Genomic DNA, 72089 nt, shown 5'->3' with positions numbered 1-72089 from the left:
AGATGAAAATCTTTAATTATACATCTACTTTTTTCTGCCTAACATGTTATATCTTAGGAAGATCTTTTTGGGTAACCCTCTGTTCCTGACTAGAAGACTGCAACAAAGGCAATAAGGAAAATACTTGAACACAATTAAAAAAGCAATCACAGACACTCCTGTAGTCACCAGTTTCAATGAGAATATACAGTAAAGTAACACGTTTTTGTTGCATTTAAAGTGCAATAATTAAAGTTTAATTAGCAGTGAAGAAGGTAACAGAAAACTGTGTTTGAAGACATCTTGACTTTGAACAATTCAGTACAAGCATAATGGATTTATCTTGTTTTTCTATGGAGTTGCCAAAATAATAGAGAGCAACACCCTAAGGCAGGAAAACACCTAACCCAAAGCAGTAATCTTTTGTCTATAAAATAATCGTGAGGGTTTGACTCTTCCAAAGTCTGGCTTGGAAAGAGGAAAGTGTATTTGCTTTGGAGTGAACAATAAAAAATATAAAAATCCTTTATTAATATTTTACATATCTTGACTAGGACTTCTCATGTAGGAGAAGAGGAAAGGTATGAAAAATTTCAAGATTTTTTGACTATTCCTGAAGATCATTATTATTTATCAGCTGTAGACTGGTTTACACTTAGTATCATGCTTGTTTAAATTTAGAAGCATTTGTTTCTGGGTTATAAGCTGCAAAGCCTTGTGTATTAATAAAGGGTCATTTCCTAAGAGGTGAAAGTTGCTGTGAAAACAAACCTAAAATATCAAAGACAGCATAGTGGAAACTATTTTCTAGCTATATTACAATCTGTGGTGTAAATTTTGTTTCGCATTGTTCCAGGGGACTCATTTTTGTTATCTTCTTTTTCACCATCTAGTGTTGCTATAATATTCTATACCATCCTGGGATGACTATAAATTTACTGGATTCTCTAATTTCTCTGTTTCTGTTTTACTTTTTTTACTTTAGAAACTCTAACTCAACATGACATAAATTATCTTTATAATATTAGCAAACAGATTTAATTTCCATATTCTTACCCTAGCCTTCTACATAACTTTGGTACTTAGTGATCCCCAAATGTGAAAATAAAGATAGGTAGCTTCTTATTTAGATATTATTTAGTATTTCAAGACTTCATTAATGCAAGGCCCTTAGTAGTATGTACATCATACATGTGTGCTAAGCTGGTGGCAATTTTTTCATATTCTCAGAAATTAGGAAATGTGGTGTCCCTGTAGTTTCATTAGGAAAAGGCTGTAGTTGAATTAATTTACTAAACCAAATCTGCTGTGAAGTATTTCTACAAGTTATTTGGCTTAAATAATCTGTATTTACCATTTTACAGTTCTAAAGGACAGAAATCTAAAAGAAGTCTCACTAAATTAAAATAGAGACACCCACTGAGCTAAAATATTTTTCAAATGATTCTAGTGGAAAAGGCATTTATCTCCTGTTCTGCTTCCCAGAAATTCAGAATCTAGGTTGTTATTTTTTCCTTTATCTTCTAATGTAGCATCTTTACATCTTTCTGGTGGTTCTTACCTAATCATGTCCCTTTTGAACTATACCTGAGACTTTTAACTACCCATTTGAGTATACTTCCCCCATATGATAATTATTCAAATTTGTGCTCCTTGGCTAATGAGAGGTTATTATTTTACCAACATATATATAATGCAAATCTACATTGGAAGGATTAGGTATGTGGGAAAGACAGATATTCTGTAAAGGTATTTTGCTATGTACAATGAGTGTTTAGCATTCTTTCTACTATAACCTGTTTTCTTTTCATTGACCTGAACAACATATTTCTTCAGTGAAATATAACTAGAAAAAATTTAGTCCCTAAAAGCAATTAATCCTGATTAAAACATTGTCATGTACTAGAAATCCTAAATGCCTGAAGCAGTTCTGGCACTATCACTTTTTATATATTCTGCATACAATCTTCTCTTTTCAAGAGCATTTGATTGTTATTATTTTGAAATTATGGTTAATATTTATTTGACTGCTATTTTTAAAGAATGCATCACCCAATACTGGTTCTCTTTTTCTAACTTTTTTGGGTCTAATCTATTTTAGAAAAAAAAGGCAGCCATTTGAATTACATGAACTGCTTATTGAAGTTGAATCAGCATGGAGAGGAAAAGAAGAAAATAGATGACTTTGAGGGTATATCACATTAAAAATGTATCTACAAGCTATTCATCTTAAAATGGTCTATTTTTCATTATGTACGATTCTGATATAATTTAGTCTCTCAACTCACACATTGTTAATGCAGTCTTATTTCATGCCTCCCAAAAACAAACAACAAATTATTATTTCTTTTTAATTTATCATTTATTTAAAAAACTATATTTTTAAAAAATTAGTCAAGGGAAATGGTTTATTAGATATTTAGAGTCATGTTCAGACTCTAAGGTGAAAGCCAGAAAGGGAAAAAAATCATGTTTTTATTCTTCCTTGAGCCACTCTGATTTACTTCCTCTGTTTCTGAAAGAATGAAATTCTTGATTTGAAGCCTTTTGCTTGATATCCACAATGTGTAATTCTTCCTTTATTAATAGAATTTGGAGAAAGGATGAGAATTCACACTAGAAATAGGAGAAGAGGAAAAGAGCAGAAGAAATCTAGATATTTTATTCTTCCTCATCACAATCACAAGGTCTGGATAATGATAATGGATATTAGATACAGTGCTCTAGAGTGATTAAACCCATCTATAGGAAAGATAATCCTACAAGTGATCACATGGAGAATGCTTATTTATAAAATATTGTAATAATTTCCAACAGGAAATGTTATCTATTTGTTAAGTTCTTGGTTAGGATATGTTAAATTATGGTGTGCTATAGTCAACTATCATAATGCTATACAAGGATGGTAAGAAACTAACATCTTAATATCACATTCTAATATTAGCTTAATTCTGCTTGTGTCATATGTATGAGGCTGTATTTGAGTTTTGCTTCAATTTGACATGCTATATTCTTCCAGTATATAAATTGAAGGAAGACTCCCTCTGAAATATGCTATTTTTATGGCTAAGGGAAAACAAGTCAGCTTTTAGACACAGACAATGAGATAGAAATCTTCCCCTAGAAATAATCTTTCTCTAATTCTGGTTCACTTTTGTAAGCTGAAGTAAGTCACATAACCCATTTTGACATTGCAGGTAGAGGTAAATCTCACCTACAGAAGCTGATGCAAGACATAGAGTAATATACCAAGATATGCAATACATGAGATAAGGAGAAAAAAGAGATCTATAATAAAATCAATCATACTTGTGCTAACATGTCTCTGCAGGAAGGAAGGTATTATGTACCTTTGTTTCTAAAACTACTGAGATCTTCAAATCATATTTTTTATGCTTGGATGTTACAGGAATTAGAGAACATTTTGATACTGAGACAGCAAAAAATCTCGAAGAAATCTGGACTAATCATTTCAATACTACCTTTTGTTCTCCAAGAAAATAAACTATTTTATAGACAATACTTTATAGTTTTTTACCTAGTATCTTTTATTTTCCAGAAATGGATTTTGTTAATATATGTGAGTATCCACCAGAATAAATATCTTCATTTATATGCATCTTGTGCAGACAGCAAGTCAATTAGATGTAAGTGTGAGTTAATCAGTAGCACTTTTTAAAAATGCAAAAAATCATTTAAATAGGGATACAGGTGGACCCATTGCAACAATGAGATGTACAAGTCGTTATGTCGAAAAATGAACTTTACAGATTTGGTGGAGGGGGGTAGCGGGGAGAATTGGGTGGGGGGACTGGGAGAGGATGGGAAAGGATGAGAAGGGGAATCAAAGGAGGAGGCTACAATGCTTGATAAGAAATGTACTCATTATTTTGCCCATGTAATTGTAACCCCTCTGTACAGTATTTTCACAATAAAAAAATGATATAAAGAAGAAAAATAAATAAAACTGCAAAAAATTTGGACAGGGAGCTAATATGCATATTTTTCCATCATCACCTACCAAATCCTCCTTCTTCCTTCCTAGGAAACACACCCAATTAATAAAAAGTCATAGATATTTGGCTCTTGACCTTGAAAATGGAAGCAGAATGTTATGGATGTCTGAGATGATCGTTAATAGTGTTTTACATAGTAATGTCACATGCAACAACCCTATGAGTCCTGCAGGTCTTAACACTACTTCGTTAGTGATGTAATAGGAATGTCAGCTTTACTGGATGTAATATTGTTTTCCACTTCCTTTCTTACCACCTGACCTAAATTATAAAACTTATTATGGGTGTGTTCTCTTCTTTTTCTGATAAGATTTGCTAAGCGTCTGTCAATTTTGTTGATTTTTTTTGAAAAACCAACTTTGTTGTGTTGATTCTTTCTGTGTTTATTTTTTATTCTAATTCATTTAATTCTGATTTAATTTTAATTATTGTTTCCATCTACTGGTTTGGGGTTTATTTTACTGCTCTTTTGCAAGGAGGCTCAGATGTCTTATTAAATTGTTGGTTTCAGATCTCTCCAATTTGTTGATGTAAGAACTGACAGCTATAAACTTGCCTCTGAGTACTGCCTTTGCTATTTCACGGAGGAGCTGGTAGTTTGTGTGCTCATTTTTGTTGAATAACATGAACACTTGAATTTCCTTTCTAATCTATTACATGAACAAAACGTGATTCAGCAGTGTGTTGTTCCAGCTCCTTGCGTATACAGGACACTCTTTGGTGGTTTTTAATGCTGAGTTCTAATTTTATTCCCTTGTGTTCTGAGAGAATACAAGGTATAAATTCAATGTACCTGAATTTGGACAAATTTGCTTTGTGGCTTAAAATGTGGTCTATTTTGGAAAATTTTCCATGTGTTGCTGAGAAAACCATGCATTTTGATGCTGCTTGTTGAAATATTCTGTAGGTGTCTGTTAAATCTAATTGATCTATGCAGTTGTTTAGGTCCGCAGTTTCTCTTTTGAGTTTTTGCCGAGTTGATCTATCTAGAGGGGAACGTGGTGTGTTAACATCCCCAACAATGTGGGATTAGAGGGAAAGTAGTGTTTCTTGGATAAATTTGGGTGCTCCATTGTTTGGTGAAAATATATTTAGCATTGTAATATCTTCCAGAAGGAGATATCCCTTAATTAGTGTGTAGTGACCTTCTTTATCTCTTCTCACTAGTTTTAATTTGAAGTCTATTTTATCTGATATTAGTATTGCAACTCCCACTTGATAATGGGGGCCGTTTGCTTGGTAGATTTTGTTCCAGACTTTCATATTGAAAATGTTTTTGTTTTTTTGGGCAAGAGTGAATCCTGAAGGCAGCAGATGGAAGGATCTTGCTTTTTAATCGAACTAGACAGTCTATGTCGCTAAATTGGAGAGTTGAGTCCGTTAATGTTAAGAGATAGGACTGAGAGGTATTAGGGAGTTCTTGCCATTTTATCCACCTTCTTGGGGGATGAGGCAACTGAGTTCTTCCTATGCTTCTTGGATTCTCAGTTTGGGTTTAGTTTCTTGGCCATTATTGTGGTCTTGTTGGTTTTCTATGTGCAGGACATCTTTAAGAATCTTTTGTAGGGCTGGTTTGGTGGAGATAAATTGTTTCAATTTTTTTTTGCTATGGAAGGACTTTCTTTGACCTTAGGTTATGAACGAGAGTTTAGCTGGGTATAGTATTCTTGGTTGACATTTGTTTGTCATTAGGGCATGGCATACATCATTCCAAGCTCTTCTTGCTTTAATTATCTCTGCTGAGTAATCTGAGGTGATTCTAATTCGTTTCCCTTTATAGGTGATTGATCTTTTCTCTTTGACAGCTTTAAGGATCTTTTCCTTGGTCTGAATTGATCCTGAGATAATTATACTGTGAGAGTGGGATGTCCTGTTTTGGCCAGGTCTATTTGTATTTCTAAAAGCTCCTTGTATCTTAATGGGCCTATCTTTTTGCATGTTTGGGAAGATCTCTGCTAGGATCCTGTTAAACAAATTTCCTAGATCATTAACTTCTGTTTTTAGGTGCTCCTCTACACCCATTATCCTCAGATTAGGCCTTCTGATGGTGTCTTCCATGTGTTGAATTGATCTATCATATTTCTTGGATTTTTCTTGAATGGTTGTATGTTCTTCCTCTATAATATCTAGGCTGTCTTCAATCCCCGAGATTCGATCTACTATCAAGACCTTCTACTTTGTTATTTATTTCTTTTCCTTCTAGTTGGTTGGCTTTGATGGCTTCCAATTCTTTGTTGGAGCTTTGTTTTAGATCTTGTGTGAACTTCTTTACTTCCTTAATTTAGTTTTCAGTATTTATTCTCAAATCACTTAGTTGATTGGTTATGGTTTCCTTGGACTCCCATTCCTTCTGTTGGGTTCAAGTCTGCATTCCCTTTGTGGGCCTCCTGACTTCTTTCAGCTCTCTGTTTATGGATTCCATGGAAGCTTTTAGGCATATTTGTGTATTCTCATCCTGCTCTCTCAATTCCTCTATCACTCTTTGATTACCTTCTTTATGTTCACTCAATTCCTGTAGTTCTCTTTGAGTGTTCTCAGCCTCCTAACACCACTCCTGACTTTCTCTTTGTCTCTTCTACACCAGCTCCCACAATTGCTGTCTATTTCTTTGACTTTTCTCAGCCTGCTCACACCATTCTTTTATTTCTCTTTGAGTGTTCTCAAGCTGCTCATACAATTCCTGTATCAATCTTTGAGTAGCTTCTTCAAGCTCATGATATTCCTGTAGTGACCTTTGGTTTGTCTTCTCTCTCTCCCTTTCACGGTCACACAAAATCTTTGCAGCTTTTCAATCTTTTCATTTACCATGTTTACCATTAGTGTTTGTAGAGCTTTTTTGGAGCTCTCCTCTGGATTATTCATTTTCTGTTCTGTCTCTGATTACCATGAGTGGGATTTGAGATACCCGGACTTACCATTTTTCTTGTGTTTTTCAGGTTTATTCTGCACATTTGGGATGAATGTAACACCAGCTTTGTGCTAGGACAATATCTTGAGGCAAGCATCAACCAAAGCTTGTAGTTGCATAGTAAAACGACTGCAGATACAATCTAGTTCAACAGATATATCTATTCAACATCAAACAACTATGTATTAGCGTGCTGCGAACTGCAAAGAAGAATTTGGCAAAGCAGACATTATTAGGTTAAGGGAGATATGTGGGTAAAAATAGGAATAGAGGGATGTGGAAATGGAGAGGGAGAGTTATCTTGACTATGAAGGCTCTGGAAAAATTATGAATCCAGGGACCATTCCTCAGTAGAATAAAGGCTGTATATGCAAACCTACAGCCAGCATTATACTTAATGATTAAAAACTAAACCTATTTCCTCTTAAATCAAAAAGGGGACAACGGATTGCTGGGTCATCGGAAAGCTCTATGTGGAGTCTTTTGAGGAACCTCCATACTACTTTCCAAAGTGGTTGAACAAATTTACACTCCCACCAACAATGCAGTAAGGTTTCCTTCTGTCCACAACCCTTCCAGCATCTGTTGTTATTAGAGTTCTTGATTTTAGTCATTCTAACTGGAGTGAGGTGGTATCTCAATGATGTTTTGATTTGCATGTTTTTATAGCTACGGAGGTTGAGCATTTCTTCATGTGCCTATTGGCCATCCTTCTTTCCTCTTTAGAGAAGTTTCTTTTTACGAATTTAGCCCACTTATTTATTGGGCAGTTGTTTCTTTGAGGATTTGTTGTTGGGGGATTTAATTTTTAGAGTTCCAAATATATTTTAGATATGAGACCCTTGTCCGTTGTATGGCTAGATAAGATCTTCTTGCAATCCGTGGGCATTCTATTGGTCTTGCTGGCTATGTCCTTTGCCATGCAGAAGCTCTGCAATTTCATGCAATCCCATTTGTCCTACCTTTCTTTGATTTGTTGTGTTTCTTGGTCTCTATTAAGAAAATTGCGGCCTGTGCGGCATTTACCCAAATGTTCACAGACAAGACCACAATAAAGCTACAAGCACGACTATGTTTATTGCAGCATTATTTACTGTATCTAAGATATCGAACCTCAGTAGAAGCCCCTCAGTAGATGAATGGATCAAGAAAATGTGGTGTATATACACAATGGAATTGTATGCCTCCATCAGAAAGAATGACATTGCCCCATTTGTTAGGAAATGGAAAGGCTTGGAAAAAATTATATTAAGTGAAGTAAGCCATGCCCAAAGAAACATAGGTCCCTTGGTTTCCCTTATTAGCAATATCTATATATGTCTGAGTCAAGCAAAAAGGTCAGATAATTTGATGTTAGGGAAATGAACCTTAAGATATGTATTCCAATGTTAGTTTTTCTTTCATGCAATTTTTTTTTTTTTTTTGGTGGTGGTGGGGCTTGAACTTGGCTTGGGCGCTGTCCCTCAGCTCTTCAGCTCAAGGCGAGCGCTCTACCACTTGAGCTACAGCGCCACTTCCGGTTTTCTGGTGGTTTATTGGAGATAGGAGTCTCACGGTCTCTCCTGCCCGGGCTGGCTTTGAACCGCAATCCTCAGATCTCAGCCTCCTGAGTAGCTAGGATTACAGGCGTGAGCCACCAGCGCCCGGCTCTTTCATGCAATTTTTCTAACACATTTGTAAGATTATTTCTTTGTTGTTTGTATGTCACTCCCCCACAGTATGACCCCTGCTTTCACTGTATTTGGTGTCGGTATAATTTGTGGAGGGGAAGGGGAAAAAATCGTTTAAATAGGGATACAGGTGGACCCATTGCAACAATGAGATGTACAAGTAGTTTGTCGAAAACGAACTTTACAACTTTGGTGCGGGGGGTGGGGGGAGGATTGGGTGGGGGCGGGGGGAGGATGGGAAGGGCTGGGAATGGGAAACAAAAGAGGAGTCTACAATGCTTGAGAAGAAATGTATTCATTATCTTGCCCATGTAATTGTAACTCCTCTGTAAATTATTTTCACAATAAAAAAAGAGAAGGGGACAAGGATGTCCCCTCTCTCCAGTTTTTTTTTCAATTTAGCATTAGAATGCCAAGCTAAAACAATAAGAACAATAAGACTAGATGCAGACATAGAATTGATCCAAATAGGGAAAGATGAATAAAACTCTCCCTCTTTGTAGATGACATGATCTTGTATTTAAAGAATTCCATGGACTCCACTCCCAAATTACTCATAGTGATTCAAAACTTTGGCAAAGTAGGCGGTTATAAAATTAACCCTCAAAGACTATAGCTTTTCTCTAATCCAATAATGAGAAAAGTGTGGCTGAAACCAGGAATACGACTCCATGTATAATAACCCCCCAAAAAAATGAAACACCTAGGAATTAACCAAAAACTGAATGATCTTTTTGATAGAAACTTTTTTGTTTTTTGTCAGTCATGGGTCTTGAACTCTGGGCCGGGGTGCTGTCCCACAAGTCTTCAGCTCAAGGCGAGCGCTCTATCACTTGAGGCAGAGCACCACTTCCAGTTTTCTTGTGGTTTATTCGAGATAAGAGTCTCATAGACTTTCCTTCCCTGGTTAGCTTTGAACCATGATCCTCAGATCTCAGCCTCCTGAATAGCTAGGATTACAGGTGTGAGCCACCAGTGCCCAGCTGATGAAAACTTTCAAAACCTGAAAAAGAAAATCAAAACAGCTCTTAGAAAATGGAAAAACCTCCCATGCTCCTGAATTGGAAGGATCCACATCGTGAAAATGGCAGTAGTTGCCAAGGCTATCTACAAATTCAAAGCGATACCTATCAATATCCCAACCTCATTCTTCAAAGAAGTAGAAGAAGCAATCCAAAAATTCATACGAAGCAATAAAAGACCCCAAATAGCAAAAATGATCAAAAACAGAAAGAAAAGTGCTGGAAGAATATCAATACCATATTTCAAACACTACTACAACATCATTGTAATCAAAACAGCTTGATACTGACACAAGAACAGACTTCAGGAACAATGGAATATAATTGAAAATCCAGAAACGAACCTACAAACCTATAGCCATCTTATCTTCGATAAGGGAGTTAAAAATTAGAATGGAAAAAAGACAGCCTCTTCAGTAAATGGTGCTGGCAAAATTGGTTAATCACTTGTAGAAAATTAAAGCTAGATCCTTATATATCACCCTGCAAAAGTATCAACAACAAATGGATGAAAGACCTGGACTCAAAGCAGACACTCTGAAAACATTACAGGATGGAATTGGAAAAACTCTAAGTCTCTTTGCACAGGCCGAAATTTTCTTAAAAGAGACCCAGAAACACAGCAAATCAAAGAAAGGTCGGACAAATGGGATTGCATGAAATTTCAGAGTTTCTACCTGGCAAAGGATGAAGCTAGCAAGATCAATAGAAAGCCCAAAGATTGGGAGAAGATCTTCACTAGCCATACAATGGAACAGGGTCTCATATTTAAAATATACCTGGAACTCAAAAAATAAATGTCCCAACAGCAAATCCTCACAATAAATAAGTGGTCTAAAGACATAAAAAGAAACTTCTCTGAAGAGGAAAGAAGGATGGCCAGTAGACACATGAAGGAATGTTCAACCTCCCTAGCTATAAAATAAATGCAAATCAAAACATTCAGATTCCACCTCACCCCAGTTAGTATGGCTATAATCAAGAATTCTAACAGCAGGTTCGTCTGTGGACAGAAGGGAGCCCTACTGCATTGTTGGTAGGAGTGTAAACTTGTTCAACCACTTTGGAAAGTAGTATGGATATTCCTCAAAAGACTCCATATAGAGCTCCCCTATTTCCCAGCAATCCCACTTTTGAGCATTTACACAAATGTTACAAACATGATTATTTTAAAGCTTCCAGAACGAGTGTGTTTATTGCAGCATTATTTACCATAGGTAAGAAATGGAACCACCCCAGATGCCCCTTAGTAGATGAATAGATTAAGAAAATATGGTATGTATACACAATGGAATTCTATTCCTCTATCAGAAAGAAAGACATTGCCCCATTTCTTATGAAATGGAAAGACTTGGAAAAAAATTAAGTGAAGTAAGCCAGGCCAAAGAAACATAGGTCCCATGGTTTCCCTTATTTGCAATAACGTATATTTTTGAGACAAGCAGAAATGGTCAGATAAGTTGATGTTAGGTGAAATGAACCCCAATATAAGTATTCAAATGATTTTTTCTTTCTTGTGATTGTTTCTAACATTTATAAGATGATTTCTTTGTTGCTTGGTATACCCCTCCCCAACAGTATAACCCCTGTTTTCTCTGTATTTGATGTTGGTATAATTTGTGGAGGGGAAGGGAAAAAACAAACAGTTTAAATAGGGATACAGGTGGACCCATTGCAACAATGAGGTATACAAGTCGTTATGTTGAAAAATGAACTTTACCGCTTTGGCCTTGGGGGAGGTAGGGGGACACGTGGTGGGGGGATGAGAATGGATGTGAAAGGGAAACAGATTAGGAGGCAACAATGCTTGATAAGAAATGTACTCATTACTTTGTTCATGTAATTGTAACCCCTCTGTACAGTATTTTCACAAATAAGAAAAAGAAATATACTATTCAGAAAAACATATATAGAATTAGGGGCTGGGAAGGTGGCTCAGTTGAAGAGCGCTTGCCTTGCATTCTTGAGACCCTGGGTTTCATTTCTCAGCACCACATAAGCCAAAAGAAAATATCAGCAAGTGGCGCTGTGGCTCAAGAGATAGAGCACTAGCCTTGAGTTGAAGAGTTGAGGGACAGCGCCCAGGCCCAGAGTTCAAGCCCCATGACCGGACCCCAAAGAAATATATATAGAGAGAATTATAAGATATAAAAATACTTAAGATTCAGGATCTTTGTAGCATTAACATTGTAGCATTAAAAAATATGTACCCTGTATCTGTTGGATATATTTTCACTTCTGTTATAATGTCTTTAAATTATGAAAGGTGATCATTTGATGTTATCCGGTTTATTCTTGCTTTTTTAGCCACTAATGAGCGTCCTGAGCATCTAGGATTACAGGCATGACATATTGGTGCATGTTTGTCTTTCAATTTTTAAGGGTTTTCCTTTTTCCTTTGAATTCAAACATTGTCCTCTCAGTAATTCTGCACATTCTCAGACTGTTGTTCTCAAAGAAGAAAAGTATCTGTTTGATGGGTGATTGTCCTGCTCATTGTGTTTGACATAGTTTTCATTGTTTCTATTGATTTGCCCTTCCTAATTATTTCATATTATGATTAGAATATTTAATATATAGACTTCAGTTTTGCCTCTATGGAGGTTGTAGAAGTCATGTCAAAAGAATGTTTTAAAAGATACTTATAGAGACAGCATTGTGAACTTTATACATAAAAACGAAAAAAAAAATTTCTTTGTTCCTATGAAGAAATTTTAAAAATAGGATTTAAATTATATGGTAATATATTTTTAAATGCCATATGAACAAAAAATATGATAATTAGCAAAATTTTCCCAAGGTGACTGTCCCATTTATACCCCACCCCACCTTTCCCTGTTCTGGAGCCTAGAAAGGAAAAGGAAAATTTGTGTTGATTATTAAACATTGTGAATTTCTCAAACTAGGTTTTTAGAAGCTCTAGAGGGTTGGGATGTAGAACTGTGTTGGCCAAGAAGAAGAAGGAGGAGGAGGAGCGGGAGGAGGAGGAGGAGGAACGGGAGGAGGAGGAGGAAGAGGAGGAGGAGGAGGAGGAGGAGGAGGAAGAGGAGGAGGAGGAGGAAGAGGAGGAGGAGGAGGAGGAGGAGGAAGAAGAGGAGGAGGAGGAGGAGGAGGAAGAAGAAGAAGAGAAGGAGGAGGAAGAAGAGGAGGAGGAGGAGGAGGAGGAGGAGGAGGAGGAGGAGGAGGAAGAGGAGGAGGAGGAGGAGGAGGAGGAGGAGGAGGAGGAGGAGGAGGAGGAGAAGAAGAAGAAGAAGAAGAAGAAGAAGAAGAAGAAGAAGAAGAAGAAGAAGAAGAAGAAGAAGAGGAGGAGGAGGAGGAGGAGGAGAAGGAGGAGAGGAAAAAGAGGAGCAAGTAGGAGGAAGAGGAAGAAAAGGAGGAGGAGGAAGAGGTACATAATCAAATTTATCCACATTTTATTAGATGAATATTTATGGCAAAATAAGAGGTTCAAGTTTCATATTGATCTTTACAGTAGTTCCTGTTTAGCCTCTGGATATACATTTCAAGTGGATACCTGAAATCAATGAAGTACTTTAGAGAGTTAACCCTCAGTATCCAGAATTTCCACATGTAGGTGATCAATTAACCAGAAATTTAAAATATTCAGGAAAAAATGTTCCCCAAACATTCAATATAGCCACTATTTATATACTGTTACATGTATGTTGGTAATAGATATAACCTTGACGTGATTTAAAGTTTAACTTACTTTGTATGACATACTATGCTATTTTCTATATGGGACTGGAGCCTATGCTGATTTTAGTATACTCAATCAGCAACATTGTAAATACCAAGATGACCATTTTATGCTTTTACCCAAACAAATATAGCTACAATGAAGCTTCAGGTATAAATTAGGTACAGTAAGACAATTGTAACAGTAACTAATAAAAATAGAAAAATTGTAACAATATACTGTAAAAAAAAGTAATGTGAAACGGATGTGTAAATGCATACCTGTAATTCCAGGAAACAAGACTAGGCAGGAAAATAATCAAAGAGATATACTGTGAAACTTTAGCTCCAAAAGAAACCAAAAAACAAAATGAAGGTATTAAGTGAATGTGGTCTCTTTTAATTTATGAGATGTTTTTCCATTAATCTTTTCAGAGCACAGTTGAGAACAGGTAACTTGTTGGGTCTTTGTCCGTCCCACGAAAGACAGATGGGGTCCGAGGAAAGGTAAGTGCTTTGCTTGCCCATTTTCCACACTCCCTCAGCCTGGGGGACAATCAGACACAGCGGGGAGCCAAGTCAAGAAGGAAGAGAACTCGTTTATTAACAGAGAGCAGCCCTTTTAAAGCCAAAAAATGCGGGTGGTATGGCAGGGGAGGAAGAGGAAACAATCACTGTCAAGGTCACACCCTATCATGCACCTAAGCTTTCATGGGCTGATTACACACTGAATGTAAGGTAAATTGGGCTCTACCCACTCAACTCCCTCTTAGCGCCATCTTTGTGCTCTGCAGTAACTAACTACAGAAGGGGGTATTACAGTGAAGGTGACTACTGTATAATTGTTTTGTGAAGAGAAAACGTACCTTATTTAAAGCTCCTTTTCTGACAAGAAAAACCATGCACAATTCTTTTGCCTTTTTCTGAAACTCTAAGATATTTCTCCCCTCCCAACTAAGCATCTTCCCACCTGGGTGCTGGAAAGTACAAGCACTCCCAAACTAGCTTAGCTGTGCCATCGAGTCTTTCCAGGGCAACAATGCTTGATAAGAAATGTACTCATTACCTTGCTCAGGTAATTGTAACCTCTCTGTATGGTACTTTCACAATTAAAAAGAAAAAGCAGAAGTACAAACATGATTTATTCCTGAACAATCAAGCTTCCTGTAGCCTGTTTCACTCTTCCTATTTTGCTCCCAGACGCCCAGAAGACCCTGGTTTGAAGACATATTCTGTATTGTCAGGTGTGTAAGATAAATGACTTCTTTAGAAGAAAATGTGAATTTGGAGATTGAAATTGAGAAAGGAAATCAAACTATTCCATCTTATTTACTAAGGACTAGAAAAAAATGATATGTGCTTACATGCTGAGAGTAAGCAGCTTTTGCCACCTTTGGTAATGAATTTAATTTTGATGCTGTTGTGAAATGTGTCCTGAACCCTAATTCCTTATTTTCTGAGAGCACCACCTCTTCAGAAATTCTGATTTGTACTGTGAATATTTATTTCCTGTAAAATGCAGTTGCTTGGATATTTTGATTTTGTGAAAGCTTGGTTAGTTTGATATTATTCTCCCAGTTGAATTATAAGCAAGTAAAAATGAATTGAACCTGATTAAATGAAGTTCTTTCTGCCCATTTACTCTGGTACAGATTTCTTTGATTTAGGAAATCTACATTTTAAGTCATTCTGGATGACTAACTAGGTCTGTGTATGTGGATGAGTCAATAAGAATTGCAGATTTTGCCACATTGATTTCGGAGCAAAAAATTACAGCTGGTAACTGGGCAATGATTCAGAAGACAGCTGAGGCTGAAGCCATGAGCCCTCCTGCCTTTGCTCAGCTCGCAATCTCTTCTAAAACACCCTTCACTCCCCATTCAGTGGTTTCTTTTTCTATCCAAAAAGGTTTCAGGAGCTTCATCCTATGTTGGCCTCCTAGTATGCCAACATAAGGGAAGTCAAAGCAAGCAAGGCAGATGTGGCAGAGGGATTTTTTTGGTCGGTTGTGGGGCCTGAACTCTGGGACTGGGCATTGTACCTCAGCTCTTCACTTCAAGTCTAAAACCGCTGATCTAAACAAATGCATAGATCAAGTAGATTTAACTGACATCTACCGAATATTTCACCCAGCAGCAAGAGAACACACGTTTTTCTCTGCAGTACATACAACATTTTCCAAAATAGACCACATTTTAGGTCACAAAGCAATCTTGTCCAAATTCAGAAACATTGAAGTTATACCTTGCATTTGCTCACACAACAAGGGAATGAAATTAGAACTCAACACCAAAGAAAGTCCTGTAACACATGGATGCTGAACAACACACTGTTGAATCACCAGTGGATCAGGGAAGAGATTAGAAAGGAAATTCAAATGTTCATGCTATTCAACAAAAATGAGCACACAAATAACCAGCTCTTCTGGGACAGAGACAAGGCAGTACAGAGAGGTGAGATTATAGCATTGAGTTCCTATATCAACTAATTGGAGAGATCTAAAACCAATGATTTAATGAGACATCTGAACCTCCATGAAAAAGAGCAGCAAGATAAACACTAATCCAGGAGATGGAAAGAAATAATTAAAATTAAATCAGAATTAAATGAATTAGGATCCAAAAAAACCATAGAAAGAATCAACAAAAGAATGAGTTGGTTCTTCGAAAAAATTAACAAAATTGACAGACCCTTAGCAAATCTTATCAGAAAAAGAAGAAAACTCACCCAAATAAATAAACTCAGAGATGAGAACGGAAACATCACCACAGAAACAACCAAGATTCAGAACATTATAAGGGAATACTTCTCAAAACTATGCTAATAAGTTTGAGAACTTGGCAGAAATGGACCTTTTCATTGCAAATATTGAAATGCAGAAACTAAACCAAGATGAGTTAAAACATTTTAACATGCCCATATCAAACATTGAGAAGAAACTTCAATAAGAGCAGTCCCATCTAAGAAAAGCCCAGGACCAGAAAGATGTGCAGCAGAATTTTATAAGGCCTTCAAAGAAGAGCTCACACCAATAGCCCCTCAAAGAAATTGAAAGAGAAAATACACTACCGAACTCAGTCTATGAAGACATCATAACCCTCATTCCAAAACCAGTCAGGGACTCATAAAAAAAGAGAACTTATAGACCCATTTCTTTGATGAACATTGATGCAAAATTTCTGAACAAAATTTTGGCCAATCGACTTCAACAATTCATCCAAAAAATCATAAACCACGATCAAACAGGATTCATTTAAGGGATGCAAAGCTGGGTCAATATACGCACATCTCCGTTATATCCCTCCCCTTATCTCAATAAATTCACGTTCTTATCTAAATAGATTGTTATCGACTCTAGATAATTTTATTAATTTTTACCTTTCTATTTTTTCTGGTCTCTTTTCTTTTGCCATTCCCTTTCTTCTTTTTTTTTTCTCAATCTCTACTTTCATCCTACCCAATCTATTTCCTGCTTTGAGATTAGGACTTAGTTACCTCTCCCTAAGCCTCTCCACATCATTCTATTCCTTTTTTACCCACATCTCTCCCTAACCCTAATAATTTCTGGTCTTCCAAATTCTTCTTTGCGGTTCATAGCCCATTAATCTATAGTTGTTTGATGTTGAATAGATGTATCTGTTGAACTAGATTGTATCTGTAGACTATTGACTGTCCAAATTCAGACTTGGGTTGATACATGCCTTAAGATAGTGTTCTAGCACTAAACTGGTTCTATTTTCATCTCAAATGGGCAGAGTAAGCTGGAAAAACACAAGAAAAATGGCAAATCCGGGTATCTCAATTCCCAATCTTGATAATCAGGGGACAGAACAGATTATGAATAATCCAGAGGAGAATTCCCAAATAGCTCTACAAACACTGCTGGCAAACATGATAAATCAAAAGATTGAAAGCATACAAAGGACTCTGTATGAACATGATAGGGAGACAGAGGAGGCAATCCAAAAGTTTATACAGGAATATCATAAGTGTGAGGAAGCTACTCAAAAACTGATACAGGATTTGCATGAGCAGCTTGAGAATACTCAAAGAGAAAGGGAGGAATGGCATGAGCAGGCTGAGACCACTCAAAGAGAACTACAGGAATCCCACGAATGGGAGGAAGCTAATCAAAGAGTAATACAGGAATTGAGAGAGCAGGAAGAGAATACACAAAGGCATTCATGGAATCCATTAACAAAGAGCTGAAGGAAGTCAGGGAGACCACAAAGGGAATGCTGAATGGAACCCAACAGAAGGAATGGGATTCCAAGGAAACCATAACCAATCAAATAAGTGATCTGAGAATAAACACTGAACATCAAATTAAGGAAGTAAAGAAGTTCATACAAGATCTAAAACAAAGCTTCAACAAAGAATTTGAAGCCATCAAAGCTGACCAATTAGAAGGAAAAGACATAAAAAAAAAAGTAGAAAGACATGACAGCAGGTTAGACCATGCAGAAGATTGAATCTCAGGGATTGAAGACAGCCTAGATATTATAGAGAAAGAACATACAACCATCCAAGACAAATCCAAGAAATAATGTAGATGCATCCAACACTTGGAAGACACCATCAGAAGGCCTAATCTAAGGATAATGGGTTTAGAGGAGCACCTAGAAACAGAAGTTAATGGCCTAGGAAATTTGTTTAACAGGATCCTAGCAGAGAACTTCACAAACATACGAAAAGATAGGCCTATTCAGATACAAGAAGCTTTTAGAACCCCAAATAGACCATACAAGAATAGGACATCCCACCCTCACATTATAATCCACACAAGATCAACTCAGACCAAGGAAAAGATCCATAAAGCTGTCAAGGAGAAAAAGTTAATCACCTATTAAAGGGAAACCAATTAGAATAACCTCAGGTTTCTCAGCAGAGACAATCATAGCAAGAAGAGCCTGCAATGATGTATGCCATGCCCTAAAAACAAACAACTATCAATTAAGAATACTGTACCCAGCCAAACTCTCCTTCATAACTGAAGGTCAAATAAAAACCTTCCATAGCAAAGAAAAATTGAAACAATACATCTCCACCAAACCAGCCCTACAAAAGTTTCTTAAAGATGTCCTACACATAGAAAACCAACAAGACCAAAATAAAGGCCAAGAAACTGCACCCAAACTGAGAATCCAAGAACCATAGGAAGAACACAGTTTTCACAGACCCCAAGCAGGTGGATAACATGGCAGGAACTCCCAAATACCTCTCAGTCCTATCTCTTAACGTTAATGGACTGAACTCTCCAATTAAGTGACACAGACAGTCTAGTTGGATTAAAAAACAAGACCCTTCTATCTGCTGCCTGCAGGAGTCACATCTTGCCCGTAAAAACAAACACATTTTCATTGTGAAAGGCTGGAAAAAATTCTACCAAGCAAACGGCCCCCATAAACAGGCGGGAGTTGCAATGCTAATATCAGATAAAATAGACTTCAAATTAAAATTCGTGAGAAGAGATAAAGAAGGTCGCTACATACTAATTAAAGGATCTCTCCTTCAGGAGGATATTACAAGTCTAAATATCTATTCGCTAAAAAATACAGCACCCAAATTTATCCAAGAAACACTACTTTCCCTCAAATCCCATATCAATCCAAACACATTAATTGTTGGGGATTTTAACACACCACTCTCCCCACTAGATAGATCAACTCGGCAAAAACTCAAGAGAAACCACAGATCTAAACAGCTGCATCGATCAACTAGACTTAACAGACATCTACCGAAAATTTCACCCAGTAGCATCAGAATACACGTTTTTCTCAGCAGCACTTGGAACGTTTTCCAAAATGAACCACATTCTAGGCCACAAAGCAAACTTGTCTGAATTCAGAAACATTGAATTTACACCTTGTATCCTCTCTGACCACAAGGGAATAAAATTAGAACTCAACACCAAAAGCCACCAAAGAAAGTCCGGTATCACATGGAGGCTGAACAACACACTGCTGAATCATGAGTGGGTCATGGAGGAGATTAGAAAGGAAATTCAAATGTTCATGCTATTCAACAAAAATGAACACACAAATTACCAGCTCCTCTGGGACACAGCAAAGGCAGTACTCACAGGCAAGTTTATAGCTCTGAGCTCCTACATCAACAAATTGGAGAGATCTGAAAATAACAATTAAATATAACAATTAAATTGTTATATTAAAATAACAATTAAACCTCCTTGAAAAAGAGCAGCGAGATAAACCCTAAACCAGTAGACAGAAAGAAATAAGTAAAATTAAATCAGAATTAAATGAATTAGAATCCAAAAAAACTATAGAAATAATCCACAAACAAAGAGTTGGTTATTCGAAAAAATTAACAAAATTGAGAGACCCTTAGCAAATCTTATCAGAAAAAGAAGAGGACACACCCAAATTAATAAACTCAGAGATGAGAATGGAAACATCACCACGGAAACAACCAAGATTCAGAACATTATAAGGGAGTACTTCTCAAAACTTTATGCTAATAAGTTTGAGAACTTGACAGAAATGGACCTTTTCCTAGCAAATATTGACATGCCAAAACTAAACCAAGATGAGTTAAACTATCTTAACAGGCCCATATCAAGCATTGAAATAGAAACAGCAATAAGAGACATTCCAGCTAAGAAAAGTCCAGGACCAGATGGTTTTACAGCAGAATTCTACAAGGCCTTCAAAGCAGAGCTCACACCAATACTCCTCCAACTCTTCAATGAAATTGAAAGAGAAAACTCACTATCGAACACATTCTAGGAATCCATCATAACCCTCATCCCAAAACCAGGCAGGGACTCATCAAAGAAAGAGAACTATAGACCCATTTCTTTGATGAACATTTATGCAAAACTTCTCAACAAAATTTTGGCCAATCGACTTCAACAATTCATCCAAAAAATCATACACCACGATCAAACAGGATTCATTGCAGGGATGCAAAGCTGGTTCAATATACGCAAATCAATTAATATTATTCATCACATCAACAGGAGCAAGAATAAGAACCACATGGTTATCTCAATAGATGCAGAAAAAGCATTCGACAAGATCCAACACCCCTTTATGATGAAGGTTTTGGAAAAATTAGGAATCCATGGAACATTCCTCAATACAATAAAGGCAGTATATGACAAACCTACAGCCAGCATTATACTTAATGGTGAAATACTAAAGCCATTTCCTCATAACTCAGGAACAAGACAAGGATGCCCACTCTCTCCACTTCTCTTCAAGCTAGTATTAGAATGCCTAGCTACAGCAATAAGACAAGATGCAGACATAAAGGGGATCCAAATAGGGAAAGAAGAAATAAAACTCTCCCTCTTTGCAGATGACATGATCTTGTATTTAAAGAATCCCATAGACTCCACTCCCAAATTACTCAAGCTGATTCAAAACTTTGGCAAAGTAGCAGGTTATAAAATTAACCCCCCAAAATCAATGGCTTTTCTGTATGCCAACAATGAGAAAAGTGTGGCTGAAATTAGGAAAGCAACTCCATTTGTAATAGACACATGAGGAAATGTTCAATATCCCTAGCCATGAAAGAAATGCAAATCAAAACAACATTGAGATATCACCTCACTCCAGTTAGAACGGCAAAAATCAAGAACTCTAACAACAACAGATGCTGGAGGGGATGTGGACAGAAGGGAACCTTACTTCATTGTTGGTGGGAATGTAAACTTGTTCAACCACTTTGGAAAGCAGTATGGAGGTTCCTCAAAAGACTTCACATGGAGCTCCCCTATGACCCAGCAATCCCACTTTTGGGCATTTACCCAAATGTTTACAAACAAGACCACACTAAAGCTACCAGCACAACTATGTTTATTGCAGCATTATTTACCATAGCTAAGATCTGGAACCAACCCAAATGCCCCTCAGTAGATGAATGGATCAAGAAAATGTGGTATATATACACAGTGGAATTCTATGCCTCCAGCAGAAAGAATGACATTTCCACATTTGTTAGGAAATGGAAAAACTTGGAAAAAATTATATTAAGTGAAGTAAGCCAGCCCCAAAGAAACATAGGTCCCATGGTTTCCCTTATTTGCAATATCTAGTATATGTATGAGTCAAGCGGAAAAGGTCAGATAATGTGATGTCAGGAAAATGAACCTTTAGATATGTATTTTCATGTTTTTTTCTTTCATGCATGTGTTTCTAACGCATTTATAAGATTATCTCTTTGTTGCTTTGTATGTCTCTCCCCCACAGTATAACCTGTGCTTTCACATATTTGATGTCAGTATAACTTGTGGAGGAGATGGAGAAAAACCAGTTGTTTAAGGATACAGGTGGACCTGTTGCAACCATGAGAAGTACAAGTTGTCATGTCCAAAACGAGCTTTACAACGTTGGTGCGGGGAGGGGGAGGGAAGGGGGGAGAAGGATTGGGATTGGGGGGAGGGGCGATGCTGGGAAGGGAGGTGAAGGGTAAACAAAGGAGGAGGCTGCAATGCTTGATAAGAAATGTACGCATCATCCTGCCCATGTAATTGTAACCCCTCTGTACAGTGTGTTCACAAATAAAAAAAAATTAAATTTAAAATAAAAAGAGTTATAATTAGAACTCAGTTAATAGATAATTCCAACACTTCATGTATAATATGATAATGTGAATAATGTAGACAGAGTTGCCAACAAATGGATGATATTAATTTATAAATTTAGCAAAAGGACACTTTCTTCTTTTTTCTTTTGTTTTAAAAGTAAAGCTTTCCACAGAGTTATCATAGACGCTTGCATTGGTTTCATAAAAATCAAATATAACAGTACAAGTGCAAACAAAATAATAACAATCATGATTCCCATACTACTAGTAGTATGTGAAATGCTTTGTTGTATTTCTTTCAGATCCAACCCTTCCAATTGTTTAATAAATGTATCAGCACTATTAGAAGCATCATCATTTGTAAATTGTTTACCAAAAATATCATGTACATTAAATTGTAACTGAGCAATCAATTGAGCAGCTGTAGAATTTCCAGATAAATACTACTGTATTACATTCTAATCATGTATAGATTTATTATATTTTACATTAGTAATGTAAAAGGTAGTAAAATTCCAATCACATTTTAATAATAACTGTTTTTCCACAACCAATAACTTTTTTCCTAACCATCCCACTGTCTGTTTAAGAATATTAATCTGTGTTTATATTAGAGCATCAATTTCTACCTGTGAGACCCACAATTCATGTGAATCCCGGTGCCATTCTTCCACAAAGTGCTTAGTTTGTAAGGAAGTGTATAGGGCAATTCCAGACACCGCAGCAACAGGGGTAATAGCAATTAAGTTTAAGATCACAGATAATGGCTCCAATCATATGCTTTGTACGTTTTAGTAGTTTGGTAAAAAAATTCAATAACAACACTATCCAAAGATTTTGGGACCATTCTCTTCCTAATATAACAGGTAGCCAAATATGAGTTCTTTGTTGTAATATCATAGTACTATTACTGTCATTAAAATTAAGAGAGGAATTAACGCATGAATACAGGCGACAATTAATAAAAGAAATAGTAGGAGAATATGTAAAATTTCCCACTAAAAATACATAAGGCAGAGGTACACAAGCAGTAACATCATAAGATTTGTACAAAGTAAAATTATAAGTGGATGCAGAGTTTGACGTCCCTGAAAATGATCCATTTGATAGCATCACGGGTTTCAGCACCGCTCTGACCTTCCAAAGGTGAGTCTGAAAAGCAGTGAGTACAGTCATGAAAGCCCATCAAGCATCTGCAATGCCTCCATCTCCCTAGTCCATCAGTCGATCTCCAGTAAGTGATCCATTAATGGCTTCCAGCATCCTAGTAACATTTGATAAATCACATCTGGTAATATTCCATTCTGAACATGTGTTAATAAACTGTCCAAAAGGTCTCCAATTAATAAAATTATTGAACACTTTTCCAAATGTTCCTCTACACTCTTGCCACACAAAAGGCTGATATTATAAATCAATATATAAATAAAATCAGGACACATAGGTAAGGATAACTTGCCATCAAAGGTGACACTTTCCCAGCTACTATTAATGGACCAAGTAGTTAATCGCTTCAGCTGTGTTCTAGAATTGGAAGTGCGTTTCCCAGGTAAAACCCAATGTTGCCAATTCATAACTAAACATGGAGGAAGCCCCAGACAAACAGACAAGGGATGAGTATAGTAAGTAAAACTTAAAAAGCTACCATCATCCTTATTGGAAAATGTGAAATTATTCCAAGGAGGAGATAAAACAGCAGGAACATTATAGATGGTTATATCCATGTCTCCCCAAACAACAGGTTCCAATAAAGGAGGGTTAGGAACAAAGGCCCAATAACTTACATTAGTATTAGCATGGATAGGGTTTACAGTAAGCAGGGCACACATGGCCAGAACAAGTTCTCAGCCATTACAGGTTTACCAGTGTGTTGTAACATCTTTTGCCCTTCTCCAGTCAACTTTTATACCTGCCACCAGGTGGGCAGTGGGGATTTCTTCTTCCTCAACTGGTGGCCGATTCCTTGCAGGATATGGGGCTGTCCTCACTGGGCCGCGTCTTTATCCATTGTGCAGGAAGCCAGTATTGTTTGCCATCCTGTGTAGACACAAAACTCTATCCTCGCCCCTTATGTAATAATATTCCTAGTTGCCATTCTGCTTTCAATGTAATCTTAATCCATGTGGGAGCATTTAAATAAGGTTTTTGTGATATTTGTTCAAAATGGCGCTCAGCTCTAGGTAAAATATCTCCTTGTAAGTTTAAAAAGTTAAGAACAAAAAGAGCTTGATGTAAAATTATTTTAGGATTTTGCATGAAAACCACAAAATATCCATACCTTCATCCAACCTTTTCCTCCTTTTTAATTTTTTGATTTGTTTTAGTGTGCAATGAACTCGTACAATAATGGATTGTCTTTGGGAGATATATTCTATTCCTGTAATAAGTACCACATCATAAAGTTCAAAAAATCTTTTAAATTTGATACTTTTATAGGCTGATCCATTATCAGTCTTTATTTGGCAGGCACTCCCATAATGGCCAAAACTTCCAATAAGTGTTCTATTACATGGTTAACATGTAAAGGCATGTTTCCGTAAAGGCAAAAGCCCAAATTTGGAATAAGTATCTATTGTAACATGTACAAAGGAAAAATGGCCAAAGGTTTGTACATGGATTATATCCATTTGCCACAGCTCGTTAGGTTGTAATCCTCGGGATTTACTCCAGCAGGTACAACTCTCAAATGCATTGGTCTGCAGAGAGGGCACCTTTTTATAATTTGTTTACCTTGAGAATAAGGTATTTTATAATGCATATGTAAATGGCCAGCATTTATATGTAAATGAGCATGATCTTGTTTAGCAGAAGCAAAACTAATTTATCAACCTGATTATTGCCATATACAAGGTACCCAGGTAACGAAGGGTGAGCCCTAATGTGAGTTACAAACACTTTGGTATTACATTGTTGCAGTAATGCTTGTAATTGTTTAAATAATTGGTTTAGCTGGGGTTTAGATGAATAAGTAACAGCAGTGACTATATTAGTCACAATCCCTACAGCATAGGCAGAATCAGTAACAATATTAACATCTCCAACAAAATCTTGTAACACCTTAATAATAGCAAAAAGTTCATTTTGTTGAACTGATGCTAAAGTAGTTGTTTGTACCCAATATTTATTTGTTGTCCAATAAGCACTTTTTGTTTTGGATCCATCTGTAAAAACAGTAAGAGCAGTGGAAATAGGGGCCTTGGTAATTATATTATTAATGACAAATTATTGTTTAAGCAAGCAATCCCACAATCTACCTTTGGGAAAATGATAGGAAAATTGCCCAGTAAAATTTACTAATGTTATTTATAGCATTTCAGACATGTTGAACAAATATTTTACTTGGTCTTTTGGCAAAGGAAGGATAATTTCAAATAAATCATACCCTGAGAGGGTAAATACCCATTGCCTGGCCTGTTGAATATTAATTGCCAACTGTTGTTCTGTACGTATTAAAGAGAAGTAAAAAACTTGTTTGGACAGGGAATGTAGTTCATTGACAGTGCACACGAGTAGTATGTGTGAGACCCTGGAAATAATCCCCAAAAACAAATTTGAAAAGACACACTATAGAGGATGTATGCTGGACAAATTCCTGTAAGTGAATTTTATATCTATTTTAATGTCTGTTCTAAAATTTACAGAATTTCTATTTGAAGAAATGCAAGTTTGTGAAAATTAGGCTTGGAAAACCTATTATTGTACAATTTACTTCCAAAGCATTAAAATCTATACAATAAAAGAAGATTATATATTGCATGTGAATTTCATGGCAGCAAAAAAAGAAAACTATGGTTAAAATACTTCACACAAATTGCAGAATACCTAAAAAGATGTTTTCAATATTGACTAAAAATTCATTGTAAACTACAGCATTTAAAACAAAGATGTGATTTTGTGTATTTTGAGTGTTTTTGGTCCGTCTTTTTTTTAGTTCATACAGAGATAACTCAATCAAAAAGTGTATGTGATAACTGTAATATCTAGGAGTTATGCATCACTTATAAGTAATTGATAAACTTTTGCAAAAGAAACTTTTAGCAAATGACAGAAGACCCAAATCTATGCATCTGCATTCTATGAAAGTCATAAGTTACTTCCTCAATTCAATTGCTTTTCTCTGCTTTGCTAGGAAAAAAATTATTCTCAAGGTAAGAGCCAATAGCAATGAAAAGAAACAAAACACATAATTATCTTTATTTATTTGTGAAAATAACAAATGAAATAAAACAATTCCACTTAAGCGACTCCAATATTAGTACCTATGAAGATGATCCTGAATACCAATATCCAATGAATTTTTGGAATTTTAATTTCTACCAACATATAAAAACTAGAACAAGAAAACAAATATAGCCTTGGAGCAAACCAGCATTGGACTAATTTTTTTAAATGTTCTGAAATTACAAAAGGATTGATACCATTAAGAAAATGATTTTTTTGGAAATCAATTAAAAGTGTTTATTACTTATTATAACTCAAATACCAAACAAGAGTATTTTTATACAATCATTACAAATATCATTTTATTACTATAGTAAAATAGAATAAAAGACCAGTCCCAATAAATTATCATTATTCTTAATTCCTAATTATTACCTAAATATCTTAAACAAACTAAATAGTCATGTCTTTAACATAAACATAAATATTCTATACTTTTTACTTAACATTTTCCAGGGGCATGTATTCATGTTTCTAAGAAATATTCACAGCAGTTAAATGGTGCTTTTGTGAAATTAATGTGATATTTTTTGAACAAAGAAATATTAGATGAAGTTTATTATAAAGGTAATATTTGACAATTTTTAAAAGAAGAGAATACTTCCAGCAAAGAAGCCATAACTTAAATAATTCAGCAAAAGTAGGTGCACTGAATCATATTGGAAACTTTTTTCTGCTTGGGAAGATTACTATTGACTTCATAGTTCCTTTTGGGGAAACTAAAATTATATTTGACTTTTTTTGTTGGTCATGGGGCTTGAACTCTGATCCTGGGCACTGTTCCTCAGTTCTTGAGCTTAAATTGTGTGCTCTACCACTTTAGATACAGCACCACTTCCTGGTTTCTGGTGGCTAATTGAAGGTAATTGTCTCATGTACTTTCCTGACCAGGCTAGCTTTGAACCACAATCCTCCGGTCTCAACCTCTTGAGTAGCCAGGATGACAGGCGTAAGCTACCAGCACCCGGCTCATATTTGCATTTATGTGCACTTAATGACACTGTAGACAAATAATGAAAATTTGAATCAAATGATGACATTTCAGCTTTTCAGAAAATTTGAGGTAGCAATTAATATGTCTTCCTTTTCCATGCTGTTACATTAATGACTCATGAGCTATTGGACTCTTACTTTAGCATCCTCTGATGTCTGCGACGGTGGACTTAGTATAAATAATTGTTAGTAAAGAAATATAGAAAGCTTGATAATTTTAGAAAGCAATGGAGATCAGATAGGAAAGAACAACATAGAATGACATACAATTTATCACACAGAGATTAAGAATTAGCATAAGTGATATAGACTGCTAAAGGTAATGAGGAATAAGCTTGGTTGATAACTAGTTCTTCAATAACCAAATATGGTTCCCTAGAATAGTTTCTGGTATAATTTAGTTATTATTACTGTAAGGTCCACTCCTGGATGGCTAACAGACTCCACCCTCCTCTCAGCAAAGTCTCCACACAGTACCTGCGTTACCTAGGCAACTGGGACACCAGGAAGAGGTCACATCTGCAACCGCTGAGGTCACATCTGAATTTGATGTGGCCACACCTTTCTGCACCCATACCCTAGATAAGGCCTAGCCCAGGCCCAGATGCCCTCTCTCTGCTCTTTTCTAGCTCTTTCTCAACTCTTTCCTTCTCTTCTCTTTCCTAGCTCTCTCTTTCCCACCTCTTTCCCAGATGCTCTCTTTTCTAGCTCTTTTTTCTCTTTTCTATCTCTTTTTTCTTTCCCAGCTCTCTCTCTTTCCCAGCTCTTTCTCTTTCCCAGATCTCCCAGCTCTCTTTCCCAGGCCTTTCCCCACCATGTGGAGGACCAAGATGGCCTGGTGCCAGCCAGAAAGAACAATAAACTTACTCCTTATCCGAATACCATGTGCATGGTTCTGTTCTTACTCAGCTACCTCTTTTTTAAAAAACGCAACAATTATCATTTATTTCTTCAATCTGGATTTATTCCCTCACTTCTATCACAACTATTAATTAGCTGGTGCCTTTTTGGTGCCATAACTGACCAAAAAGATTTATAATTCTCACTTAGACTACACTACACATTGTGATTAGCAGTGACCACTCAAAAACCTGGAATCTTTGAATTTCCAGGATTAATATTCAAATGATATCTAAGCACATTCTTGACATTAATTGCCGTGACTTACTAACAAAACCTTTTTTTTTTTTAAATCAACACAGCCTAATAATATAGGTAAAGTACATGAATTAAGAACGATTGTTATGTCATAATTGGAAGGAGCAATTATATATTCAAATATAGGTTCTTTATTAGGCATTTACTAGGTAAATGCATTTTTTTTGCCAGTCCTGGGCCTTGAACTCAGGGCCAGGGAACTCTTCCTGAGATTTTTCTCTTTTTATTTTGCTTAAAGCTTGCACTCTAGGGCTAGGGAGGTGGCTCAGTGGTAGAGTGCTTGCCTTGCATGCCTGAGGAACTGGGTTCGATTCCTCAGCACCACATAAGCAAAAAGAAAAAAGCTGGAAGTGGCACAACACAGCTGGAGGAGGATGGACTGCGTCTGGGAAGCGCAGGACACATGCATTTTAAAAAAATAAAAAAAAAAAAGCTTGCACTCTACCACTTGAAACACAGCACTACTTCCTTTTCTGTTTTTGTGGTACTGAGGAATTGAAGCCAGGGTTTCATGCATTCTAAGCAATCACTGTACCATGAAGCCACATTCCCAGAGCCCTAAATGAATTTATTAATATGGCATTACTTTTTCATTCAATTACTATGTATTATAATTTAGGCTAGGTGGTAGAAAAGGAAGTGGAAAACAATACTAAGTCCAGTAAGGCTGACATTCCTATCACATCCCTACAGAAGTACAGTGTTAAGACCTGCAGAACTCATAGGGATGTTGCATGTTATATTATTATATAAAAATCATAAAAAGTCATCCCCGACATCCATAACATTCTGCTTCCACTTTCAAGTTCAAGAGTCAAAAATAGAAGCCTTTTTAATTGATTGGGTATATTTCCTAGGAAGGAAGAAGGAGAATGTGGAAGATGATGTTGGAAAAATATGTATATTGGCTCCCAGTCCACATTTTTTGCATTTTTAAAAAGTGCTACTGACGAACTCTCACAACTCCTTGAATATGCTGTCTGCACAAAATGCAGATCAATGAATACATTTATTCTGGTGGATAGTCACATATATTAACGAAATCCAGTTCTCGAAAAAGTTACCAGTATAAATTATTGTCTATAAAATGGTTTCATGTCCTAGCAGAACAAAATATAGTATTGAAATGATTATACCAGCTTTCTTTGAGATTTTATGCTGCTTCAGTATTAAGATGTTCTCTAATTCCAGTAACATGGAAGCATAAAAGACATGATTTGAAGATCTCAGTAGTTTTAGGAACAAAGGTACATAATACTTTCCTTCCTGCAGAGACATGTGATGGCAAGTATGACTGATTGTATTATAGTTCTCTTCTTTTTCCTCTTTATCTCAAGTGTTGCATATCTTGGCATAGTAGACTGCCCTGCATCAGCTTCCTGTAGGTGAGATTTACCTCTACTCTGCAATGTCAAGATTGGTCATGTGACTTACTTCGGGTTACAAAAATGAACCAGAAGTGGTCAAAGGCTATTTCTAGGGGAAGATTTCTATCCCATTGTTTGTGTCTAAGAACTAACTTTTTTTTCCCTTAGCTATAAAAATAGAATATTTCAAGAGGGAATCTTTTTTCAACATATATACTGGAAGAATATAGCATGTAAAATGAGGCAAAACTCAAACACAGCAAGATTTAAGCAAATATTAGAATGCGATGCTAATGTTAATTTCTTACCATTCTTGTATGACTACAGCACATCAGAATTTAAGAAATAATAAACAAGTACTAAAAAAATAGATAATATTTCCTGTTTGATGCTATTACATTTTTTAAAATAAATAAGCATTCTCTACGTGAAAACTTGAGGGGTTAACTTTTTTCTGTAAATGTATTTCATCACTCTAGAGCACTGTATCTAACATCCACAATCATTATCAAGAACTTGTGATTGAGATGAGGAAGCACAAAATATCTAGAGTTCTCGCTTCTCTTTTCTTCTTCTCCTTTTTCTAGTGAGAATTTTCATCCTTTCTCCAAATTCTCCTTTTAATAAAGGAAGAATGACACATGTGGATATCAAGCAAAAGGCTTCAAAGCCAGAATTTCATTCTTTCAGAAATAGATGAAATAAATCAGAGTGGCTCAAGGAAGAAGAAAGGCATGAATTTTCCCCTTTCTGGCTTCAACAATAGAGTCTGAACACGACTCTAAACATCTAATAAAAAATTTGCCTTGGCTAATTTTTTAAAAATATTGTTTTTTAATAAATAATAATTTTAACAATTAAAATTTTTAAATATACAGTAATTTGTTGTTTGCTTTTGGTAGGCATAAAATAAGACTGCATTAACATTGTGTGAGTTGAGAGGCTAAATTTTATAGGAATCCAAACAAAATGAAATATATATGATGTTAAGATAAATAGCTTTTAGGTATATTTTCAATATGACATATACACATATGTAGTTTGAAAGGGACATCTTTTTTCTTCTTTTCCTCTTCACATTTCAAATAAGCAGTTCATGTAATTCAAATAGCTGTGTTTCTTTCAGAAATAGATTACACATAAACAAGTTAAAAAATGAGAACCAGTATTAGTGGTGCATTCTTTAAAAATAGCAGTCACATAACTATTTACCATAATTCCAAAATAATAACAATCAAATGCTCTTGAAAAGAGAAGATTGTAAGCAGAATATACAAAAAGTGATAGTGCCAGAACTGCTTCAGGAGCTGCTGTCTGACATTTAAGATTTCTAGTATATGACAATCAGGATTAAATGCTTTCAGGAACCCAATTTTTTTCTAGTTATATTTTATTAAAGAAATATGTTGTTCAAAATTAATGAAAGGATAACAGGTTATAACCTGTAGAAAGAGTGCTTACACACTCATTGTGGTAGGCAGTAAAATACCTTCCCAAAATATCTATAGTCCCGAAATATCTAATCCATCAAATGTTGATTTACATTTTATATATAAGGTTGTAAAATAATCACCTTTCATTACCCAAGGAACACAAATTTGAATAATTATCAGATGGGCAAATTATACTCAAAAGTCCAAGCTGTAGTTTGAAAGGGACATCATTAGGTAAGAATCATCGGAATGATGTAAAGATGCTACATTACAAGATAAAGGAAAAGACAAGAACACAGATTCTGAAGTTTCTGGAAAGCAGACCAGGGTGTAAATGCTTTTTCCACTAGAATCACCTGGAAAATATTTTAGCTCTGTAGGGGGCTCAATTTTAATCTAGTGAGACTTATTTTAGATTTCTGTCCTTTAGAAATGTAAATGATAAATATGGGTTATTCAAGCCAATTATCTTGTAGAAATATTTTACAGCAGATTTGTTGTGGTAAGCTAACTCAACCACAGCCTTTTCCTGATGCAACTACAAGGATACCACACGTCCTAGTTTCTGAGAATAAGAAAAAGTTGCCACCAGCTTTGTACACATGTATGATATACATACTACTAAGGGCCTTGCATTAATGAAGTTTTGAATTCCTAAATAATATTTAAACAAGAAGCTCCCTATCTTCATTTTCACATTTGGGGATCACTAAGTACCAAATTTATGTAGAAGGCTAGGGTAAGAATATAGAAATGAATTCTGTCTCCTATTAGTATAAAGATAATTTATGTCATTTTGATTTACAGTTTCTAAGGTAATAAAAAAAAATAAGGTAAAACCGAAACAGTAACTCGATCTTCTCTCCTTCCTAAATTTCCAACAGAAATTAGAGAATCCCGAAAGTTAAGCAAGCCCAGGATGGTATAGGATGTTATAGGATCACCAGATGGTGAAAAAGAAGTTAACAAAAATGGGTCCCATGGAACAATGGGAAACAAAATCTACACCTACAGATTGTGATATAGCTAGAAAATAGTTTCCACTATGCTAAGTCTTTGACATTTTAGATTTGTTTACACAGCTACTTTCATCTCTTAGGAAATTACTTTATTAATACTCAAGGGTTTGCACCGTATAACCCAGGAACAAATAATGCTTCTAAATGTAAACAAGCAGGATACTATGAGTAACCAAGGCATTGCTATAGCTGATAAAGAAGAATGATCTTGGGGAATAGTCAAACAATCTTGAACTTTTTCATACCTTTCCTCTTCTCCAACATTAGAAGTCCTAGTCTAGATATGTAAAACATTAATAAAGGATTTTTATATTTTTTTCGTTCACACTAAAACAAATACATTTTTCCTTTTTCCAAACCTGACTTTGAAAGAGTCAGACCCTCACCATTATTTTATAGACAAACATTTACTGCTTTGACTTAGGTGTTTTCTTGACTTTGGGTGTTGCTCTCTATTATTTTGGCAACTACATAGATAAATCCATTTTGCTTATTTTGGATTGTTCAAAGTCAAGCTGCCTTCAGTTTTCTGTTCCCTTCTTCACTGCTAATTAAAGTTTAATAATTGCTCTTTAAATGATAACAAAAACGTGATAATTTAACGTATATTCTCATTGAAACCAGTGAAAACAATAGTGTCTGCGATTGTTATATAATTGTTTTCAAATATTTTTCTTGGCTATTTTCATTATTGCCTTTGTTCCTGTCTTCTAATCAAGAACACAAGGTTACACAAAAGATCTTCCTAAGGAATAGGATGTTAGGCAGAAAAAAATAGATATATAATTGAAGGTTTTCATCTCTTAAGAGACTGAAAAGATCAGAAGACATTTTGTTATTACTTGTACGGTTAAGATAACTTGAGTGTTTTGGTTCTTTTTTTTTTTTTTGTCGGTCGTGGGGCTTGAACTCTGGGCTTGGGCGCTGTCCCTCAGCTCTTCAGCTCAAGGCGAGCGCTCTACCACCTGAGCTACAGAGCCACTTCCGGTTTTCTAGTGGTTTATTTGAGATAAGAGTCTCACGGTCTTTCCTGCCCCGGCTGGCTTTGAACCGCGATCCTCAGATCTCAGCCTCCTGAGTAGCTAGTATTACAGGCGTGATCCACCAGCACCTGGCTAATGTTTTGGTTCTTAAATTAAGTGAAATGCATGTAAAATATTACAGTTGTTCCAAAAAATGATTATGGTTTATACTTTTATGCTTCAATGAGATGAGACCTCTTACAAGGTTGGAGGGCATATTTATTTTATGGTAGAAGGGTTAATGTTAGAAAGCCAAGGGAGATTCCTAAAACAACACTGCCTATCACGTATCAGTTAATTATACTTATGATATATAAGTATATAAACATACAATTATGAATTGAGTGAGAAATATGTGATTTACACAATTGATTCAATAACAACTAGTATATCTAGTGATGATTTAAAAGTTTTATTATACATATTTTAACATTTATGCCAAAATATTTGTTTATTTGTAACTGTTTATTTTTAATTTTTGTCGGTCATGGAGCTTGCAATCTTGACCTGGACGATATCCGTCAGGTCTTCAGCTCAAGACTAGTGCTCTTCCACTTGAGCCACAGCCAGTTTTCTGGTGGGTATTTGGAGGTAAGAGTCTCACGGTATTTCCTGCCTAGGCTGGCTTTGAACAATGATTCTCACCTCTCAGCCACCTTAGTAGCTTGGGTTACGAGCATGAGCCATTGGCGCCTTGCAACATAATTATTTTTTACACATTTATGAAGTATGGAGTGATAATCCCATTCATTTATATATTGTTTAATGATGAAGCCACATCAGATCCATTAATTTCTGCATGTAACATTTCTTTATAGGGAGAATGCTCAAAAACTTATCTTCTGGATGTGATGAAATATCTATTCTTAACTATAATCACTTTGCTTCTTGTAGGATAAAATTAATATATTTACTTTTAGTCATGGAAGTCTGCTAATTAAAACATGAATTGCAAAGTGAAAGAAGTTCATAGTTCCATTACTTGTTTAAAAAAATAATTATGCATTTTTATCAATTTTATTTCTTTGGGAATGTGTAGTATTCATTGATTTAACTGTTAAAATTGATAACAGTTACATTATATCAAGTAGATTCAAACGTGTATTTTAAAATTGCACACTTAACACAAATATACTTCCACTTTCTTCTAAGACATAATTAAAATAATGGTATAGCAAAGCTTGGTGTTAGTTGTTCATGTGTAGAATCCTAGAAACTCAGGAAGCTAACACCTGAAAATTTTAGCTCAATATCAGTCCAAACAGACAAAAATGTGAAAACTTATCTCCAATTATCCAGCAGGAGGCAGAAGGTGTGGATGTGGCTCAAGGAATAACCTGTCATCAGCTATGAGCAAAAAACACAAGGGAGACCATTAAACATTGAGTTCAAGCCCAAAAATGGCATATACACACAAGACAACAACAAAAAATTAGTATGAGCATCAATAATGAAGACAAAATAATAGAAAAGATCATGAGAAATGTTGTGAAAACATCTGGAAAACAGAAATTATTAGACAGAATTTTGATTCGTGAGAGGTAAAAGTCACAGTATAATTTGGACAATCTCATTGTAGTCATTTGTGTTGAAACCTGGCTATTGGGTAACATGTGAAAGAGCAGACTGGATTACCTGACATATCAGACTTCGTCTGTAACTATGTATCATCCCACTCTGCAAAAATCTAAAATCGTGCTTGTTAATTTAAAAAGAACCTCATGTTAGAGACTGTTTGGTCCACACAGACTGGGGTCCTTATTTTGAGGTTTCAGACCAGTGCTTTTTTTAATAACCACTCCTGTTTTACCCCTCTTCCCTGGTGCAGTTATCCCTTACTAAACTGGCACCAAGCCAAGGCTTTGAACTAGACCCCCCCTGCCTTAGTCCATCCCTTTCTCCAGCTACAACTCATTTCACATACTATCACTCTTTTAGCATTAGTTATTTTCTTATATTCATGTAAACCCACTATAAATAACTTAGTTAGAAAACGGAGAAAGGAATAGGCTGAGACACTCATTTGTAGGTTCGCTCCCTAATAAATCTGTGCTACACTATCTTTGTTTTTCATGGCTTTTGAGTCTGACAAATGATTGATTTGGTTTGATGTAATCCCATTTATGCAGACTTACTTTAGAAGTTTTGACCTGTGCCAAGAAGCCCCCATGTTTCCCCCTAACTCTTCCTGTAAAATTTTCAAGGTATCTGGACTTACATTGTGGTCTTTGATCCATTTGGAATTGATTCTGGTATAGGGGGATATATAAGGATATAACTTCAGTTGCCTGTGTACAGCCAATTCTACAAGCACATCTTTTTGAAGAGGCTGTTTTTCTTCCATCCTGTGTTTCTGGCTTCCTTGCAAAAGATTATGCACCTATAGGTGTGAATTAATTTCTGGATCTTCAATTCTGTTGTATTGATGGAATTCTGGGCTTCCATTGGAAAAAATGCCATTACCCCATTCCTGAAGAAATGGAAAGACTGGGAAACAATGATATTAAGTGAAATAAGCCACATCCAATTTAGTATATGCTGCATGGCTTTCCTCATTTCTAATAACTAGATATATCCATAAATCTACAAGGTAATGCAACAGATAATAAATGACATATAATTGCACTTGGATATGATTAACAGCACTCTAAACATTCACATGGCAAGAACAATGGAAGCTATTCTTAGGAGAGGATCACAATTGCTCAATAAAGCATCAATAAAGTGATGCTCATTGAAATGAACTCTAAGAATCAATCATACATGTGAAATACATATATATGCATATAATTTTAGAAGATGTCATATAACAACCGACTTCCCTGTAAACTCAAGAGCAACATTCTAAGTTTAGAAGATAAAACTGAGGAAAGTTTTCAACACATAAATTAAATGCATAGAGGAAAAGGGAGAGAAAAGATAAGATGGAAAGTAGAATAGTTAACTACTGGATAATTCATAAACAATTTCCAAAACTATATAAGAGAGCTGGAGTACAGCTCAGTTGTAGAACTAGACTAATATATACAAAGCTATGGGTTCAATCTACAAGAAAGCCTAATAATAAGTTAATAATAGTAATACAATAATTATTTGAAATAAATGCTTTCATATTAGAGAGGCCTGAATCCTCAAACAGTAAACAAAATATTCTCAATTCTTGTACCCAATGACATGAAACTACAAGAATGAAGAGCAAATAGTTTCCTTTTCTATCCTTTCCTTTTTCTGTTTTCTTTTTTTTCCTTTGATACTACTGGAGTTGCTTGAAGTTGCTTGAAGTTGCTAAAGCTCTAACCACTTTATATTATTTTTCAGGCCAAGCGTCCCTTGAGCAATGATTTCTTACCTATGGCTTCCACAAACATGAGTAACAGGGAAATTACACTATATCTAGCTTACGTTGGTTTGGTAATTTCTCACTTTTTTGTACAAATTGGCCCTGATATCAATATTCTAAGTCTCTGCTTTCTAATTAGCAAGGTATATTTCATCTCAAGCTTGGACCCAGACTAGTTCCCAATGTAAACATTCAATATTGACTTCTGTTTTCTTGATATCATTAAATTCTATTGAGGTTAGTATGAATCTTTATGATGTTATAAGAATACAGAGATATCCCTTGAATACTTTTCCCAGTTTCTTTAAATATTTATTGTAAGACATCACAAGTAGACATTAATATTTCACAAGTACCTTAAGCAGCATTCAGTTGTTTTTATTATTTTTTCACATATTAAGTCCAATATAATGTTATCAACTCTATATGAATATACTATATTTACAGATACGTTTCTTTACCAAAAATGAGTCTGTCTCATGCTATTCTTTTATAATTAAACCCACTTCTTCTCTTTGTCCCATCCCAAACCTGTTTCATCCTGGTAACACATTTTTTTTCTCTGACTTCTAGATCATGCAATAAATAAGTTTTTAAGATTGCCTTCAAATATATGATAGATTATTCCCAATTATTGTATGCCTTAATATTGTACTGCATTCACTCGAGTTGCCTTTTGGTTCTGTTACTAGCGAATGTAGCACAATTCTTTTCCCATTCACCTGAAGAAAGCCTGAATTGATTTCCATTTTTTTAGAGGAAATAATGCTGCTATAATCCTCTGTGTTTTGGCTTTGGGGTGAATGTTACATTTTATTTCTGTGAGACAAAGCCTGAAGAGCTCAATTCTTGTGCTATGCTATGGGTTACATATTTCATATTCTAGGAACCTGTCACAATATTTTCAGAAGTGGCTTTCCCATTTGACATTCCTGCCATGATCCATAGTTTCTCTGTTTCTTGATAGCATTTAGTATGATCATTATTGTATTACATGAAGTAATTCTCATCCATATTTTATGATGTCATTTTACTTTTAATGTGCATTTATTTGATGACTAATGATGATTTTCTTGTGCTTATTTATCACAAGATGTACTTTGCTGGTTTCAAATTGGTTTTAACATTAGGTTTTGAGAGTTCTATGTAGAGTCTCGATTTGAGGTATTCTTCAGGTATAGGATTTGCAAATATTTTATCCTTGACTCTGGGTACCCTTCATCATCATCATCATTACCATCATCATCATCATCATCATCATCATCATCATCATCTTCATCATCATCATCATCATCTTCATCATCACTATTCGTATTACTACTATTACTTTTGTACATGTATGTTTGGTCCTGAGGTTTGAAATCAGGGTCCCTGAGAATTGTGGCATTTTGTTAACAATTAACCCTTTGAGTCTTGCCTCACTACTGATTTTTGTAAATTAATCAGAGATAAGATTCTCAGGGACTTTATTTTATGGGCTGGCTTCGAAAAGCAATACTCAAATCACAGCCTCCCAAGTAGCTAGGATGAGATACATGAGCCCTCTGCTCCCAATTTGTATTCACTACTTTTATATGCGCTTTCACAGACCAAATTTTATTTTACACTTTTATTGAGTTATATATATCAAGTTTCCTTTCCTATAAGTTTAATGCCTAAGTTAAGAATACTTCATCTCCAAAATTGTCAAGACATCTTTCTTTGCTTTACATTTACATCCCTCTTTTTGTTTTATATGCCATGTTTTAATCCTGTAGGAAGTTAATATTTGAATAAATTGTTATGTTTAAGTCAATGTTTATTTTTTAATTCTCCCCAATACTGGCTAACCTATCACCGCTTATTAAAGAGAATATAATTCCACAAATATTTTGTTTTACTCCTTATTAAATATTCCTTGACAATAATTATGTGGATCCAATCTGGTGCCTTATAGACCCATTGAGCTGTGTAATCTTTCTTTTACAAACCTAACAATTTTACACTAACAGCTTTAATATTGGACAGAGAAATATATTTAAGTTTATATTCCTTTGTCAAAGAGTGCTGGTCAGGTGTTTTTAGAAATTGTCAAAAACTTATAAATATTAATGCCAATGAAAAGCTTTAACTTTCCTGAATAAGTTATCAAAAAACTGTCTGTTATAATATACCAACAACCAAAGAACATGAAAAGGTCATATCATGCCTAGACATTGCATACATAGAGATTAATGGAAATAGAAACATCAATAAGACAGCCCTGCACAACCACTGTGTAGAAATTGGAATCCTTATACATTGGTGCTTGGCACTTAAAGTGATATAGTCAGTTTGTTAAACATACTGGCAATCTTTAAGAAGTTATACATAGAGTTGCCTCTATGATCCAGCATTTTCAATCATAATTTTATATACAAAATATATTTCAACTTATGTCAAATGAGACACATGTACAAGAATACATATTGCAAAGCCTTTTATAATAGAATATAATAAATTGTTGAAATGCTCATTGAGGATGAAATACAATTATACACATGCATGCAAAACAACATGAAATAAATTTACATGGACTTACTTACTTGGGAAACACTAATATTGCATTGAAAAATGGATAAAACAGACTACATTTTCTTTTTTTTTGGTGGGGGGGGTCCCCGTAGTGGGGCATGAACTCTGGGCCTGGGCGCTCTCCCTCAGCTCTTCAGCTCAAAGCTAGTGCTCCATCACTTGAGCCACAGCTCAACTTGCGGCTTTTTTCTTTTTGCTTATGTGGTGCTGAGGAATCGAACCCAGGGCATCCTGCATGCAAGGCAAGCACTCTACCACTGAGCCATCTTCACAGCCCTATACTACATTTTCTACTTACAATGAGATGTACAATTCGTTATGTCGAAAACAAATTTTACAACTTTCATGTGGGGGGGCAGGGAGGATTGAGTGGGGGGTTGGGGAGAGGATGGGAAGGGATGGAAAGGGGAAACAAAGGAGAAGGCTACAATACTTGATAAGAAATGTACTAATTATATGAGCTTTTTTAAATTGGTGCAGTGACATAGCCTCTGAGTGACTATGTATGACATTGCGAGCCAGTTAATATTCTACAAAATTATGTAAATTGAGGGATGAAATAGGATTGAGAGGGATGAGGGATAATGAACCTCAAGTTGCATTGTATTAGCTATGAAATGTGTCTTAGTGATAGACTGTTTGCCTTGCAAGTATGAAGCCCTGAGTTTGATTCCTCAGTACTACATAAACAAGAAAAGCTGGAATTGGCACTATGACACAAGTCGTAGAGTGCTAGCATGAGGAAAAGAATCTCAAGGACATTGTCAAGGCCTTGAGTTCAAGCCCCAGGACTAGCCAAAAAAGGAAAGATGCATTGTTTTAAGCCAGGAACTAGAGGCTCACACTTGTTTTCCTAGATACTCAGGAGGGTGATGATTGAGCTTTGAAGCCAACCCTGGCAGGAAAGTCTGTGAGATTCTTATTTCCAATTAAATCTCAGAAAAGTGTGAAATTGTTGCTGTGCCTCAAATGATAGAGTTCTACTGTTCATCCAAAGGAGCTCAGGGACAGCGCTCAGACCCCTAGTTCAAACCTCAGGAGAAAAAAGAAAAAAAAAACTCACTAAACACTATTCATAAACTGCTCTGTCAAACTGCTATTCCCATTCAACTATTTAAAGTTAATTAAAAATATGATAAGAATAAAATACGAATCATTTTGGGAGCAAGACATAGATAGAATTGAAAGGTTGTTTAAAGGGAACAAAGTAAATTTTCTATCAGGAAGTTTGAGTTGAAATTTGTTCTTGAGTCTTCTTACATCATTTATGAAAGTGACAGTACTGCCAGTTATGGGTCAATTTCCTTGAGGAGCAGATTGTATTCTGCTTTCTTTTCATAGGAAACCATACAGGTAATTTTTTTGCCTTTTTTAAAAAATTGGGAAAGTAGCTCGACGTCCGGGAAGATGGCGGAGCAGAAGCTGGAGCCTAAGTAAGCTCTCGCATAGAAAGCAGTTTTAGAGGGCTGGGAAGATGGCTCAGTGGTAGAGTGCTTGCCTTGCATGCCTGAGGCCCTGGGTTCTATTCCTCAGCACCACATAAGCAAAAACGAAAAAAGCCGGAGGTGGTGCTGTGGCTCAAGTGGTAGAGCACTAGCCTTGAGCTGAAGAGCTGAGGGACAGTGCCCAGGCCCAGAGTTCAGGCCCCACCAACGGACCCCACCCCCAAAAAAAAGAAAGCAGTTTTAGAGTTCCAGTGAACAGTCCTAAGCCAGAGAATTACACCAAGTGTGCCATCACAGGACAGAGAGATAGGCCAGAGAAGGAAAACTAGGCAAGGAGACACTTCTGAGTGCTTGCCAGCAGCCGCCCCGGTGGCAGCAGCTGTGGGGGCAGCAGCTGTGGCGGCAGCAGGCGAGCACAGCAGCCTACCTGAGCCACAGAGAGTCCGGGAAGAAGGAGCCAGACACAGCGGGTGAGAGGATTCTACTCAACACCAGCAAGAACCAACAAGAAGCAGATATCTTCATCCTGCAGTTGGCAGACCAGAGACGACCAAGGAACTAAGACTCGGCCTGAGTAGAAGCCTGACGTCCTCACTCCTTCTCAGGGAGCAGAGGAGGGAAGGCCAACCCTCCCCACCCCAGCACCGGTGATCTCCATCTTGGATACCAACAAATCTCGGAGGAGCTGCTAGCTCCAGCTCAGGCCTTGGAATAAAAGGAGTCATTTAGCAGGTCACAAGTACTTAACGGCGGCGTGACCTGGCAGACTCAGCTCCACCCAGGGAAAAGTCACCCAGCTTGGGCGTCAGCCCTTGGAGTGGCTTTCTCCCCCGGGTAATCAGAGCCAGAGGCTGCCCCTCCCTCTAGCAACCTGGATAATCAATTGAAAATCAGTAAACAGAAACCCTGAGAATGGCTCCAGGCGGGGCTCTGTGAGGTTTTCACAAAATAGCCCCGGAAAAGCTACTGTCTGTTGAAAGGCCTCAACTCTACCCAGGACCTAGCCTCATCACTACATCCCCCTCTTTTGTGATACTCAAAGCAGATATGCCTCCCAATGAACTAGCCTGGGAGGAGGATCGACAAATCCTGGGTAAAGCAGAGCATTTTTCTGCATGTTCGAACAAACCGACTTAAGAAACCAACCAAGCCACAGGACCACAAGCAGACCAGAGACTCCAACAAGAGGCTGGTTATGGACACAAGGGAGATACAGGACTTGGCCCACTCCTCCCCCCCAAAAAAAAAAAATCAAAGAACTGTTTTTTTTTTTTTTTTTTTCATTTTTTATCTTTGGTACCTTATATAAAAAAATTTTTTTCTAAAACTTTTTTTTAATCTTTCATCTTTGCCTTTTTTGAAAAAAAAGTTGTTTTCCAGAAACTTTTTTTTTTCTTACAATTTTTATTTTAGGGATAAGTGAATGTGCTTTTTTCTCTCTTTTTTGGTTTTCTTTCTCTTTTTTTTCTTTTTTATTATCTTTTTTGTTTTTTGCTTAGCTGTACTCAACTTCTCATCTTTTTCTTCTTCCTTTCTTATCCTTTTCACCCTCTCCTCTCTTTCGTACTTCTTATGTGACTTAATTCTTGTCTTGCACATCCTCAGATAAACCCGTAGTTGACTATTAGACCCTATCCCCCATTGTGTACACACTTACACCACAAATTTATTACTCAAGTCAAAACCTCTAAGACTTAAACTCTTTAATAGCAACACTACCTCTTTATACCAATATAATATTTTAAGCATTTCTATTTTTAAGTTTTTCACATCTCCTTTAAATTCCTCCCCTTCTCTCAATAAATTCACGTTCTTATCTAAATAGATTGTTATCGTTTCTATGTAATTTTATTAATTTTTACCTTTCTATTTTTTCTGTTCTCTTTTCTTTTCCGGTTCCCTTTCTTCTTTCTTTCACTGTCTCTACTTTCATCCTACGCAACCTATTTCCTGCTTTTAGATTAAGACTTAGTTAACTCTCCCTGAACCTCCCCACATCAATCTATTACTATTTTTTACCCACATCTCTCCCTAACCCTAATAATTTCTGGTCTTCCAAATTTTTCTTTGCTGTTCGTAGCACATTAACCTATGGTTGTTTGATGTTGAATAGATGTATCTGTTGAACTAGGTTGTATCTGTAGACTATTGACTGTGCAAATTCAGATTTTGGTTGATGGTTGCCTTAAGATAGTGTTTCAGCAAAAAACTGGTGTTATTTTCATCTCAAATGGGCAGAATAAGCCGGAAAAACACAAGAAAATTGGCAAATTCGGGTATCTCAATTTCCAATGTGGAAGATCGAAACTCAGGGATTGAGGACAGCCTGGATATTATAGAGAAAGAACATACAACCATCCAATACAAGTCCAAGAAATATGATAGATCTATCCAAAACTTGGAAGCCACCATCAGAAGGCCTAATCTAAGGATAATGGGTGTAGAGGAGCACCTAGAAACAGAAGTTAATGGCCTAGGAAATTTGTTTAACAGGAACCTAGCAGAGAACATCCCAAACATGCAAAAAGATAGGCATATTCAGATACAAGAAGCTTTTAGAACTCCAAACAGACCAGACCAGAATAGGACATCCCACTGTCATATTATAATCCACACAGGATCACCTCAGAACAAGGAAAAGATCCTTAAAGCTGTCAAGGAGAAAAGATTAATCACCTATAAAGGGAAACCAATTAGAATAACCTCAGATTTCTCAGCAGAGACAATCGAAGCAAGAAGAGCATGGAATGATGTATGCCATGCCCTAAAAACAAACAACTATCAACCAAGAATACTGTATCCAGCTAAACTCTCCTTCATAACTGAAGGCCAAATAAAAACCTTCCGTAACAAAGAAAAATTGAAACAATACATCTCCACCAAACCAGCCCTACAAAAGATTCTTAAAGATGTCCTACACATAGAAAACAAACAAGACCAAAATAAAGGCCAAAAAACTGCAACCAAACTGAGAATTCAAGAACCATAGGAAGAACCCAGTTTTGTCAGTCCCCAAGAAGGAGGATAACATGGCAGGAACTCTCAAATAACTCTCAGTCCTTTCTCTTAACGTTAATGGACTGAACTCTCCAATTAAGCGACATAGACGGTCTAGTGGATTAAAAAACAAGACCCTTGTATCTGCTGCCTTCAGGAGTCACATCTTGCCCGTAAAAACAAACACATTTTCAATGTGAAAGGCTGGAACAAAATCTACCAAGCAAACGGCCCCCATAAACAGGCGGGAGTTGCAATCCTAATATCAGATAAAATAGACTTCAAATTAAAATTCGTGAGAAGAGATAAAGAAGGTCGCTACATACTAATTAAGGGATCTCTCCTTCAGGACGATATTACAATTCTAAATATCTACGCGCCAAATAATTGAGCACCCAAATTTATCCAAGAAACACTACTTTCCCTCAAATCCCATATCAATCCAAACACATTAATTGTTGGGGATTTTAACACACCACTCTCCCCACTAGATAGATCAACTCGGCAAAAACTCAACAGAGAAACCGCAGATCTAAACAGCTGCATAGATCAACTAGATTTAACAGATATCTACCGAATATTTCACCCAGTAGCATCAGAATACACGTTTTTCTCAGCAGCACATGGAAAATTTTCCAAAATAGACCACATTTTAGGCCACAAAGCAGAACTGTCTAAATTCAGAAACATTGAAGTTATACCTTGCATCCTCTCTGACCACAAGGGAATAAAATTAGAACTCAACACCAAAAGCCACCAAAGAATGTCTGGTATCACATGGAGACTGAACAACATACTGCTGAATAACGATGGGTCATGGAAGAGATTAGGGAGGAAATTCAAATGTTCAGGCTATTCAACAAAAATGAACACACAAATTACCAGCTCCTCTGGGACACAGAAAAGGCAGTACTCAGAGGCAAGTTTATAGCTCTGAGCTCCTACATCAACAAATTGGAGAGATCTGAAACCAAAAATTTAGTGACACATCTAAACCTCCATGAAAAAGAGCAGCAAGATAGACCCCAATCCAGTATACAGAAAGGAATAATTAAAATTAAATCAAAATAAAATGAATTAGAAACCAAAAAAACTATAGAAAGAATCAACAAAACAAAGAGTTGGTTCTTCGAAAAAAATTAACAAAATTGACAGACCCTTAGCAAATCTTATCAGAAAAAGAAGAGGACACACCCAAATTAATAAACTCAGAGATGAGAATGGAAACATCACCATGGAAACAACCAAGATTCAGAACATTATAAGGGAGTACTTCTCAAAACTTTATGCTAATAAGTTTGAGAACTTGACAGAAATGGACCTTTTCCTAGCAAATATTGACATGCCAAAACTAAACCAAGATGAGTTAAACTATCTTAACAGGCCCATATCAAGCATTGAAATAGAAACAGCAATAAGAGACCTCCCGGCCCAGAAAAGTCCAGGACCAGATGGTTTTACAGCGGAATTCTACAAGGCCTTCAAAGCAGAGCTCACACCAATACTCCTCCAACACTTCAATGAAATTGAAAGAGAAAGTTCACTACCGAACACATTCTATGAAGCCATCATAACCCTCATCCCAAAACCAGGCAGGGACTCATCAAAGAAAGGGAACTATAGACCCATTTCTTTGATGAACATTGATGCAAAACTTCTCAACAAAATTTTGGCCAACCGACTTCGACAATTCATCCAAAAAATCATACACCACGATCAAACAGGATTCATTTCAGGGATGCAAAGCTGGTTCAATATACGCAAATCAATTAATATTATTCATCACATCAATAGGAGCAAGAGTAAGAACCACGTGGTTATCTCAATAGATCCAGAAAAAGCATTCGACAAGATCCAACACCCCTTTATGATGAAGGTTTTGGAAAAATTAGGAATCCATGGAACATTCCTAAATATAATAACGGCTGTATATGACAAACCTACAGCCAGCATTATACTTAATGGTGAAAAACTAAAACCATTTCCTCTTAACTCAGGAACAAGACAAGGATGTACACTCTCTCCACTTCTCTTCAATCTAGTATTAGAATGTCTAGGTACAGCAATAAGACAAGATGCAGACATAAAAGGGATCCAAATAGAGAAAGAAGAAATAAAACTCTCCGTCTTTGCAGACGACATGATCTTGTATTTAAAGAACCCCATAGACACCACTCCCAAACTACTCAAGCTGATTCAAAATTTTGGCAATGTAGGAGGGTATAAAATTAACCCCCAAAAATCAATGGCTTTTCTGTATGCCAACAATGAGAAAAGTGTGGCTGAAATTAGGAAAGCAACTCCATTTGTAATAGCCCCACAAAAAATAAAATACCTAGGAATTAACTTAACCAAAGAAGTGAAGGACTTTTATGATGAAAACTTTAAAATCTTGAAAAAGAAATCAACACAGAACTTAAAAAATGGGAAAACCTCCTATGCTCCTGGATAGGAAAGATTAACATCGTGAAAATGGCAAAATTTCCCAAGGCTATCTGCAAATTCATCGCCATACCTATCAAAATTCCACCCTCATTCTTCAAGGAAATAGAAGAGGCAATCCAAAAATACATATGGAACAATAAAAGACCCCGAATAGCAAAAACGCTCCTCAATGGAAAGAACACTTCTGGAGGAATATCAATACCAAATTTCAAACTCTACTATAAAGCCGTAGTAATCAAAACAGGTTGGTATTGGCATAAGAACAGACCTCAGGACCAATGGAATAGAATTGAAAACCCACAAATGAACCTACAGACCTATAGCCATCTAATTTTCACTAAGGGTGTTAAAACAATAGAATGGAACAAAGACAGCCTCTTCAGTAAATGGTGCTGGCAAAATTGGTTAACTACTTGTAGAAAACTAAAGCTAGATCCTTACATATCACCCTGCACCAGAATCAACTCCAAATGGATCAAAGACTTCGAAGTCAAAGCAGACACACTGAAAACACTACAGGATGGAATAGGAGAAACCCTAGGTCTCCTTGGCTCAAGCCGAAATTTTCTCAATAGAGACCCGGAAACATAACAAATCAAAGAAAGGTTCGACAAGTGGGATTGCATAAAGTTGCAGAGCTTCTGCATGGCAAAGGACATAGCTAGCAAGATCAACAGAAAGCCGACGGATTGGGAGAAGATCTTCACTAGCCATACAACAGACAAGGGTCTCATATCTAAAATATACTTGGAACTCAAAAAATTAAATCCCCCAAAAACAAATCCTCAAAGGAACAACTGCCCAATAAATAATTGGGCAAAAGACTTGAGAAACTTCTCTGAAGAAGAAAGAAGGATGGCCAATAGACACATGAAGAAATGCTCAACATCCCTACCCATAAAAGAAATGCAATCAAAACAACATTGAGATACCACCTCACTCAGGTTAGAATGGCAAAAATCAAGAACTCTAACAACCACAGATGCTGGAGGGGATGTGTACAGAAGGGAACCTTACTGCATTGTTGGTGGGAATGTAAACTTGTTCAACCACTTTGGAAAGCAGTATGGAGGTTCCTCAAAAGACTTCACATAGAGCTCCCCTATGACCCAGCAATCCCACTCTTGGGCATTACCCAAATGATTACAAACAAGATCACACTAAAGCTACCAGCACAACTATGTTTATTGCAGTCTTATTTACCGTAGCTAAGATGTGGAACCAACCCAGATGCCCCTCAGCAGATGAATGTATCAAGAAAATGTGGTATATATACACAATGGAATTCTATGCTCCATCAGAAAGATTGACATTGCCCCATTTGTTAGGAAATGGAAAAACTTGGAAAAAAATGTATTAAGTGAAGTAAGCCAGGCATAAAGAAACATAGGTCCCATGGTTTCCCTTATTTGCAATATCTAGTATATGTGTGAGTAAAGCCGAAAAGGTCAGATAATGTGATGTTAAGAGAATGAACCCTTAGATATATATTTTAATGTTTTTTTCTTTCATGCATGTGTTTCTAATGCATTTATAAGATTACTTCTTTGTTGCTTTGTATGTCCCTCCCCCATAGTGTAACCCCTGCTTTCACTATATTTGATGTCAGTATAACTTGTGTAGGAGATGGGGAAAAACAAGTCGTTTAAGGATACAGGTGGACCTGTTGCAACAATGAGAAGTACAAGTTATCATGTCCAAAATGAGCTTTACAACGTCGGTGTGGGGGGGGGGGGGGAGGGGGTGCGGGGGCAAGGGAAGGATTGCGATTGGGATTGGGATTGGGATTGGGAGGGGGGAGGCTGGGAAGGGATGTGAAGGGTAAACAAAGGAGGAGGCTGCAATGCTTGGGAAGAAATGTATGCATTATCCTGCCCATGTAATTGTAACCCCTCTGTACAGTATGTTTACAAATAAAATAAAATAAAATTTAAAAAAAACTCTACATAATAAGTTGAAGTGAATGACAGAAGGGTAGATTCTTACATTCCGTTTCTTTATACATGTATCTTCCATGGAGGAGGAAATGTTGTTCGGTTATAAATACCATTATCATGGAGAAAATTCCACTTGTTAAACTTTTAGTACTATTTGCAAATTTCTGAATATTTTTTTTAACAAAACAGGGCTCATTCTTTTTCCTGGATAATTGATATTCGATTCTTTAAACACTGATTCTTTTGTTAAGAATATGGGACTGTTGGAAGAGAGCAAGGGAAGGGGCAATATAGTCTAAAAGTAAATGTACTCTTTAACTGACTATTGGAACTGTAACCCCTCTGTACATAGCCTTTATAATAACAATAAAAAGTTTAAAAATTTTAAAAAAAATTGGGAAAGTACATTACATAGGGGTTACTATTACATAGGTAAGGTAATAAGTACATTTCTTATCAAACATTTTTACCTACTCCTTTGTTTCCCCTTCCCAACACTTCCCATCTCCCCCTCATCCCCGCAGCCAAAGTTGTACATTGTATTTTTGAAATAAAATCTTGTACATCTCATTGTTGCAATGGGTCCACCTGTATCCCTATTTAAACAATCTCTTTTTTCCCTCACCTCCACAAATTATACCAACATCAAATACAGTGAAAGCAGGGGTTATACTGTGTGGGAGAAGCATTAATGGTTATGTAGAAAAACGAACTTTACAACTTTGGCGGGGATGGGGAGTAAAGATCGGATTGGGGGAGGTAGGGGGACTATGGGAATGGATGGGAAGGGGGAAAAAAGAGGAGGCAACAATGCTTGATAAAAAATGTACCGTTATCTTGCCCATGTAATTGTAACTCCTCTGTATGGTATTCTCACAATTAAAAAAAGAAAGAAAATAATAACAAAAAAAAAAGAAATGTACTCATTACCTTGTTCATGTAACTGTAACCCCTCTGTACAGTATTTTTACAATAAAAAACTTAATTTTAAAAAAAGAAAAAAAGACATTCGCTCACTTATTTATTGGGCAGTTGTTTCTTTGAAGGTTTGTTGTTGGGGGATTCAATTTTTTGAATCTCCGGTATATTTTAGATATGAGACCCTTGTCCATTGTATGGCTAGTGAAGTATTTCTCCCAATCCGTGAGCTTTCAATTGATCTTGCTAGCTATGTCCTTTGCCAATGCAGAAGTTCTGCAATTTCATGCAATCCCATTTATCCAACATTTATTTGAATTGTTGTGTTTCTGGGTGTCTGTTAAGAAAATTTCGGCTTGTGCCAAGGAGACCTAGGGTAGCTCGTATTCTGTTCTGTAATGTTTTCAGAATTTCTGCTTTGACCCCGAGGTCTTTGATCCATTTGTAGTTGATTCTGCTGCAGGGTGATATATAAGGATCTAGCTTTAGTTTTCTACAAGTAGTTAACTAATTTTTTCAGCACCATTTACTGAAGAGACTGTCTTTCTTCCATTCTAGTTTTTAGCTCCCTTATCGAGGATTAAGTGGCTATAGGTCTGTGAGTTCATTTCTGAGTTTTCATTTCTCTTCCATTGGTCCTGAGGTCTGTTCTTGTGTCAGTACCAAGTTGCTTTGATAACTATAGCTTTGTATAGTGTTTGAAATTTCGTATTGATATTCCTCCAGCAGTGATCTTTCTGTTGAGGATCGTTTTAGCTATTTGGGGTCTTTTATTGTTCCATATGAATTTTTGGTTTGCCTTTTCTATTTCGTTGAAGAATGAGGTTGGAATATTGATAGGTATGGCATTGTATTTGTAGATAGCCTTGGCAGGTAGTTCCATTTTCACGATGTTGATCCTTCCAATCCAGGAGCTTGGGAGGTTTTTCCACTTCCTAAATTCTGTTTGATTTCCTTTTTCAGGTTTTTAAAGTTTTCATCATAAAGGTCCTTCACTTCTTTGATTAAGAAAATTTCTACATATTTTATTTTTTGTGCACTATTATTAATTGCCTTCCTGATTTCACCCACGCTTTACTCATTGTTGTGATACAGATAATCCATTGATTATTGAGGGTGAATTTTATACCCTGCTTCTTTGTCAAAGTTTTGAATCAGCTTCAGTAATTTGGAAGTGGAGTCCATGTGATTCTTTAAAATCATGTCATCTGCAAAGGGTTTTATTTCATCTTTCCCGATTTGGAACCCCTTTATGTTTGCATCTTGTCTTATTGCGGTAGCTAAACATTCTAATACTAAGTTGAAGAGAAGTAGAGAGTGGACATCCTTGTCTCATTCCTAAGCTAAGAGGAAATGGCTTTATTTTTCCACCATTAAGTATAATGATGGCTGTAGGTTTGTCATATACAGCCTTTATTGTATTGAGTAATGTTTCCTGGATTCCTAATTTTTTCAGACCCATCATCATAAAGGGTTTGATGGATCTTGTCAAATGCTTTTTCTGCATCTTTTGAGATAACTATGTGGTTCTTATCCTTGCTCTTTTTTGATGTGATGAGTTATATTAATTGATTTGTGTATATTGAACCAGATTTGCATCCCTGAAATGAAACATGTTAGATCGTGATGCGTGATTTTTTGGATGAATTTTTGAAGTAGATTGGCCAAAATTTTGTGGAGAAGTTTTGCGTAATATTCATCAAAGAAATGGGTCTATTGTTATTTGATGAGTACCTGCCTGTTTTTGGAATAAGGGTTATTATGGCTTCATAGAATGAGTTCGATAGTGAATTTTCCCTTTCAATTTCATTGAAGAGTTGGAGGATTATTGGTTTGAGCTCTGCTTTGAAGGACTTGTAGAATTCCACTGTAAATCCATCTGTTGCTGGCATTTTCTTAGATAGGAGGTCTCTTATTGCTGCTTCTATTTCCATCCTTGATATGGGGCTGTTAAGATGGTTTAGCTCATCTTGGTTCATTTTTGGCATGTCCATATTTGCTAGGAAAAGGTCCATTTATGCCAAGTTCTCACACTTATTAATATAAAGGTTTGAGAAGCGTTCCCTTATAATGTTCTGAATCTTGTTTCTGTGGTGATGTTTCCATTCTCATCTCTGAATTTATTTATTTGGGTGTGTTTTCTTTTTCTGATAAGATTTGCTAACAGTCTTTCAGTTTAGTTAATTTTTTCGAAGAACCAACTCTTTGTTTTGTGGATTCTTTCTATGGATTTTTTAAAAATTCTAATTCATTTAATTCCTATTTAATTTTAAATATTTCTTTCCATCTACTGGGTTGGGGTTTATCTTGTTGTTCTTTCTCAAGGAGGTTCAGATATCTCATAAAATTGTTGGTTTAAGGTCTCTCTAATTTGTTGATGTAGGAACTCAGAGCTATAAACTTCCATCTGAGTACTGCCTTTGCTCTGTCCCAGAAGAGCTGGTAATTTGTGTGTTCATTTTTGTTGAATATCATGAATATTTGAATTTACTTACTAATCTTTTCCATGACACACTGGTGATTCAACAGTATGTTGTTCAGCCTCCATGTGTTACAGGACTTTCATTGGTGGCTTTTGGTGTTGAGTTCTAATTTTATTCCCTTGTGGTGTGAGAGAATGCATGGCAAATCTTCAATGTTTCTGAATTTGGACAAGTTTGCTTCATGACCTAAACTGGGGTCTATTTTGGAAACTGTTCCGTGTGATGCTGAGAAAAACGTGTATTCTGCTGCTGCTGGATGAAATACTCTGTAGATGTCTGTTATACCTAGTTGATCCATGCAGTTGTTTAGATTTGCAATTTCTCTGTTGAGTTTTTGCCGATTTGATCTATCTCGTAGGTATAGTGGTGACTTAAACTCTTCAACAGTTTATGTCTTTGGATCTATGTGAGATTTGAGGGAAAGTAGTGTTTCTTGGATAAATCTGGGTGATCCGTTGTTTGCCAAATAGAGATTTAGAATTGTAATATCCTTCTGAAGGGGAGATCCCTTAATTAGTATGTAGAGACCTTCTTTATGTCTTCTCACTAATTGTAATTTGAAGTCTATTTTATCTGATATGAGGATTGCCATTCAAGCCTCTTTATGGGGACTATTTGCTTGGTAGAATTTGTTCCAGCCTTTCACTTTCAAAATGTGTTTGTTTGTATGAGCAAGGTGTGACTCCTTAAGGCAGCAGATAGAATATCTTGCTTTTTAATCCGACTAGACAGTCTGTCACTTAATTGGAGAGTTAAGTCCATTAATGTTGAGAGTTAGGACTGAGAAGTGTTTGGGAGTTCCTGCAATGCTTTCCAACTTCTTGTGGGATGGAGCAATTGGATTCTTCCTATAGTTCTTGGATTCTCAGTTTGGGTGCGGTTTCTTGGTCTTTATTGTGGTCTTGTTAGTTTTCTATGTGTAGCACATCGTTAAGTATTTTTTATTGGGCCTGTTTTTTGGAGATACATTGTTTCAGTTTTTCTTTGCTATGGAACGTTTTTATTTTACCTTCAGTTATGAAAGAGAGCTTAGCTGGGTACAGTATGATTGATTGATAGTTGTTTTTCCTTAGGACATGGCCTACATCATTCCAGGCTCTTCTTGATTTAATTGTCTCCATTGAGAAATCTGAGCTGATTCTAATTGGTTTCCCTTTGTAAGTAGTTGATCTTTTCTACTTGACAGCTTTAAGGATTTTTTCCTTGGAATTGATCCTGTGTGGATTATAATGTAATGGTGAGATATCCTTCTCTAGTCTGGTCTATTTGGGGTTCTAAAAGTTTCGTGTATCTGAATAGGCCTATCTTTTTGCATGTTTGGGAAGTTCTCTGCTAGGATCATGTTAAATACATTTCCTAGACCTTTAAATTCTGTCTCTAGGTGCTCCTCTACCCCCATTATCCTCAGATTAAGTCTTCTGAGAATGTCTTCCAAATGTTGAATAGATCTATCATATTTCTTGTATTTGTCTTGGATAGTTGTATGTTCTTTCTCTGTAATTACCTGGCTGTCCTCAATCCCTCAAATTTGCTCCTCTCATGGTCTAACCTACTGTCGAGACTTTCTACTTTGTTTTTATTATTTCTTTTCCTTCTAATTGGTCAGCTTTGATGGCTTCAAATTCTTTGTTGGAGCTTTGTTTTAGATCTTGTATGAACTTCTTTACCTCCTTAATTTGGTGTTGTGTTTATTCTCAAATCACGTACTTGATTGGTTATGGTTTCCTTGTACTCCCATTCCTTCTGTTGGGCTCCATTCAGCATTCCCTTTGTGGTCTCCCTGAATTCTTTCAGCTTTCTGTTTATGGATTCCATGAATGCCTCTATTGATATTTGTCTATTGTCATGCCGCTCTCCCAAGTCCTATACTACTCTTTGATTAGCTTCCTCATGTTCATGCATTTCCTGTAGTTCTCTTTGACTGTTCTCAGCCTGCTCATGCAATTCCTGTATTTCTCTTTGACTGTTCTGATCCTGCTCATGCAATTCCTTTATCAATCTTTGAGGAGCTTCCTCACGCTCATGAGATTCCAGTATTAATCTTTGGTTTGCCTCTCTCTCTCTATCACGCTCACATTGAAGAAAGGAAGGAAGAAAGGAAGGAAGGAAGGAGAGAAAGAGAGAGGTAGGGATGGGGGAAGGAAGGAGGAAGCAAAGAAGAAAGGAAGGAAGGAAGGAAGAGAGGGAGAAAGGATAGGACAAAACAATTTAATTCATAAAATCTCTTTAGCCCAACATAAACTCCATGTAATGAATCCTTAATAAAGTCAAGTTTGCAATTTTCACTTCTTTGCATGGTACCCATGCATGAATGAAACCAACAAATGAAGGATCATAAATAACTAGGTGAATCTGTTTGCATTTGTAGTAATATATATGCAAATTTTTTCTCATTTTTTTATACATCATCAAATAACTATTTACAAACAATTTACATTTAGTTATAAATATTCTAAAAATTGATGAAACTAAAGGATTTCAATATATTATATAATGTGAATACAAGTATTTTTAATGTTATTAATATTAAAGTCCTCACGTTATATTAATTAGGAAAATTATTTTGCATTTTATCAGATTAATTAGCATCCTCTGATTTTGGCGTCTGTGGGAGTCCTAATGGCAGGCCATAATTAAAATCAAATGAAATCTTGATTTGAGATTTCCCCAATTGCTTGATGTAGGCATTCAAAGCTGTAAATTTTCCACTAAGCATTACATTTAATATGTCTCAGAGGAGCTGGTATTTTGTGTGTTCATTTTTGTTAAATTCCAGAAACTTTCAGATTTCTATTCTAATCTCTTCAGTGCCCCACTGGTCATACAGCAGTGTGTTGTTCACTCTTCATGGGTTTGACCTTATTTTTCTTTTTTTGGCTTCAGCGTTTTAATTCTAAGTTTATTCTGTTGTGGTCTGAAAAGATATGTGAATTCAATTAATTTTCTTTCAATTTGGACAGAATTTCTGTGTGACATAGGATAGGTTCTATTTTGGAGAATCTTCCATGACCTGCTGTGAAGGATGTATATACTGATACTGAATGTATATTCTGTAGATGTCTGTTAGGGGTAGGTGGTCAATGGAGTTATTTAGGTATTCAGTTTATTAGTTGAGTTTTTCCAGTATAACCAATCGATGGATGACAATGATGGGTTGAGATGTGTTTTTAGGTTGTGTAGTATTTGGTTGACAATGTAGGGTGGTCCAGGTTTCAGGGCATTGATATTTACACTTGTTATATCCTCCTAATTGAGAGTTGCCTTTCTCAACATGTAATGTCTCTTCCTACTAATTTTAATTTGAATTCTATTTTATCTTATTTTAGTAATTCTACTGTGGCCCGTTTATGGAGTCCATTTACTTGAAAATTTTCCTTCCACCCTTTCAGTTTGAGTATGTTTGTTTTTGTCAATAAAATGTATCTCTTGTGGACACTGGATGGATGTGTCTTGTTTTTTGATACTACTATCTGATCTGTTTTCTAATTGGTAATTTAATTCCATTGATATTGAAAGTTAAGACTGAGAAATATCTGATAAGCCGTGTTATGTTATAGCCCTGCTGTTAGGAGCTGTGCCTCATCTACTGTTAATATATTTACCTTGTTCTCTGGTAGGGAACATTTTACATAACCAGTTCCTGTTCTTCTTGATCTTCTCTATATAGGGTATATTTAATTAACTTCTACCCTGCTTATTTGGTGGAGATACATTGTTTCAAGTTTTCTTTGTCATGAAATATTTTTATATATCCTTTAAATGTAAAGGAGAGTTTGGCTTGGGACCATATTCACGATTGGTAATAGTTTACCTTTAATGTTTGTCATATATTATGCCAGGCTCACCTTTTTATGCCTAGAAAAGTTGAGCATTTCTTCATGAGTCTAATGGCCATTTTTATTTCCTCTTCAGAGACGTCTCTCTTTAAGTCTTTAGCCCACTTAGTTATCGAGTAGTTGTTTCTTTGAGGATTTGTTGTCAGGTGATTTAATTTTTAGAGTCCTAAGTATATTTTAGATATAAGACCTCATCCGTTTTATGACTCGTGAAGATCTTCTCCCAGAACGTGGGCTTTCTATTGATCTTGTTAGCTATGACCTTTGCCTTGCAGAAGCTCTGATGTTTCATGCAATCCCAATTTTCCAAACTTTCTTTGATTTCTTTTGTTTCCAGTTCTCTATTAAGAAAATTTCGACTTGTGCTAAAAAGCCCTAGAGTTTCTCCTATTCCTTCATGTAATGTTTTCATGTTGTCTTCTTTTATTTTGAGGTGTTTGATCTATTTGGAGTTGATTCTCCTGCAGAGTGATATATACAGATCTAGCTTTATTTTTCTACAGGTGTTGAAGCAATTTTGTCAACACCATTTACTCAAAAGGCTGTCTTACCTCCATTCTATTTTTTAGCTCCCTTGCCAAACATTAGGTGGCTATAGGTCAGTGGGTTTATTTCTGAGTCTTCAGTCTTATTCCATTGATCCTCAGGTCTGTTCTTGTGCCAGTACCAAGCTGTTGTTTTACTATGGCTTTTTAGTAGAGTTTGAAATTTGGAACTGATAGTGCTCCAGTGCTGTTCTTTCTGCTATGGATTGGCAAACCCAGAGCTAGCATTATACTTAATGGTGAAAATTTAAAGCCATTTCTTATAAATTCAGGAATGCGATAAAAATGTCTGCTCTCTCCACTACTCTTCAACTTAGTATTAGAATGCTAGCTGGGGCAATTATACAAGATGCAAACTTAAAGGGATCCAAATAGGGAAAGATGAAGTAAACTCTCCCTCTTTGCAGATGATATGATCCTGTATTTAAAGAACCGCATGGACTCCACTCCCAAATTATTGAGCTGATCAGAAACTTTGGCAAACTAGCCAAGTATAAAATTCACCCTCAGGAATCAATGGCTTTCCTGTATTCCAATAATATTAAGAATGCAGGTGATATTAGGAAAGCAACCCCTTTTTAAAAGCCACACAAGAAATAAAATATCTAGGAGTTAAGAGGTGAAGGACCTCTATGAACGAAATTTTCAAAGCCTGAAAAAGAAAATGAAAGCAGAACTGAGGAAGTGGGAAACCACCCATGCTCATGGATTGGGAGGAATAACATCATGAAAATGGCAATACTGCCAAAGGCTATGTCTAAATTCAATGTGATACCTATCAATATCCCAATCTCACTCTTCAATGAAATAGAATTAATCCAAAAATTCATGTGGAACAGTAAAAACCCCAAATAGCACTGAGGTTTTTTTAGTGATTCTCATTTTGTATTACCACTTTGATTCTACAAAGTAATCTATGGATTTTAACTTTCTTCCCTCCCTTTGTATAAAGTTCAAAAAACCCTGCCTCTAACTCCCAAGACTCTTAACTCTTAGGTCTGGACAATTGTTCCTAGATAGTGGATTACTTAATTGTATTTTGAACGCATAAAACATGCATATAGAAATCTCACATTTTTATCTCATGAGAAAACAGCCTTTTCTCCACTCTCAGATTTATTTCCTGAAAGGCATTTTTAGAGAGAATCTGTTTTCATTTTTAGATGAAAGGCTTGTAGGAAACTATTTTCATAACCTGGCTCCTCCGCCCGCACCTCAACACCTAAAACACAAATTTCAAAACGCATTTACAAGAAACAATACAAAAACCAAACACTGGGAATGCTCAGATGCAGAACATTTTACAAAACCCAGAATATAACTCTGCTGTCTGAGGGAGGGGCTCTCTGAATAAATTAACAAACAAACTCAAAAGAGCATCCAGGAGTATCAGATGTGAGTGTCCCTGGCTGCTACTCCATGGACAAGGAGCATAGAATGGCTTCCTAAGCCTGCTGGCGAACGCGTGGAGAAAGTTTCCTTGCCAGTCTGAGTACAAAAGTTGGCATTACCCCGCTTGGGCCTGTCTTTTTTGTCTTTTCCCCACAGCAAAACAGAATCAACCCCTCCTCCATGGCTGATAAATACTGTACAAACTGATCCACAGAGTGGCATCTGTTCAGTCTGCACTCCTTCCTAGGTGGGTGGACCCTTTCCCGTAGTATACGTGTGCTCCCAGGGGCTGATCCTCATGGACCCAGCCCAAGGGGCAGGGGGGGTGCTAGATGTGAGTCAGTGGCACTGTGTCATTCATGCAGCAGCAGCCAGGTTGCTGCCCTAGCCCAACAGCAGGTGCACCCTGATCTTCTTCCACAGTCTCAGGCGAGGGGTGCTCACAAGGGCCCTAGGTGGGCAGGCTTCCACTAGGATCCTACTTCACCAGAGGGACCAGCATGCCTGATTAAGTGGCTGCCGCCTGAATTGTTAATTATTTAATTAATTGTTTAATGGAGCAGTTTTTTTTTTTGCCAGTTGTGGGGCTTGAACTCTGAGCCTGGGCACTATCCCTAAGCTCTTCAGCTCAAGACCAGTGCTCTACCACTTGAGCCATAATGCCACTTCCAGCCTTTTCTGCTTATGTAGTACTGAGGAATTGAACCCAGGGCCTCATGAATGCAAGGCGAGCACTCTACCACTGAGCCACCTTCTCAGCCCTGAAGCAGGTTTAAAGAAAATGATTCACATTACTGTATGATATTATTGGAGAGTAATTCTTCTTCCATATGTGCCCAAAGCACAATGAAATGTATACAGATTTGAACTCACGGTTGGAAGAGTGTCCTACATACCACTATAAGTATTGTGGCATTTGTCCAAATTGACAGAATATCTTTCTAGGACATCTAATTTGCTATGTAATAGACCTTTTGTAGCCACCTTATTTCCCCATACAGGCATGGCCTGGCTTCCTTGCCGCTCCCTGTGCATTTAACAGTTCCATTAATATGCAGTAGGCTCTCTTGTACAGCCCGCTGTCACTCTATGTTTCCCCCCCACAGAACAGATATGCACAATGCTTCAGATTGTAGGCTTAAAAAGAAACATATTTAGGATTCATGAATACTAGATTATATAAAAAACACTAACATTTTAATAAAGTTAGAAAAATAAATAGAATGAGCATTTTATAAACATCAAGACAAAAAGAAAAATACAGGTTTTCCCAGGAATGGGGGAAGGAATCTCTAAATCTAGATTGGCTTCTAAGTTGCCTTCAGAAAGAAATTCTGCCTCAGAGTCCTAAAAGGGATTTACTTCCTCATTAAAGACAGGGTTTTCTTCCTGAGTCCAAGGAGGGACAGATTCTAATTTCTCAATTGGAAATTGGATCCCCTGCAGGAGGACAGATTGGTCAGTATATTCTGTGAGGAAAGATTCCCTTTCCTCAACTGAATCTAGATTTTGAACCTCACTTATTGGTTTTCCTGAAGATACACTGGGGTCATTTTCCATTAACACACATTTACACTGCATACCAAGACATGTCTTTTTGACTTGTTTGGAGCTAATCTAGGTGGATTATGAACATCAATGGAAGACATTCTGGATAGGCTTCTTCCTTGGTGGTAAGTGCAGGTACACCTGCTTCACATGTGGGGTTCAGAACCAGTGGGATGTCCACAGGACTCAAAACCTGCTTGGGCCTTTCTATATATTAAAAAAACACCCTCTATGTTCACATGCTTTCTGGAGATCAGTAATGGTTTCTGATCTCCATGAGTCATCATAAACGACATCACTGATGGGTTCTTTATCTGGAGAAATTCAGGAGCACCTCTACTGTGATGCAAACCTGAGAATGGAAATAGGTACAGGAGTCTTAGAACTCAAGAAGTTAAGGTGTGACTAAACTTTCATGAGAATCTAATGGGGGAAGCTGTAGAACTGGAGTTTGGACTGAAGACTCATGAGAAGTTAGGATGTTTCTAATGAGTGGCTACTTCCAAGTTCTTTCAAAGGAGAACAGATATTACCTGGCAAAGAATATCCATAAAAGGATATTTTGCCAAGCTGGGGAGTACTAAGGGCTCTATCCCAATCCGACCCATGCCTAAAGACCCAAGTTCCATCCATACTCACCAGCTCTGAGGTATCTAAACAAGGACTTCTTCCACGTTTTCTTGGTCTCATGGGCCATGCATTCCTCTAGCTGGTCCAGAAGAATATGTAAGCAGAAGAGCAAGTCTGAAGAGGGCAGGTTGAGCTTGACATACTGTGTAAGTTCTTTTAGGGTGTCATGGTTCTTGTTCTCATAGAAATCATCAAGGTAGAAATCCATCCACATAGGGAAGATGGAACAAACTATGCTATGGGCAGATTGGTGACAAGGAAAATGAAAGCCTGTCCTCCCCATCCTGAGCTTTGTACTATAGCCTCTTTCTGGCGGGACTTGCATGTTGTAGGAAGAGACTCCTGCAAGCAGGATGCTCTTCACAACCCACTTCTAGAAATTTCTCAAATATAATCATCTAAAATTCTCCCTATGATAGGAGGAGAAGGTTGCTTCCCCTCTTGATCCGACTTGCTATACATATTCCCCCTCGTCATCCATGAGAGGCCAAAACCACAACCACATCCACACTGTGTAATCTGCTATCCACTGAAGTGCCAAGCCTCAACCCCCTGGTGAAAATCACAACTGGTGTGCAAAGAAGGAAGTTGACTTTGATTCAGACACCTCAAAGATACCCAGTTTTCAAAGACAGAACTTCTCTTTGTGTCAACGTCCACTTACTTCTTCATCTTGTTCATCTTCCTCCCAGTTATGGTAGAAGGATCTGTACCAATGGGAGGAGAGAAGGAAGTTAACTCTATGCTTCTCCTTTTCTGAACTAACAGGACACACATGGGACTGGTTAAGTCACATATGGTAATGTAAACATAACAGACAAAAAGTAGAGATATGTCTATACAATTTCATGGAAATTCTGTGAGGATGGTTTTTAGCATCTGTCCAAATAAATGTCCCATGGCTCATGCCTCTAATCCTACTAATCAGGAGGGTGAGGTCTAAGGATCACAGTTTGAACCCAGTCTAGTTTGTAAAATTCTAAAGACACTTATCTTCAATTAACCAGCCAAAGGCCAGACCTGGACTTGGGGCTTAAATGGCAGAGTGATACGAACAGAACAGCACTCAGGCCCCACGTTCAAGTTCCATTCTTTCTTCCATCTATATTCCTTCAAAGGCCTCCAAGATAGTGATTTCCTATGTGAGGGTGGACGTTGGGTGACACTGGCTCATTCCTTTAATCCTACTCTCTCAGCAAGCAAACTGTTAAGGCTCCACTAGATTCTGAGGAAAATGAAATGTTCTGGCAGGCCACTAGTAAGGAGTAATCCAGGGAGTGCACTTCTTTGTCTCAAGCCAAGCTCCTGTGATAAAACCCCAGTGAAACAGTCTTAGAGAGGTACCAAGTATTCCAATAATCTACCAGGGGGGTCTCATCAGTCCTGGATTTGAATGAGGAACACTCACTTTTTAAGCAATATCCAGCAACTGCTCCATTGTCCCCCACTCTCTTTAGTGGTGGTGGAAGTTTCCAACATAGAAGAGATCACCTTTCTGGTAGGCAGGGAACAGGTCCATTACCAGCATTTCCAACAAGCCTGAGTCCAAGCTCCATATATTATAAGGCACATTCAGGGTTTGGGCAGACTCATTGTCACACTGAGGTGGTAAAAAGAATGGATCTTTGAAACATGGAAATGGGAGTACACTTCAAAATGAGTAATAGAGCGGATTGAAAAGTACACAGTAAATATTTTCTCAATATACACATATAAAAACACAAGAAGAAGCCTGTGATGTGGGCTAGAATGAGATTAAATAGGTTTCCTGTCATAGTTACACGTGACCTGAGTTGCCTTGTGATTCCCTTGGTTTCTTCTTATAAAAAGGCCTGAGACATTGGATTCGTGGTTTGGCACTGATCCAAAGTCTGCAGTATCGAGTGAGGCACTCTCCCCTCTCATGCCTGGGACCTGATTCTCTTGAACTTTGAAAACAATATAGGAATGTCTTTCTTGTTCCTGAGCCACAGGTGAAGTGAGCTGGCTAGAGCTGACTGTAAGTTACAGTTGCCTGGGTCTCAGAGTTCCATATTCTATTGCATTGTGAGGGAAGTAGTGTCATCTCTCAGAGCCCAATGATCTAAGCTGCTTACTCACATAAGACCATCCCAAAGACAAACTGGAGGCTGAAATTTCCCCTCCCATATCACTCTATACAAATGTGGACATTGTCAAATCCCAACATCTGCAGCTAGGCCTAGGAACCAGCATGGTCTCAGCCTCAAGGAAGCTTTCCTAGGTGAGATCCATGCCTTGTCACTATTTCTCTCATCCTGCAAAAATCATTTTGCCTCTCAGGGCCCTCTCAGCTTGCCATGTGCTTTTTGCATCTATTTCTGACATCTACTTCCTAGAACATTGTTTGGTTTATGTTTCCTAACCTTTAGTTTGCTCTTGAAGCCCCTGTGTGCTGTAATCTGCCCAAAAGGCAAGTACTTAGAGGTGGGAAAAATCATAAAAATATTGAAAAAACCTTACACATATAGTCAGACATTTTTACACGTGTACATTTTTTTAAGATAGACTATTTTTGATACTTTTGTCATATTTTATGACAGAGGGGAAGGGGAGAAGGGAAGAGGTGCTGCATTGTCTTCTCATAATTCAAATGATTATTATTTTTTGAATGGGTGTCCAGTCGTGGGGCCTGAACTCTGGACCTGGGCTCTGTCTCTCAGCTCTTCAGCTCAAGGCTAGCAATCTACCACTTGAGCCACAGCGCCACTTCTGGCTTTTTTCTTTTTTTGCTTATGTGGTGCTGAGGAATCGAACCCAGGGCCTCATGCATGCAAGACAAGCACTCTACCACTGAGCCAACTTCCCAGCCCTTCAATGATTATTATTTAAAACTATAGTTGAAGGAATGTAAGATTTAAAGATAAAAACCGTGCTACTCTTCTTTTTATAAGCTAGTCGTTTATAAAGTATTTCCTCACTAAAGTCTTGTCACCTGTGTCTCATGAACTATCCTCCTCCTTCAAAATAATCAAGAAAAACCTTCACAAATAATTGGGCTGTTGTCCAATGTCTGGATAAGAATTTAAGATACAATATTGCCTGTGACTCTCTGTGTGTACATCTCTGTGGGAGTGTGTGTATGTGTGTGTGTGTGTGTTTGTGTGTGTGTGCAAATGTGTGTCAATGCATATGTGTATTTTAGGACTTGAACTCCAGGGTTATATGACAATCACAAGTATCTTTCCCTTAACTGTAGTGCTACCAACTGCGCCACAGTTCTCCTGCAAGCTTTTTGTAGTGAACTGGAGAGGAAAGACATACAATTTCCTGCTCAGGCTATATGAACTAAATCTCAGGTCTCAACCTCCTGATTAGCTATAGTTATAATTATGAGCCTCCAGAATCTGGTGATAAAGCATTGTTACTGGAGGCAGTGGGGTTGAAAGCTTCAGTTGAGCCTCACAACACTCTATACCATAATACAGCAACAGTAGCCAGGTGCTGGTGGCTCAAGCCTGTAATCTTAGTTATTCAAAGCCAGCCTGGGCAGGAAAGACCGTGAGACTGCTATCTCCAATAAACCACTAGAAAACCGGAAGTGGCACTCTGGCTCAAGTAGTAGAGTGCTCGCCTTGAGTTGAACAGTGCAGAGACAGCGTTCAGGCCCTGAGTACAAGCCCCATGACCAAAACAAAACAAAAAAAAATGGCAACAGCAAAGCCATATATCAAAATACTATAATAAGATGTAATTAGAATATAAGTTAGTGATATAGTCTGCTAGCATAACTTTCAGGAAACGTTGGTCTTAATAATTTAGCATCACAAAACCAAACAAAATGAGATAATTTTAGTAGACTCCACAAATTTTTAATTCCATCATAAAATAATTTCAAAACATTATAAAAACAGGAAAACATTCATAATTATAAGGAGAATGTAAAAAAGATAAAAGATAAAAGATGGCAAGTTATGAAATGGAAAATTCTTGTCATGGTGGATATATGGTGGTATTGTCATGGTGAATATGCGATGAAGTTCTTCGGAACCACAATAGATAAATATATATTTACTACACATAATCTAACTTGTCTCTAACTCTATTTTCTAATGCACATTATCAATGTATTCATGTTTTTGTATATTGCAAAATAACTAGCAGAGTCCGGAGGTTACCAAAATACATTAGCTTCAATATTTTAGGAGATAAACGTTCTAAATATATTGACTAATCTATATATTAAACATGTAGTGTGTTATCATTGTACTCTCTAAGTATGTACATACACTACTTCAAAGTGAAATGGAATACAACATGGTTTTGCCTGTAAAGCTAGCTTTTTGGTATATCAATTCAAGACCAGTGTAGTTTTTCCTGCAATGCTCCCCAGCTTCTGGCTATGTGTGATGGAATACATCTATCATCCCAGGTCCATGGGAGCTGAGAGCAAGAGGATTTCAATTCCATGCCATTCTAGGCAAGAACTGGCACATGGCTCTATCTCAGCCAAATAAGGTTCAACACTGTTTAGCACCTATCACCCTCACCTAGGTGAAAATAAAAATAAGAGCATTGTAGTATAACAAACAATATTAAAACATGCCAATATAAACCAACATGAACAACACACACCTAGTGTTTGTTTCTCATACCTGTAATCCTATTAGCTAGGATTATATATGTGAGCCAGAGGCACGAAGGAGTTCATCATTTTAAAAATGAGTATTTGAAGCCAGGTGCCAGTGTCTCATGCCTGAAATCCCAGCTACTCATGAGGCTGAGATCTGAAGATCGCAGTTCAAAGCCAGCCCAGGAAGAAAAGTCCCCATAAGACTCTTATCTCCAATTAACAACTCAAAAAACAAAAGTGTGTCTGTGGCTCAATTAGTAGAGTGCTAACTAACTTGAGTACAGTCTCAGGGACAGTGTCCAGACCCTGAGTTCAAGCCCCACCACTGACAAAAAAAACAAACATTTCGATATCTGAATTTCTTTTGAATTAAAATGCGTGTGGTGGTATACAATTCTACAGACTACTACATAGTTCATTATATTTGTAGTCAGAAAAAGCATCAGCAATTGAATGAAGGACATTTTTTCATAAACTAGGAAAGATTGGTCTTTAATTAGAAGAAATTGCTGGACTCATACCTAATATTCTCTTCCAATAGTACCTGTGGGAGGGAGAAAATCAAGGATCATTCTGTTACTTTGGGAGCTTCTGTTATTAATCACTGCAATAAATATTATGAAAATGCACTGTGAAATTATTTAGAGAGATGACTTGAATGTTGCCTTTCTACACACTCATGCTACTCCCTCAAATAAATCACAGAACTTAAAATGAGTAACATTTTAGCTGGGAGACAGTGGTACATGCCTGTAATTCTAGCTAATCAGAAGCTGAGATTTGAGGATGGTAAGTCAAACCTAGCCCTGGCAGGAAATCCATGACACACTTACCTCCAATTAATCACCAGAAAACCTGAAGTGGCACTGTGGCTCAAGTGGCAAAGTGCTAGCCTTGATCTGAACAGCTTAGGGACAGTGCCCAGGCATGGAGTTCAAGCCCCAGGATCAAGAAAAAGAAAAAAGGGGAGAAAAGCCACATTTTAAAGCTAATGTGCATATATACACTGAAATTGTACAGAAATAAAGTTATAACAGCCCCTGGACTATCAAAAAAAGAGATTAAACTGAAATTGTCTTCAACCTTTCATTTAGAAAATCTACACTGGTGGCAGGCTATTGGAGCTCACATCACTAACTAGAGGTAGAATTTGGGAGGATCACAGTTCAGAATGAGTGTGCAAGGAAAGTGATAAGATTCTCACATTAAGCCTGGCTTGTTGGAATGCATTTATGAACCTAGCTACTTTTCAGACATAGGTGAGGAACTTAGCCTCTGTTCGGCCCTCAGCAACACTGATAACTTATGAGCAAAGTAACTAAATTGAAAAAGGATTGTTCTAATGGTAGAATACTTGTTCAGCAAACAAAATATCTCAATTCATACTCATCTCCTAAAAGAGGAAAGAAAAGGGAAGAAAGAAAGAAAGAAAGAAAGAAAGAAAGAAAGAAAGAAAGAAAGAAAGAAAGAAAGAAAGAAAGAAAGAAAGAAAGAAAGAAAGAAAGAAAGAAAGAAAGAAAAGGAAGAGAAAAAGAAAGTAGAGAAGGAGGGGGAGAGAAGGAAGGAAGGAAGGAAGGAAGGAAGGAAAGAAGAAAGAAGAAAGAGAGGAAGGAAGGAAGGAAGGAAATGAAAAGAAAGAAAGGGAGGAAGAAAAAAAGGGAGGAAGAGAGGTATAAATAAAAACGTCATCATGTGTTAGATGTTAATAATGACCCTAAATCATGTTAGCCATAAATGCCATCATTTAATTCTCTGGGAAGAGACATTTTGTATCAAGCCCTGTTGTATGGACTTGGGACTCTGGAAAACCACCAGAGTCCATGAAAAAATGCTAACAGCAGGAGTCGTTTATTTGCAATCTCAAGCTTGGTCCTCCGTGCACTTGGTAAATGGTGATGCTAAGACTCCCCGAACACAAAATCAGAACAGCTTTTATAGTATTGAACAAGCAAGTTTAGGGAACTTCCACATAAGTAGTTACATAATTGGTTTGAGTCCACCCTAAGCTCACTGCACTTTTTCTGAACTATTGGTATGTTCTGTTCCTGGAACACTTGGGCAACTCTTTTGATTTCTTGAGGGTGGGCAGGATTTTGGGCACCTGTGTTTTTTTCTCTCTCTTGGGGTTACTCTGAGGGAAGCCTAGCACAAGATGTTGGGGTCAATCTCAAATTGGAGTTACTTTGGCTCTTCATTCTCTTCTCTTCTAGAGCATCAGGGACCAATCTTGGTCCCTAATTGGCACAGTCTTCTATATTTACAGTTTGGTATTGAGATCTCAGAACTAATAGATGGACTGTGCTGATCCTCTCTTTTACAAAGGCCGCCAGTCTACAATGTACAAATGTGAGTAACAAAATTAACACTACCAAAGGGCCTTACATTTTCTTCCAGCAATCCTGACTCCGTACCTCACAGCTATCTTAATTTTATACCAGATGTACTCATATGCTCCAGTTTTAAGACATACTCATACCATTTGCTACATAATTAAACTTTCTGAGGTTTATCTTCTTTACAAACATTTTAAGACAATCCTTTCTTTTTAAATCCTTTCTTACCCAGAGGATACCAATTTTTCCCCAACTCCTTTCCTAATGCTTTCTGTACTACCTCCTTGTCTTTACAATTCCTTGAGCTTCTTTGTGGCTAGAGATTAAAACTGCTCATTTTTCCTTCGACTTGTGGAACCATGTTATCTCAGAAAGCCTCAAGGCACCAGTGGGATGAAAAGCTTGATAGATTTTAAGGCTAAGATTAGGGCTGGTCTCATTCCTCTTACTATCTCCGTTGATTTAAAAAAAATCCTCCTTAATCTTTAAAACATACCGAGGAAGAAGCAAGTTATTACCATACCAGAGCTAAAAGAGGCTGTGACCCTGAAGTGACTAAGGAAATTCAGCAATAACCTTGCCACTAATATCCACTGTGGGATTAGAGAGGGTTACTAGATATCACCAAAAGAATGTCCCACAAGATCTTATTTTGTAGCAGATTTCAACGGGGAAGCATTCTCAGGTGATGGAATCAAGCAGGAGTTCAGTATATTTTACTGCGGTGGAGGTGGTCTGAGTGATGATGTAGATTTCCTCCAGGTGACTGTCAGGCTGTCGTTGAACTTTATCCATTAGGGTGTGCAGCAGCAGCAGCAGCAGCAGCAGGGTCTCTCAGTGGCTCCAAGCGACAGTCACACCTCGTGCTGAGCTGCAAATTCCTACACAACCTGGTTAAGGACACATGGCATAGGCTTGGCAGGCTGTGACCCCACTAGATTTTAAAACTATTTAGACAATAGCCCGGGACAATTTACCAAGACCACAACTTTTTAAATTAGATAGTTCTTTTAATAAGACTAGGATTTTCTAGGCAGATATACAGGGCTCAGGCCTGTAGTATTATTTCCCATGTCCTTTCCTTCTGTCTGTTTTGCCACATTTTTAAAAAAGTGAATCTGGTCCCTTCTTCTTAAAAGAGGATGATGGGCAAAAATTCATCTTCTGTCACTTCTTCAAGCTGACTCAGGGATGTTTATCCTAGTTAGCCAGGAACCTATAATCATAGCCTATTTTACAAAGAGGTAATCAGGGTTAAATGTCATTAAGAACAATATTTTAACTTTTAACAAATGCACAGACCTTTTTTCTGGCTACAGCTGTGGAGCTTATTTAGACTTCTGGTTTGCAAAAGGATCTTTCTGGATGGCATAGGAATGTGATCTCTAGTAATCCTAACAATGCCTCAGTTACCTATGTAGGCCTTCAGACAGATATCAATAGAAACACACTCTCAGGTTTACAAAGTTTTTTCCTGAGCAGATGAATTTCATGTAGCTGGCATCAGCTCAAAATTTACTGCCAATTAGAGTTTTTGGCACATACAGGGGTTGGATTCAAAACTATCTTCCACATTTTTAAACCTTATCTTTTTAGTACTATCACAGATGACTGACGAGTTCCTGTCCCTTACAAGGTAGATAGGCATAGACAGTAGGCATGCTTACAAACTATGTTCCCATGAACTCCTGGCTCTGACCAATTTTTGAAATGCCACGCACAAATGACTCTAGGATCTGACATTATTTCTGCCATCCAAGCAGTGGCTTATGGTGTCTGGATGATCCTCCATTGTTTTCATCCCAGGAGTGTCTTCTCCACACTGGGAAAATGCCTCATTGGCATTTCCCTTAGTTAGTTGCTGAACTTAAACTCGGGGCCTGAGTGCTGTCCCTCAGTTCTACAGCTCAAGGCTATCGCTCTGCCACTTTGAGTCCTAAAGAAACTCTGCTTGCTCTTTCAGCCATCTTTTGGCTGAGTAGAATTGACAGTTTCACAAGGACCTTCTTCTGCCTGGGCTGGCTTGGAACGAGTTTGCAGATCAACAATTCTCATAAAAGGCCACTCTCATCCACTTAAAAGCAACAAGGTGGTCAACATAGAAGGGTCTTTTAAGCATGTTCTTACCTGAAAAGTACTAAGAGCTAAAGTTACATCTGATAAACTACAAGAATCCTCACTCCTTTTTGTGGGCATGCTAGGAACTGTTACAAAAAAAAAACACAAAAAACCTATGAGAGCAAACTGAAATAGGTATTAAGCAATTATTTTGTTAATCCTAATTTTTCCCTTTAGCATTTTGAGGTAAATGTTTAGAACATTTTTACTTTTAAACTTTATATACAGAAATCAATTCCTAATTTGTAATCTCCGTTTAAATATTCTATACTTTAGTTTTTAGTTGCATTTTGAAAAATCCCTTGACCTCTCAAGGCTAGGTGTCACTCATTTTCTCTTGGCTGCTTGTTTTAAAACAGATACACATTCAAACTTTTAAATTCAAATAAGAATTTTTTCTTATTGCAAAAATTACAATCACAATCACTGTACCAAGAAGCTAGACTTAACACCATTTTGCCTTAAAAAATATCCAATAGCAGAATATCATTGAGAACAAATCACATTATATAAATAAACTTTGTAATCCTTTTTAAAGGCCTTCTTAATTTTAATTTTAACACATCCAAGGGACAGTTTTAGCAATGCTAATCCGATCATTACATCATTCAGTTTTACCATCATGTTTCCAGTGTCTATCTGAAGGTAAGGTACAGAATAAAGATGAGCCACTTAGCCCTTCCTGTGTAATGGGCATGCACCCAATCCGACTCTTTAGGGTTAGATGAACTGCATTTGTGCCATTTTGCACTCTTTCACCATGCATGGTTCCACTGTGCATGACCAGCTGAACTGCACTTCTGCATGTTCACCCTTCACTCCTAAAGATCGTTCTTCTCTTGTCTTCTAAGTTTCTCCTTGTTGTTAAGCCAGATATCTTTATTACAGTGTAAAGAGACTTATGCATTCTAAAATACCAGATTTTCTCATTTTCAAGTTAAAGAATCCTTAAAAAGCCATTTAAAACAAAGTGAAAATTCTTTAAAAAAAATTTTTGGTAATGTCCAAACCTCATAACCTTTTGAATTTTAAATTTAAACTCACCCAATTGTTACAGAATGCTGAAAATACCTATCTTCAACATATTACCAAACACATACAAAACACACTCACACAGATATTTAAGCATGCCAAAATAAAAACAACTTGTACATACATTTTCTAAAATTTTCAAACAAAAATTTAAGACAATATTTCTTTTAAATTAAGTATCTTTGTTGAGTTTCATTTTTCCAGGGCTTGCTTGTTTATGAAGGCATTTCTCCAATTAGTCTTTTGAATCCCTTCTGTTGGAGGAATGCTGGAAGGATGGTCACCTGAAACTAAACTGGCCTGATTTTTATCCAATTTTATACAAGAGCACTTTACATTGTCAGGACTAGCTGAAAAGTGAAACCCAGCCACACAGCCTTCTCTGTGATTGAGCTCTGCTGGAGGCTGGAGCTTTTATTTCCCCAGAGATGTTCAAATAAATAACAAAAACACAAAAACCAAAAACACACATTAAAGCTCGTACCAATTCTAAAACAGAACTAGACAACTCAGCACCCAAAGGCTGAGTTTATCCCTACCAGAACTCTGTGCCGTTCTCACTCAGCAAGCGGAATCCAGAGTCTGCTACTCTCACTCAGAACTTCCCTACCTCAGGAAACAGAACAGAGAACAATCAGGTCTCAGTGAATGGGGTGATGTCTCACCAACGTTTGTTGACCCAGGGGCCTTCCAAAGTGGAAGAGAAATCCCAGTCATTTTGGAGCAAGGGAAATAAGTCCCTAGCGGCCATCCTCTCAGACTGACGGATTTCCCCCCATATTCAGACCCTCCTGGGCCAAGGCCAAAGGATAAGATAAACTCCAAATGACAAACAGAACACTCAACACAAAGAATTTACAAAGACACACTTCATCATTGTAAATTGTAAACAAGAAAGTGCCAAACTACAGATGGAGCGTTTCCCCTAAAATGGAAAACTTCCCAATACAGATGGAAAACTTCCCAAAAAATGTCTGCATGAAAGTGCCCGACTACAGACAGAAAATTTCCCAAAAATATCTGTACTAAACAGCAATCTACCAAGAGGTGTCTGGGGACATCTTCTCACAGACCCCGTTGGCAGTCTTATAGCGCGTCTACCAAGAGTCCTAGCCAACCAGAATACAGACCCTGTGGGAAACCAGAATTACAGATACAGAAATTACAGGCAACCAAATATACAGAACAGCAGTGCCTTGACATAACAGCTGTTTTTTTTTTTTTTTTGAGTCTCTGTGGTGGGGCGTCTGGATGGTTTTATGAGGGGGATTCCACATGAACCCCCAGAAATGTTGTACAGACTTGAGACCCCCGAAAGACCCCCAGAGACCACGACCAATATGAACAGCATAAGAGTCCTTTATTTACAAGCTCAAGCTGGTCCTCTGTGCACTCACTAACTGGTGATAATAAGAATCCCTGAGCACAAAATCAGCACAGTTTTATAGTACTGAACAAACAAATTTAGCGAATTTGCACACAAGCAGTTACAAGATTGGTTTGAGTCCACCCGAACCACACTGCCTTTTCTCTGAACTATTGGTATGTACTGTTCCTGGAACACTTGGGAAACTGTTTTGATTTCTTAAGAGTGGGCAGGGTTGGTGGCAACCTGTGTTTATTTTTTCTCTCTCTCTTGGTATTACTTTGAAGGAAGCCTAGCACAAGATGGTAGGGTTAATCTTAAATTAGAGTTACTATGGCTCGTCAGCCTGAATAAACCATAGCATACCACATGCAAAGCTTTGGTAAAACACAAGTCTGGCTTACACTGTTGGACCAATAGGAGTGTATGTCTACTGCTGTTGCAGGTGTGTCTTAAGGTGTGTGGAGTTTTTCATCCTGATGATCTTGCAATGATGAAATTGACTAACTACACAATTACCTGGGCAGATCCCTGTTGAGACTTTTAATATTAAGTCACAGGTTAACAAAGAACAATATTTAAAATGAAATATATTGAACAACCAGACATGTTGACCAAAATAATTTTTACCTGATTCAGTGTATTTTTTACATGCTATATCACATGTACAAGTTCTTCATTCCCTTCTGTGTCATTATGTTGTCTTTCCTTATTTTGGTTTTGTTTTCAGAACCATGGTATAAGAGGGCATTTCTTAGATTTTTGTCTTCTAGTCTTCAGAAAGTCTACAGTTAAATAGGCTTAAGTTCCTTTTGTTAGAAAATTAAAAGCACATTGGGTGGGGTCTTTATCATAATTTTGTTATGATCTAAAATATGTTTTTATTTCTGGCATTTTATCTGTATAATCTCATTTCAATCTTTTCTAAAGGACACTTTAGTGGAAGGAGGAAATTCAAAATGGATTCTGTTAGAGAATTTCTTTTTTCTTTTTTTTGGGGGGGTCCAGTCATGGGGCCTGAACTCTGGGCCTGGGCATTGTACCTCAGGTCTTCAGCTCAAGGCTAGTGCTCTACCACTTGAACCACAGCGCCACTTCTGGCTTTTTTCTTTTTTGCTTATGCGGTGCTGAGGAATCAAACCCAAGGCCTCATGCATGCAAGGCAAGCACTCTACCACTGAGCCACCTTCCCAGCCCCCTGGTAGAGAATTTCTGTTGCTAAAAACTCTGGTACATAGTAAAGTAAGCAAATCCAAAATTATTTATTACGGAGATGAGTTGAAAGTCATCTAATACCCTTTCCTCAACGAAAAGAGAGGATTTAAAATAACTAATATTTTTTAAAGTTAATGGGCACAAATATGCACGAATTTTCTAGAAATAAAATGATCATTCATGAAACCTTACTGATACTTCAAAGAATGGTTTCCAATAAGAGGAATCACCTTCATACATTTTCACACAATGTGTATCTGCCTGGTAACAGAACCCCAAACTAGAATAAGGCATCTAATAGCTGTCTAATTTTTGTTGCCTTTTTG

This window comes from Dipodomys spectabilis, unplaced genomic scaffold (genome assembly GCF_019054845.1).
Source record: "Dipodomys spectabilis isolate Male_0828 unplaced genomic scaffold, ASM1905484v1 ptg000404l, whole genome shotgun sequence".
Lineage (NCBI taxonomy): Eukaryota > Metazoa > Chordata > Mammalia > Rodentia > Heteromyidae > Dipodomys > Dipodomys spectabilis.
The sequence above is the reverse complement of the archived record's forward strand: the minus strand, read 5'-3'. Positions refer to the sequence as shown.